The sequence below is a fragment of the Trichomycterus rosablanca genome, chromosome 10 (genome assembly GCF_030014385.1).
Source record: "Trichomycterus rosablanca isolate fTriRos1 chromosome 10, fTriRos1.hap1, whole genome shotgun sequence".
In the NCBI taxonomy this organism is placed as follows: domain Eukaryota; kingdom Metazoa; phylum Chordata; class Actinopteri; order Siluriformes; family Trichomycteridae; genus Trichomycterus; species Trichomycterus rosablanca.
The window spans coordinates 20,562,779-20,634,867 of NC_085997.1; positions in this window are offsets into that span (position 1 = coordinate 20,562,779).

A 72,089-nucleotide genomic window follows, 5' to 3' on the forward strand; every position below is an offset into this window, starting at 1 on the left:
TTAACGTATAAAACGACATTTGAAAGTGGACAACTTTAAATATCTCAGATTCCAGTTCGCTTATAACACTGAAATAGCAATTAAGATGAAGTATTTTTGCCACGTAAGACATACCTGGAATCCATTGTTTTAATTATTGCTCTGAAAGCTTTTTTCTCAACTGTCTATAGATGAATTGTGTCCTTGCATATGTGGATTGTTACTGCATTCATAATGTTGTTGTTTACAACAGCCGTGGCTTGACAAACCGTACAGTATATAGTGTTTTAGTTCGTTCTAAACTGCCGACACGCCTAATTTCTTAAGCAGGTTCTTCCGGTGCATATCTGGTCTTCCTCTCTTCATCCTCCATCTGTTTTTGTTAATTTTTTTTCACCATTTGAGGAAACCTCTCTCATCTGTTAAAACTGTCATGCTAATGCTAACTGGCTAACTACTTAATCTGCACGGCGCTTCATAGCACTTTTAGCGATGAACAATATTATATGATCTGCCCTTTGAAGTCTACAGCTGTTAAAATGAACTGTTATGGTATGGCAGTATATGAAAAATCCATACAGTAGGAGGTATCAAAGATGGTATACCGAATGTACCATCATACCGCCCAGGCCTAAGTCATAATAACTTACACTAATCAGGCATAACATTATGACCACCTTCCTAAAATTGTGTTGGTCCCCCTTTTGCTGCCAAAACAGTCCTGACCCGTTGAGGCATGGACTCCACTAGACATGGTTCTATCAGAACCAGCATTAACTTCTTCAGCAATTTGAGCTACAGTAGCTCGTCTGTTGGATCGGACCACACGGGCCAGCCTTCACTCCCCACGTGCATCAGTGAGCCTTGGCCGCCCATGACCCTGTCGTCAGTTTACCACTGTTCTTTCCTTAGACCACTTTTGATAGATACTGACCACTGCAGACCGGGAACACCCCACAAGAGCTACAGTTTTGGAGATGCTCTGACCCAGCCGTCTGGCCATCACAATTTGGCCCCTGTGAAACTCGCTCAAATCCTTACGCTTACCCATTTGTCCTGCTTCTAACACATCAACTTTGAGAATAAAATGTTCACTTGCTGCCTAATATATCCCACCCACTAACAGGTGACGTGATGAAGAGATAATCAGTGTTATTCACTTCACCTGTCAGTGGTCATAATGTTATGCCAGGTTGGTGTATATGATTTTTTTTTTTTTTTTAACTTATATTTATTTTTAAATTATAATTTATTTATTGCTCTCTGTCTGTAAATACTGTAGGATCTGTATATATACAGTATATATATGTTCATTTTCACTAACTGCTAAGATGGCATGCTACAATCCTGTTAGCACCAGAACTGATTTCTTCCCAGACTGCCTCACAATCACAGGAACTACTTTGTTCTGAGGAGCAGTGAATGTGTGTGTGTGTGTGTGTGTGTGTGTGTGTGTGTGTGTGTGTGTGTGTGTGTGTGTGTGTGTGTGTGTGTGTGAGTGTAGTAAAGAGAGATAGAGACACACCGAGAAAGATGGTTAGGGCTCATCTGTCTGTCAATACATCAGCAGTAGAATTGAGCTGCTCTCGGCTCAGTCACACTTTAATCTCGCCTCTTCTATTGAGAGCATTCTCCCCCTCCGTCCTATTGACAACGGAAAATAGCTTTGCCAGCTTGACTGACAACTTTGTCTACCTGACAAAAGGGGTAATGCAGTGGCAGAAAGAAACAGAAGCAACATTTATTATACCTTAATCAGGATCTGTAGATTACATTTTCCTATTATGAGTGACCTCATCAGACAGTGTGCCCGCATTTCTGAATGAGTGTGTTTATCAGTCCCCAAACAACCTTTTCTGATTCATTTCCCCCCCTAGTTTTTACATTATTTTATTTCAAACGCAACAATAATATGCTTTGTTTCCTTCTTTCAATGACATAAACCTACCTGCCCTTTCATTGAGTGATATGTGTCATTAGTAGGGCTTCACCTATTAGAATTCTCTGGAGTATCTATTTAAAATATGGAAGAGAAGCATTATGCATGAGTAAAGCCCTTGGTAAAAGAATACCATTAGCATTATATTCTGCCATCTCCCTTGGCCTTTTATGGGTACTCAGTGTAATTACTGCCCGCAACCATGACTTTTACTAACAGCCTCCATCAACTGTTCCAATATGACAGTCATTATAGTGCTGAATACCCCATGAGTTAAACATGGCCTTGGATAGTACATATCCTGTATCAGTAGTATTTGCTACTCCTATTTTCTATTCCCTGCTTTTCAAGGCTAGATGTACTAGCTCTTTTTGTGCCTGTATTTAAGCAGAATGTAATCACATTGGGTATAAAGCTTTGCATGATGTGTATGAAACTGGCATTCAAGTCATTCAAGCAACCTGCTTAAAAAGTCTGAACAAAAATACAGGTGAAGGTTTGGTCATTAAACATTTAGTTCAACTAAGTTGGAAGTTCAGGGATTAGCTGCAGTGTTGCTGAAAGTTGTTGCCAGGTTTCCTTTTTTTTATAACATTGAATTACTTTGCAGTCATGGCTAAGTGTTACCAGGGTTTGTTGGGCAGTTTACATACACCAGATTAATTATATAATTTTCTCATACAGTGCATATATCTCTAGAAGAGAGAATGCGTCTCTTTCTGAACAGTGTGATGGCTGCATGGTTCCTTGGTGTTTAAACTTGCATATTATTATTTAAACACATATATTGCTCCCAAGACTGTACCAGACTTGTGCTCCACGTTCCTTTTTCTAATGTCTTGGCTGATTTGTTGTGATTTTCCCATAATGTCAAGCAAAAAGGCAAGTAGGCCTTGAAGGTAGGCTTTAACACTAGCTTGACTGAAAATCTGAGATTCTGAGGACAAACCCCTCCTTTCTAGTGTTAAAAATACTGCTACAAGTACACCTTCAACTAACTTAAATGACCACAACACCCTAATGAAACAGCTTGAGCAAAACAAATGAATCTTTACCACAGATAAGAGTACAGCTCCCTGATTCGATTACAATGAATAATTCATCTATAAAGAGTCGTTTCTGACTTGTTTCAGAAGTGTTTCTGAAGTGATTCAGCTTTTTCACATGATGTGAAGAAATGAGGGAGGGGTAAATTTCATGTGTATGGACCGAGTCTGACAGAGCTTTAGAGCCAAAAAGGCACAAATGTATTGAATAATAACACTATAAAGTACAAATAATTCATCTTACATTTTTTTTTCTGCAATCTAATCTTTTTTTTGTGTTGGAAAGTTTTGGAGACCTTTGGAGACCAACATGGGCCCTTTCTACTCCAACTTACTACCAACTTTCTACTCCAATAACTCCAGATAAGAATTAGAAGCTTAAAATGATGGTATGGTGATTTGTAAACAACATTTGCCACAGGAATAAATTGGTAATGGAATTTCAGATCTGCATTCTTACTAACACTCACTGAAACTTTGGATAAAAAAATAAAAATAAATAAAAAGCGCCTACATTTTTGGGGTTTTTTATCATCATTTGAGCATGGCACAATATCATCATGGCATATAGCTGTTTTTTCTGATACTTTATGAGGTTTTATATGACACTAAACTATAATTTTTGTCTTAAGCCTTAAAAATTAGGTCCTTCAGGTGGAAAACGCACAAAAATAGGCCAGACAGCCAAGGAGTTAAATGATTGTGAGCCATCCAACATCAGTTTCTAATCTAATCATATGGTGTATGATGGACAGTTATACTAATGGTAATATACCTATATTTATGTATAATTAGAGGCGGCACAGTGGCTCAGTGGGTAGCATTGTTGCCTCACAGCAAGAAGGTCCTGCGTTCGATCCCCAGGTGGGGTGGACTGGGTCCTTTCTGTGTGGAGTATGCATGTACTCCTCGTGTCTGCGTGGGTTTCCTCCATAAGCTCTGGTTTCCTTCCACAGTCCAAAAGGCATGCAAGTGAGGTGAATTAGAGATACAAATATGTCCACGACTGCATTTGACAGTACACTTGTGAACTGATGAATTTTGAGTAATGAGTTACTACCTGTTCTGTCATGGATGTAACCACAGTGTGTAAAACATGATGTTAAAATCCTAATAAATTAGATATAATTAGTTATAATCCTATAATTATACTATAATATGATTCATGTATTTTCTAGATTTTTAAAACAACTTTATGTGGTCACAAACTCTTCTACCAGTAATACTTTTTATTGTTGTTGAAGCATTAAGTGCTTTCCATAAAGAATGGAAAAGATAATGGAATTGTGAAGAAACACTTTAGTGGTATGAAAAGCGCTGTCTTTCATCATTTCTACAATATTATTTTTCATTAGTGCTGCATGCTCAGACAAAGACACTCAGCTGCCTTTGTTGGATCAACACTTGGTGGTGTCAAAAGAAATGTAGTTCTGTAGAAATAAACAGGACATTGTTAATATTCTCTATGAAGTAAGATCAAAGACAGATTGAGAATGCATGTAAAACAAAGATGCCCACCTCAACAATGATGCAATGAAAATGCAACATAAGATGTTTGGGCTTTGTGGTTGGGTTAAGGAACTGATTATAGATAACTATATACAGTTGCTACTTATACTAACTACTTACAGTTTACAGTTCTGATCACAATTATCCAACCCCTATTGCAAATTTGGTTTATTAGCAAATTTTAAACTTTCAGCTGTTTGACATAAACCAGTCAAACAAGAATAATTTAAATAGCTCAACACAACTAATATACAGTAACAAGTGGTTTCTCCAAATTCATCACCAAATTCCAATTTTAATGACTACTACTCAAGTCTGTGCCCTCCAGGTTACACAATTAACACAAATAACCCATTGTAATAATAAGATTTGTTTAATGTATTAAGTGTCTATATCGAATACTTTGTAGAAGCTCTTTTACAGCAATCACACCTGCATGTCTTCTTGTACACCTGGATTTGAGGCAGACCGGGTCGGCACGGTGGCTCAGTGGGTAAATTGCAGTTTCTGTGTGTAAAACATGATGTTCAAATCCTAATAAATAAAAAAATAAACTAAATTCAGGGCAGATCATTTCATGCCATTCAGATTACACATATAGTGTATGTAAACTGCCATTGTTGGGTTTCCCAACAGATGTTTGAGGGGGTTTAATCTGGGCTTTGGCTGGGCCACTTAAGGACATTCAGAGACTTGCCCTGAAATCACTCTAGTGTTGTTTCAGTGCACAGTAGCCACAGAGATAGTTCTCTAACAGATTCTCTTATCTATGCACAGGACCTTTTGGAGCTTTTTAAAGTAACTATTTGGTTCTTTCTTACCTTTGGAACCAAGAACTTTTTGTCCAGATTCCAAATCTAGGATTATGTGAATTTTATTTATTTATTTTACAAATATTCAAACATTCAAAGACTTGTTTTATATCTTTGCCCTGGTCTATCTCTGGCACAAATTGCTTGTGAAAATCCACAGACAGTTCCTTTGACGTTATGGCTTGGAATTGGTCCCAAAAATGCAGAGTAAAGTATCGGCCATTAATTAAGCATTAAGCAAATTAATAAATAAAATTAAATAAAAAAATAAATAAAATAAAAAAATAAAAATTCATTCATTCATTAAATAAATAATTTAGGGTGCCCAGGTGGCGCAGCGGGATATTCCTCTAGCACACCAGAGCCAAGATTCTGAATACCACAGTCTGAGTCTCAGCTCTGCTACTGGTCGGCTGGGCACCATCTAGCGGGCACAATTGTCAGACAAAAAAAAAAAAAAAAGGCCACCGTGTCTGCTGGGTGGGAAAATGACCGTACTAAGTGGGTGGGGTCTTCATGCTCTGTGCATGGACCCTGGTTAGCAGACCGAGGTGCCTGTGCAGAAAGTGGATGAGCCTCATGTGAGATTCCACTGGAGCAATGGCATAAAAAAGTGGTGCGCACGTGTTGGAGGGAGCGTGAGCAACAGTATACCCTCCTCAAACATAATTAGGGATCCACAGGAGCGGAAGACGAATTGACTACACTAAATCGGGGGAAGAAAGAAAAAAATGCATAAATAAATAGAAAAATTTATAAATAATAATATTAATTTATATAATAATAATAAATTATATAATATTAATAATTTAATAATAATCCCTAAATGCACATTATTAGACATAAAACAAGTATAATATAACTACAATATAAGTTCAATATAATATTTTGTCCTTTTTTACCTCTTTCATGTTAGTTAGACAGATAAATCGGGAGGGATTTGAAGTGTTCTGGTATAGGTTTGAGCATCACAGTTTCTTTCCCAAGATTGACTGAGATGTAGTAAGACATGAAGGACAACAATAAATTGACTTAAGGTCACTTTATTGTGAATGTGATTTCCAAAATGTTCCTGATGTGAAGTACCACATATTTCCTGGTGTAAATACATCACTTAGTAATACATTCAAATTTGATGATTTCAATAAAGGGCAAATCTCAGACACATATAGGGCAGGTAGAGTGATGTATTAGCCTTCATTGCATTATGCAAATCAAGACGTGAGTACAATGCAAGATACCAGTGGCAAGATATGAAAATCACAGACTGCAATACAGAAGCCCTTTAACCCTTTATGTGTTAACTTTGCTCATATTCAGTCATCTAAGCAAGGTAAGATGTGATTTCTAGTCATTAATTTACTTAAATAAATAAATGGGTAACTAGGAGGCCTAAAAGTCAGACCTCTTACTTTTAAACAAACCTTTCACTTGAAGTGGATCCACAGCAGTAGATAGTTTTCTGCTCATGTGCTTGAGACCAAGGCAACTGCACAATTCTAAAAATGTTAATACAAATTTTACTTAATGACAATAAATGAATCTTATTAATAATTTTTGGTTCATAATCCTTTGATAACCACTTCATTATGATCAGGGTGACTATGGAAGCAGAGCCTACTTGCTACAATGACCCGTACACACTGGACTGTTCCCCATTCAGTCAGAAAGCATCTCAAACTTACAAAGTTTTTAATTTCTACCTAGGTGCAAATCAGCAATTTATTATGTCCAATTGTTATTTAAAAAAAGGAAACTCCTTACAGACCGTGACCAAAAGGGTTCATACTGTCAGAAGTCTTAAAAAATATATACATATAATTATATAAAGCCTAGACTTTTAGCTTTTAAATGTTATCTGCTATAATATATTTAAATCTAAATGTTTTAGTGTTAATATATCAGTGTAAACAAATGCTTATAAATAAAAATTGTATTGGCAGGAGTGTGGCTAAACATGTAGTGTGGGTGCCACACAGCTTACATTCACATTTTCAGCATTAGGCAGACGCCTTTATCCAATGTGACTTACATTACAGTTACAGTCTACAGTCTGAACAATTGAGGGTTAAGGGCCTTGCTCAAGGGCCCAACAGCAGCAACCTGGCAGTGGTGGGGCTTGAACCAGTGACCTTCTGATTCTTAGTCCAGTACCTTAACCATAGGCTACGGATTTCGTTGGGTACCTGGAATTGTTCTTCTCCAAATTTGCCTTCACATTCCAAAAATATGCAGAAGGTGGATTGGCTTTTCTAATTTTGAATAAGTAAATAGGTAAGTGTGTGATTCCCTGCTATTGATTAGCGCTTTATCTAGGTTGTAATCCTGCCTTGGATCTAATCTAATGTTTTTTGAAGGCTGATCCACAGCAGCACTGATCATAAGGAGGCAGTGAATGGTGTTACTTCACAATGCCACAAATTAAAAGATAAAATAATAATAATAATAATAAGGTAATATACACTGATCCTCTTTGTTTCTACAATCACTGTCTATTTCATCAGCTCCACTTACCATATAAAAGCACTTTGTAGTTCTACAATTACTGACTGTAGTCCATCTATTTCTCTGCATACTTTTTTAGCCTGCTTTAACCCTGTTCTTCAATGGTCAGGACCCCCACAGGACCACCACAGAGCAGGTGTTATTTAGGTGGTGGATCATTCTCAACACTGCAGTGACACTGACATGGTGGTGGTGTGTTAGTGTGTGTTGTGCTGGTATGAGTGGATCAGACATGGCAGCACTGCTGGAGTTTTTAAATACCATGTCCACTCTATTAGACACTCCTACCTAGTTGGTCCACCTTGTAGATGTAAAGTCAGAGACGATCGCTCATCTATTCCTGCTGTTTGAGTTGGTCATCTTCTAAACCTTCATCAGTGGTCACAGGACGCTGCGTACGGGGCGCTGTTGGTTGGTGGACTATTCTCAGTCCAGCAGGGACAGTGAGGTGTTTAAAAATTTCATCAGCACAACACACACTAACACATCACCACCATGTCATTGTCACTGCAGTGCTGAGAATGATCCACCACCCAAATAATACCTACTCTGTAGTGGTCCTGTGGGGGGCCTGACCATTGAAGAACAGCATGAAAGGGGGCTAACAAAGCATGCAGAGTAACAGATGGACTACAGTCAATAATTGTAGAACTACAAAGTGCTTCTATATGGTAAGTGGAGCTGATAAAATGGACAGTGAGTGTAGAAACAAGGAGGTGGTTTTAATGTTATGGCTGATCAGTGTATATACAATAATATATACACTATCCCACCACTGCTAAAATCCAGGTTTGAGTCTCAGCAGTCCAGGCATGTAAACAGACATTTTTGGCTATGATTTGGGTGGATGACTGAAGGTCTCTCCACAGAATTTCAGCCTTGGTTAATCTGCCTCCTGAGACAAAGTATTTCTCTTGGTTTCAGAAATAACAGCTTAAAGCTGTTTAATTAGTAAAACGTCTGTCACTGGAGCTTTGTAGTGTTAGCATAACCTGACCCCTTTTCACTTTCAATATTTTTGGGCTAACACAGCAGTAAACCAAGTGCTTTGCTCAGATTGTTTAAGTTATAATGTTTTTTTCTTTACAATCATAACAAGAGCAATCTGACAGGAATAGGTTAGCACTTTGTTATTTGCAAGTTCTGCATTTTAAATGTAATCAGTCAGCATTTACAGAAAAATGCAGCTTGTCTCCTGGATGCATACATTCTTTTTCCCGCCTCCGTTTTCCACAGAGAGTACAAGTACAGTGAATTTCAGCTTTTGTTTCATCAAACGATGCTGACATCCATCAGACGTTGGCTCTGATAGAATGCTAAATGCTCACATTCCATAGAGCCGTCTGCCATTTTTTAGTTGTATGTATCTGCATTTTTTCTGGCTTTTTATCATCTGAAGCCTTTAATTACAGGAGCAATTTCACTGCTCCGGGTTTTTGAAGCTTTTACATATTAAAGATTGCTTTTTGTTCAAAAGAAACCCTTGAATTGCACATTCAGAAATCTCAGAGAGAAAGAATGTAACAATCTGTATTATGCAAAGTGCTATGCAAGAAAATGCAATCCTATTTTTGAAACAGTGTGTGGCTTTCGGAAAACACAGACTCAAATTGAAATGTATTTTAGAACCTATTGGTCTGGCATGGGATTGACAGTGTTTGAACAAATGCCCACATGCTCAATTCCACATATTCTTAAGAGTCTGTCCAGGTAAATCCAGGTAAGTCCAGGTAATTTTTAGATTTTTGTAATTTCAATTGTAATTACTGAGTTTTATTTTATGTATTTATATTAACTTTATATTTACACTTTTATTTACTTATTAACCACCAATTTCATATTTAGCTACTTTTTCCCTTAGAATATGTGTCAAACTGCCGCTCAGGTGGCGCAGCGGTAAAAACACATGCTGCAACCAGAGCTGGGATCTCGAATACATCGTATCAAATCTCAGCTCTGCCTTGCCGGCTGAGGCTGAGCGGTCACATGAACAACGATTGGCCTGTTGTTCAGATGGGCGGGACTAAGCTGGATATGGGTCTCTCTCTGTCAGAATGGTGCAATTATGACCTCAGAGGCTGACCAGAGGCGCCTACACAGAGATGAGGAAAGAGTGCTCTTAGGGTGTGTCTCTCCGTACACAACGCTAGGTGGCACAACACTCGTCAATGTGTGGGTGATAAGATTGCTGGCTTGTTGCCCATGTGTCGGAGGGGCGTGGGTTAGCTTCGATCTCCTCGGTCAGAGCAGGAATCGGCAAAGGCGGAGGGGAAGCATAATGCAATTGGGCAATTGGACACACTAAAAGGGGGAGAAAAAGGGAAAAAAATTCATAAAAAAAAAGTTAAAAAAACTCAAGGCTGAATAGATCCGGCCCGCCACAAGCTTAAAAGGCAGATGATTGTATTAAAATACACTGTAAAATCGTATAAAAACTGCATCTCCCACAATGAATGCAGATTTTGTGACCCACATAGTGACCACATCCCGCCACTAGATGGTGACTCACTAGACTAGGTGTTTCCACATCAGCGTTTAACTGAGGCGGTTTTCCAACAAGTGATGTTGAGTAATATTTACAAATAATCCCAAAATGTACAAGAAGAGAAAATTGAAGCAGAAGGAAAGTAATTTAATAAAAGATGGGAAAGTGAATACAAGTTTGTTCTTCAAGAAGAAAAACCCGGTACGTCTCTTGTGTTATGAGGCTGTGTCTGTGGTAAAGGAGTACAATATAAATGTAGATATACATTATAAATATACAGTATAAATTTGCCATTTTGACACTAAACACAGAATTTAGCCTTCAAGAAAAACAACAAATTGACCATAATGCAGATGTGGCCCTCGGTGAAAATGAGTTTGACACCCCTGCCTTAGAATTTGGGACATGGCTCTGTTCAGAATAAACCATTCACATTCAAACTCATGTTAAATAGTACTCTGTGTCACCTGCCATCAACAGAAGTGACTCTGTTTAACCCCAAATAAAGTTCAGCTGTTTTAGTAGGATTTTCCTGACATTTACTTAATTGCATCTTACAGCAAAAGCCATAGTCCACAAAGAGATTACAAAGCTTCAAAGCGATCGCATTGTTAAGAGGTGTCAGTCAGGAGAAGGGTTCAAAAAAATAAGTCATGTACCATGGGACACATTGAAGACAGCCATCAACAAGTGGTAAAATATGGCACAAGATTTACATCACAAAGTACTGGACATCCCTCTAAAACAGATACAATGACAAGTGACAACAATCTCCCATATTCCTAATATGTCTGGGGGGTGGGTTAGGGCAACAAGACAGAAGTCTTTTCTTACAAAGACAAACATCTGGCAAAAGTCTGGCTACATTTTGCAAACATTTTACAAGAGTTAAAGCATGGTTAAGCATGTAGCCACTGATGCACCGCTGCTTTCACATCATCATCACATTAAAATCTTCTTCCCTTCAAAGCTTCTTTGAGAGGTCCAAAAAGGTTGAAATCAGATGGCGTTAAATCCGGACTATAAGCTCTCTCTCAGTCTTTAAGACACAGCCGATTACTGCTCCTCCCGCCCTCACAGTTTTCAATGAGAACATAACAGTGTGGAAACTTTTTGAAGATCCCTCATACATTATGTCTGCCAATGTTTTGGCGGTCTGATGAGACCACGGTTAAACGTTTTGGTCATAATTCCAAAACAGAATAGAACAAAATGCCTTTATTTGTCATATATACATATACAGACGTACAGTACAACGAAATTTTTTCTTCAAATATCCCAGCTTGTTTTGGAAGCTAGGGTCAGAGCGCAAGGTCAGCCATTGTACGCCGCCCCTGGAGCAGAGAGAGTTGAAAGCCTTGCTCAAGGGCCCAACAGTGGCTGCATGGCAGAGCTGGGATTAGAACTCTCAACCAGTTGATAGCCCAAAGCCCTACCCACTGGACTACCACTGTCCCAAAATGTAAGTTTGGCACTGTGCATTACCAAAGAAACAAACAAACAAAAAAACACCATACCCAAAGGAAAGCATGGTGGTGGCAGCATTATGCTTTGGGTCTGTTTTTTTCAGCTGGATCTGGAGCTTTAGTCAAGGTGGAGAGAATTATAAACAGTTTTAAATATCAGTCAATTTTGGCACAAAACCATCAGGCCTCTGTTAAAAAGTTGAAGATAAAGAGGAAAGTTACACAGACGTGTTAGGTAAAGTTAAAATAATTAGCAAATGCTTAAATAATTGTGTGAAGCTTGTTAAATCCATTGTTAAACATGGGCTTAAAACAAAATGCTGGCTTTTGTCATCTTAAAAGCAGTGATTTTGCCAGAGGCCTGGGGCAAACTGAGTTGGCATTTGCCAAAATTAATATTCTCAACATAATAGAAAAGAAGTGAGCAGTGACTAAGTAAACATACAAAGGCTCTAATGAAAACCCGGTTTAAACCAGTGTAGTGTGTTTGTTAAAATGGCATGTCTACTTAACAAATGAATACCTGAAACTTAAGGTTGCAAGACAAGTTTAAAGATTACCACAGACCCCATTTACACCTGGTTGTTTCATGTATACTATTTACATTGTACCATTATTACATTTAAATGTCTTTACAATCATAATAACATTTTACATTATGTCTGCCTAGCGCATGTGTGATAATGTTTTGACGGTCTGATGAGACCACGGTTAAACTTTTAGCCATTATACCCAACATGAAGTGTGGTGATGGCATCATTATGCTTTGGGTCTGCATGAATATCTGAAACTTAAGGTTGCAAAGCAAGTTTAAATAATTACCACAGACCCCATTTACACCTGGTTGTTTAATGTCTTGTTTTTACATTGTACCATTATTTACAATTAGGGTGCCCAGGTGGTGCAGTGGGATAATCCGCTAGCACACCAGTGCTGAGATTCTGAACTCCCGAGTTTGAGCCTCAGCTCTGCTACAGGTTGACTGGGTGCCCTCTAGCAGGCATAATTGGCAGTGCCTGCAGCAGACAAAATTGGTCATTTAAAGTCTGCCGGGAGGGTAAAAGACCAGATTAATGTGGGTGGGGTCTTCAACGCTGTGTAAGGACCTTGGTTAGTAACTCGAGACATCTGTACAGGAAGTGAAAGAGCATGGAGATCTGTGCGTGGCTCTCCAAGCGTGAATACTATCCTCATGCGCAAATTCAGCAAACGTGTGGGCAAATAAGAAGGGGTCGGTGTACTATGGCGCACGAAGAAGTCGAATATACCCTCCTTCGGACACCACTGGAGTCTCCAGCAGCGGAAGATGAATTGACTATGCTAAATTGGGAGGAAAAATTATAAAATGCATAAAAACAAAATAGCCAAAAAAAAAGTCTTTACAATCACAATAACTTTCTGATCTGCATAACCAGATTAACATGTGATTGCTGTATTGTGTGTAATTCATGGCTTAAACGATTCTCAGAGTTCAAGATGTGCTTTACATGATTAAATTAAAATCTGTTTAGATTCAGTTCATGGCTTTGCCATCACAAACATCACAGACAGGTTTTTCTTTTCTTGTCTATAGTCTTGCAACTGTCTGTGACTTATTTTGCATGCCCCTGCTGTATAAGTAAGTGTGAAATTAAAAAATTATCATTTTTAACAAAACCCCATGTGCTATATTGGCAACCCTAGAAATTCAAAACTATAACCAATGCATTTTCCCCAACAGGCCAAACGCATGTAGATGGGTGGATTACCAAAGCTGAATGACTCCTAGGTGAGAATCAGTACCTCTTTAAAGCCATAGCGATTCTTGGGGCTATGGACCAGCTGTGACCCTGACTATAACCAAGCAGTTACACATGAATTAATGACAAATTAATATAAAATGCACTGTGTGTAAGATTGGTTTTATATTTTTTTTTCTATTTGCTTAAATCAAAGAAACCATTTACCATTCTATTTTTTCTTCTCCAACAGGTAGGTCTTCTGCTCAAACATAATTTCAGATCTATAATCTCAGCTGGAGTATTAAATTAAAAACGTGCCTGGATCTCTTTTTACAACAATTGATTTTATTTATTTATTTTTTATTTATTTCAAGGTGTAATAAACTGTACTCACATTTTGGCTTCCTTTGGAATTTCTTTATAGAAATGAGATCTGGCCTATAAGGTGTAGTAACACAGTCTGTTTTAACAGTGCTACAAACTACGTTTTCTTCAGTTTACCTAATTTTAAATTAATTATCTTTGTCAGTTTATTGTTGGGTAGCGCTATCACCTCACAGCATGAAGGACCTGGGTATGATTTCAGGGTCCTTTCTGTGTGGGTTTCCTTCCACAAGTTTAAAAATATGAGAATAAAGCGGTGGTAAAACAGACAGTGAATAAATGAATGAATTAACTGTTTACCTTGGCACATTTTCAGGTTATGTACTGGAATTGAATTACTTACATATTAGTTTAAAAATATAAATAACTGGGCGGTTTGAACTAGGCTTATTGCTACTGTTTGCATCACCATGCTGCTTCTTAATGAAGTGACACATTAAGCATCATTCAAGTTTTAGAGACAGTTTTAGTAGTCAGTCATACCAGTAATTTCTACCTATTTTTAACCGGGGATTGAGTGCATTTTTTAGTTAACAAATGGCTTTTCAGACATTTTGCTGAATAAATCAACAAAAAAACATGATTACTGTCCTTCGGACATGGACATTCAGCTGAATCAGGTTACAGTAAAATATGAAATGCCTTCACAGTAGCTTTATACATTTATTTTATTTATTAGGATTTTAGCGTCATGTTTTACACACTTTGGTTACATTCATGAAAGAACAGGTAGTTACTCGTTACACAAGATTCATCAGTTCACAAGTTTAATGTCAAACAGTCATGGACAATTTTGTATCTCCAATTCACCTCACTTGCATGTCTTTGGATTGTGGGAGGAAACCCACACAGACACAGGGAGAACATGCAAACTCCACACAGAAAGGACCCGGACCGTTCCACCTGGGAATCAAACCCCCAGGAATCAGACCTTCTTGATGTGAGGTGAGAGTTCAGCTTACACATAATGAGAGCTTTAAAGTTGTTCATTGCAGGGCTAGATACAAATTGCTGCTGCTTACTGTGGTGTTTATACCTCTTACTTGATACATAGCAAAACCTCTTAGCAGCAAGCTTAAAAACAAAACACAATATTGATAATATTAACAATATTACCAGTACTGACAGTCTTTTCACATGCAGTTTTGTATAAAATGTATTTTACGGGCACCCAGGTGGCGTAGCGGTAAATTCCACTAGCAGACCAGAACCGAGATTCTGAACTCCTCGGTTCTTAGCGTTGCCACCGGTCGTCTGGGCGCCATCTAGCGGGCATAATTGGCAGACACTAATTGGCCACCGTGTCTGCTAGGGCAGGATGACCGGACTATGTGAGTGGGGTCTTCAAACACTGTGCAAGGACCCTGGTTAGCAGATGGAGGCGCCTGTGCAGAATGCATGAGTGAAAAGAAAGGGTCCGCTAAGGACTGTGCACGGGTCGGAGGAGGTGTGAGCCGAAAATATACTTTCAAATTTCTCAGCAGCGGAAGACGAATTGACTACACTAAATTGAGAAAAAATGGGAGAAAGTGCATAAATAAAATAGAAAAAATTAATTTTACTTTAAAACATAAAAGCTCTGCCATGGTCATCATTTGGAGACATGAGAAAAAATGGGTTAAAAAACTATTGTTTCATTTAAAGGGGCCATTTAATCTTTTAAAGGAGCCACAGAGCCACAGTAATGGCATGGTTCTAATTTAAAGTGGGAAAACAACAGGTCAGGGTTTGTGAAACAGTGAGAATCAGTTTCTCCTCACCCTCTCTGTGCTTCCCTTTTGACAACAACGTATAAACAATATGTTTTACCGCTTTAAAAAGGTCAGTGGCAAACTAGGTCAAAGTTCAGTCGGATTGAATTATAAGAGCAGCAGCAAGTTGTAAAAACCAAGCATCTTCACAGTTATCTCTTCACAGTGCACAACACTCCAGGTAGCGCAGCGGTAAGGTAAACAACATTGCCTCACTTTATAGGAAGCAATAGCAGAAGCCATCAAAGAAGCGGTTTTGCCACATATCATGTAAATGCAGTCTTTGGTTTTGATCTGGCACAGTGGTGTAAGTAAAAGAAGAAAAAATCTGAGATTTAATGCAGAATTACAGATGATAGCATTCACTGTATTAAAGTGCAACTCACTGACATTACTGAGACATGTTGTATGTACATTAGTTTAATGTTCATATTCATTATTACATATGCATAGGTCACAGTTTTATTAGCCACATCAATCCTCAATTCTGATTGTTCATGAATTGAAAATTCCCTTTATGACAGACTAATGTGAGCTGCAGAGTAAATTATAAATATTGGTGATTTAAAAAAAAAAATTAATCACAGGCAGAATATTTAACAGGTTATTAAAAGCCAGATGCTCCGTGTAAGTGAATGCAGCTCAACATAAAGTAGATATTAGGATGAATGTAAGTATTTTTGTAACTGGATAATTCCAATGATTTGTAATAATTATTATGCAATAATAATAATCATAATAATTGTTTTCATGAACAACCTCATCCAGCAGATCAATGAAATTTCCATTTAAATAAAAATGCCGCTCAGGTGGCGCAGCAGTAAAATATGCTAGCACACTAGAGCTGGGATTTCGAATACATAGTATCGAACCTCAGCTCTGCCATCCGGCTGGGCTGGGCGGCTACATGAACAACGTTTGGCTGTTGTTCATAAAGGGTTTGAAGCTGGATAGGGACCTCATAACTGGTGCAATATCAATCTCTGCTGGCTTATTGATGGTGTCTGCACCAGAGTGGAGGAATAATGCTAATCAGGGTGTGGCTCTCCGTGCACAAGGTTGATCCGCATAAGAACTCAACTCGTGCAGGTGAAAAGATGCAGTCGGCTACTGCTCGCGTGTCGGAGGGGGCGTGTGTCAGTTCACTCTCCACAATCAGGGCGGGGGTCAGCACCAGTAGAGAGGAAGCATAACGCAACTGGGTAAAAATTGGACGTGCTAAAAAATCGGGAGAAAATGCAAAAAAATTTTTTTAAATAAATCAATAAATAAAGTAATGGCATGTCAGATCAATTCTTTCACTTATACCAACTGCTTCATTCTGAATACAATGACCCTAGCGTCACCTAAGCACAAGGAAAGAACACACCCTTGACAGGGTTCAAATCTATTGCGATTCCCAGGTGGGGCGGTCTGGGTCCTTTCATGTTTCCTTGCATGTTCTTCCCAAATCTGCGTAGGTTTCCTCCGGGAGCTCCGGTTTCCTCCCACAGTTCAAAGACATGCAAATGAGGTGAATTGGAGATACAAAATTGTCTATGACTGTGTTTCACATGGGCGGCATGGTGGCTTGGTTGGTAGAACTGTCGCCTCACAGCAAGAAGGTCCTGGGTTCGATCCGCAGGCCAGGCGGTCCGGGTCCTTTCTGTGTGGACTTTGCATGTTCTCTCCGTGTCTGCGTGGGTTTCCTCCGGGAGCTCCAGTTTCCTCCCACAGTCCAAAAACAAGCAGTCAGGTTAATTTGAGACACTAATTTGCCCTATAAGTGAAATGTTGTGTGTATGCGAGTGTGTCTGTGTGTGTATGTGTGTCTTCCCTGCAATGGACTGGTGCCCCGTCCAGGGTGTTACTGTGTGCCTTGCACCCATCATTGACAAAGCTGTGACCCTAATTGGATAAGCAGTCAAGAAAGTGAGTGAGTGAGAGTGTGTTTCACATTCAAGACTTGAACTGGTGAATCTTGTGTAATGAGTATCTACCGTTCCTGTTATGAATGTAACCAAAGTGTAAAACATGACGTTAAAATCCTAATGAATAAACAAATCCATTGCAGGGTGAAACACTTGCACAATCACTAATTTAATGTAGAGAATTTACTTTCTGCATGTTTATGTTTGTGAGAGGTAAAAAAGAAAACTAGAAGGAGTACTAGAAGGAAATGCACAAGGAAACAGAAAGAACACACAAGCCTTCTTCGACCATAAATGTCCTATAAATCATTTTATTCTTTATTTCTTAATTTTCATTATTTTAACACCTCAATAGTATTGCTGTATTTATGTACCAACACCGTTTTTATTTGACCAGAGCACTACTAATGCTTCAATGTTTCTTTTTCTGGTGTATTCACCCTCCGAGTGTCTTTGAGATTAATTTCTTAGTGCCTTTGTCAAACACATTTTCTCCTGACTTTGAAACTTGGATAAATGTCCTTTCCCTTTTATCCTTTCCTTAAAACTCATCACCCTCCTTTATATTTGTTTTGTTATAAAATTATCTGCTTGTCCTAGTTGGTTTCTCACCCTTGACCATGATTTTTTTTGCACCCCCCTCACAGCTGGACCTATTGAGGTCTGAGTCTCACTTTTCTAGGTCAGTTGTAACTAGAGCTACATAAAATGGCAGAACTGATCCACCAATGGAACCATAAACCTGGTTTTGCTCTTGGGAATTTCAGCTTTAAGCATTTCAATTGAGAATTGAGTCTCACATTAGACCACCTTAAAATAGAAATGCGCTCAGTTTTAGACTGAACTGTCTCTATGTGCCTATAGGGACCTCTCAGTACAGACAGTATTTAGTTTCTCCTACAAAAAGTCCTTTAGTACCATTTCTAACTCCATCATGGTTAAGTAAATTGTTCTCAGCATGGCTCTGGTGACCATGGGGGCAGTTCAAGAGACTTAAAATGAAATAAGTAAAACACTATTGCTTTGCGATATTAGCAATTATTTTAGGATGCTCGGGTGGTGCAGCATTAAATTTAACTAGCCCACTACCGCTGGGATCCAGGATTCGAATAACATGGGGTGCTATCGGCTGGTTTGGCGTCCACATACAGACTTGACTGGATATTAATTTACAATTATTGACATCAAACTCACTATTATGTAATTTATTTTGAAATTAACTACAGTACTTTATTGTTACCTCTTATGTCTTGTGCCCTGGCTGCCAAAACTATATCTGCTGGTATTGCTTATAAACTAGCTAATTCATGTCTTGTAGAAGGTAAAAATACATCTTTTTGACACAGAAACACCTATTGTTTACAACCTAAAGAATTCTTCTCTAATGCCACAATCTTCTTTTTTTAAAAAGGCCACAATTCTACACTGTCACTGACCCCATAACCTGGATTGGTTGTGGGGGCGCTGTACTGATGAACGTACTACCAAATCTCTCCATTGTTGCCAGTCGTGCCCTAACGCATGTGTTTGTGCGAAGCGCTTTCCTGTCCATTCGCTTATATTGTCTGCCCATGTCTTTCTTTGTCTGCCTTGTCTCCGTTTCTTGAAGAATAGTCTTTGAGATCCCTGCAGATCTTGTCACATGGCCATACCATCTCAGTTTCCACTTCTTCACTGTGGTGAGGAGCTCTTCGTATTGCCTAACGTGCCGTTTGTTTATTTGGATTTTAACGTCATGTTTTTCCATTCTTTGGTTACATTCATGAGAGAAACGGTAGTTACTCGTTACACAAGATTCATCAGTTTACAAGTTTATATCAAACACAGTCATGGACAATTTAGTGTCTCCAATTCACCTCATTTGCATGTCTTTGGACTGTGGAAGAAAATCGGAGCACCCGGAGGAAACCCATGCAACAAACGTGCAAACTCCACACAGAAAGGACCCGGACCGCATCACCTGGGGATTGAACCCAGAACCTTCTTGCTGTGAGGCGACAGTGCTACCATCTTAGCCACCATGCCGCCCCCTGCTAGTACTGCTTATAAACTAGCTAATTTATGTCTTGTAGAGGGTAAAAATACATCTTTTTGACACAGAAACCCCTACTGTTTACAACCTACAGAATTCATCTAATGACTAGTCTCTTTACTCACCAACAATATTTCTTTCTTTCATCTGGGTTCATGTCTCTAATGCCACAATCTTCTTTTTTTAAAAAGGCCACAATTCTACACTGTCACTGGTCCTGTGACCTGGCTGGTCGTGGGGGCGCTGTACTGATGAACGTACTACCAAATCTCTCCATTGTTGCCAGTCGTGCGCTAACACGCTGCGAAGCTCTTTCCTGTCCATTCGCTTATATTGTCTGCCCATGTCTTGAAGAATAGTCTTTGAGATCCCAATTTCCAATTCACCTTACTTGTGGGAGGAAACCAGAGCGCTAGGAGGAAACCCACGCAGACACGGAGAGAACATGCTGTTAGGCGACAGTGCTACCCACTTAGCCATCGTGCCGCCCCCAATGTGCTGTTTAATGTCTCTCTGATCACATTTGGTATTATCTCTGGTTATAAAATCTCAGCCGTTGCCGGTCCCAAGCCCAGATGAGAAAGGAGGGCGTTGGGCATCAGGCTTGCAACCGTCACCCGTAAAAAAAAAAAGGCGGCCTGGAGAGGGATGGGCTCTGCCAGGCTATTGACACATCTGCACTTAACAAATCCTAAAACTAAAACTCCTACTAATAAAGAAAGAAATAATGGCTGAACATCAGGACAAAATAAGCTCAATTAAGTAACACAGTAACTAATCAGATAATAAATAAATAAATAAAATTTGCAATGACCAAGCTAGCAATTAAGGCTTAAACCTGTTACCTTTTACATTCATTAATTTAATAAATGTTCTTTTTTTTTCCTAAATCAAATTACAACTGAACATTGGAGGCCCTCTATATGGGTTATTTTTAGGAAACTAAAAAAACTTTCCAAAAGATGTGTACCTATAAGGTCAGGCACTACTGTGATATGAAACAGCTTAGCTTGCAACCAACATTCTACACTCCTGATTAAAAACAATACCAAAATGTCAAATGAGTCAATCAGTGCTGTTCTAGTTGTCCGAGCAAAATAATTTACTGCATTTCATACATTCAGAAAAAGACCTCTTGATAGCAGTTATTTTTCCCCCAATGAGGCCACATCTGCCAGAAACTGCTGTGTCCAAAAACGACCATTCTGAATAAAATTTACTATTCAGCCTCCTAGGTAGGAACAACACACACTGAGGGAGCTGAGTGGTAAATGTCTTGACCTTAAAGAAAATAATGCATTCAAATGGCAACGTCCAGGGAAAATAACAAAGTTGATGAATATAACATTATCCTCGCTCAACACCACTGACTTCACCCAGAAAGTTGGTGTGGCAGACCTGCACTTAAACTTTATACTTTTCTTCTACTATTTTAAACTCTGAGCATTCCAACCACTATCCTATTTACATTCAAATAAAGAGCAGCAGCGTCCCCACATTAATCACTTACTTAGAGCCAGTGGACATGTTTTATCAATACTTACACTTGTAATCTGTATGCTAAAGTTTCACTAGCAGTTAGTTTATTAATTGATCGCTTCTGGCACTACTGTGAAGCCAGAGCTGGACACTGGAAATAAGCCAGAACACCAAATGCCAGCTGATGCTACTCCAAAGCACATCAGTTTATATTAGACACAACATTTATTCAATGAAACTCAATGATATTCAATTATGCTAAAATACTGCATAATAACATCAAATGTGGGATTTAACCATCGTTTTAATGCATACATCTACTTCACATTTACATACAATGTATTCTGACATTTAGGCTAAATGTAAATGCATAAGCATTAAAAATAGGTTTTATCGTTTAATACAATCATGGTAACAGTACAGTTTCCAAGGTGAAATGATTAAACAACCTTAAATGCACACTTGGGTGGCACATAGTCTGTTATACCACCACTGCTGAAATCTAGGTTCAAATCTCAGCAGTTCTATCAGCCGGCCAGGTGTCTACGCAGACATGATTGCCTGTATCTGGACGGAATGGTCAAAGGCCTACGATGGATTAGTGCTCTGTTACCCAGTGGAACTATCATTATTACTATCATTGTAATAGTGATGTTTTCAGGAGAAAATAATTAAACAACTTAAACAAACACTCAGTTGGTTTACAGTCCGTTACACCACTACTGCTGAGATCCAGGTTCAAATCTCAGCATTGCTATCAGCCGGTCAGGTGTCTACACAGACATGATATCATGTACATAATATCTGTACGATGGATTCTTGCTGTTACCCAGTGGAACTGAAAATCGTAATCGCTCCCTCAGTATAATCACAGTGCAATCATTACCACTTCTGCTTTAAATCTTAAATATGAAAATGTTTAATTAAATATTTATGACATCGTTTTGTAGTCAAGAAGGAACACTGAATGTCTTGTGTGAATACGTTGAAGCTTAAAAGGTTCATACCAACTTTTTTGTTTTATACTTTTAGTGCATACTGTATATCTACTTCACATTTACATACAATGTATTCTGACATCTGTACCAAAATATAAGCTACATGTGGATGCATAAGCATTAAAATAGGTTTCAGTTTTCAGGAAGAAATGATTAAACAACCTTAAATGCACACTTGGGTTGCTTATAGTCCGTTACACCACCACTGCTAAAATCTAGGTTCAAATTTCAGCAGTTCTATCAGCCAGTCATGTGTCTATGCATACTTAAATCCCTATATCTGGGGAAAGGGGATAATCATCGCTTCCCCAATATAATCACACTGCAATTATTACCACTTCTGCTGTAAATCATAAATATGAAAATGTTTAATTAAATATTTATTTACTCTGGTTGAGCATAGTCCATTACACTACCACTGCTGAAATCTAGGTTCAAATCTCAGCAGTTCTATCAGCCAGTCATGCAGTCATGTGTCTACGCAGACATGATTGGCTGTATCTGGAAGGAGGGGATAACCAAAGCCTTACAATTGATTGGTTCTTTGTTCAGGGTTTTCTTTCCTTGCCCAGTGTTTCACATAATCACAGTGCAATTATTACCACTTCTGCTTTAAAATCATAAATATGAAGACTTAACATTCTGTAGTCAGGAAGGAACACTGAATGTCTTGTGTGAATATGTTGACCGCGTGTAATGCATGAACAACTGCGGTCAAAACACAGGGTAAAAGTAGCAGTAGCAGGAGATTCATACAGTACTGGTCAAGCTCCACATTGGTCTACCTTAAAATGTGGCTAAAGTGGCTGTGAATGAGCAAGAATTATACTAATTGTTTAATTTTTGAGCAGCAGTTCTATCAGCTGGTCACGTGTCCACGTAGAAATGATATAATGAACATGATATCTGAGAGGAGGGCACTACAATGGATTGGTGCTCTGTTCAGGGTATTCTTGCCTTGCCCAGTGTTTTCCAGTGGAACCAGAAAATTGTAATCGCTCCCCTAATATAATCACAGTGCAATTATTACCACTTCTGCTTTAAATCATAAATATAAAAATGTTTAGTTAAATATTTATGACAACGTTCTGTAGTCAGGAAGGAACACTGAATGTCTTGTGTGAATACGTTGACTGCGTGTAATGCATGAACAACTGCCGTCAAAAGACATTAAAATTAAAAATGGTAAAAGTAGCAGTAGCAGGAGATTCATACAGGACTGGTCAAGCTCCACATTGGTCTACCTTAAATGTGGCTAAAGTGGCTGTGAATGAGCAAGAATTATACTAATTGTTTAATTTTTGAGAAGTCTAAGAAGCTAAATGTAGTGGTGTCCAGGAATGTATGGTTTGTAATGTTTCTTCTAAAAAATTAGAGGATAGTAAATAGATGAAGTAAAAATGCTCAAAACTGACTGAGGCTTAAATGGTGAATAAAGTGTGAGTTTTAACCACTTTTTTTTTGTCTTATACATTTAAGTGCATATATCTACATATTTAAACACAAAGTATTCTTACATTGCAGAAATACAATGTGGATATATAAGCATTAAAAATAGGTTTAAGGTTATATATTATTGTAATAGAAAAGACGTAGTAAAGTTTTTAGAAAGAAATTATAAAACAACTCAAACAAACACTCAGTTGGTGCACAGTCCATTACTCTACTACTGCAGCAGTTCTATCAGCCGGTCACGTGTCCACGTAGAAATGATATAATGAACATGATATCTGAGAGGAGGGCCTTACAATGAATTGGTGCTCTGTTCAGGGTATTCTTGCCTTGCCCAGTGTTTTCCTGTGGAACCAGAAAATTGTAATCGCTCCCCTAATGTAATCACAGTGCAATTATTACCACTTCTGCTTTAAATCATAAATATAAAAATGTTTAGTTAAATATTTATGACTTAACGTTCTGTAGTTATTAGGAGACCTACGGTAGCTGGTGAATGCACCCCGAGTTCCCAGCGAAGTAGGTCTTACAGAGCAAGACAAACAAAGGCCTTAAGTGGCAGGAGGACCAATTAGGGCTGATCACCCACAGCTGCGGAGTTGGCTATTTAAGCCAGCTCTGCGCAGCAGTGGGTGTCGCACCTTTTGTTTGTTTTCCCGGTTTGTAAGTGGCAGTTCGTCCGCGCTTTCTAGGGTTTAGAGGGTATCCCCTGGTGGCATCGCCATTAGGGTGTGTAGACTGGAAGGTCGAGGTACTTCTTTGTTTTCACCTTAGAATTTAGCGTGGTGCGACGCCGTGCAGCCATTGCGCTGCCTTTTGTTTATCGGTCAGCGTTAGCAATGCTGCTACGCTACCAGCCTTCTGGCTGGAAGCGGTTTGCCCGCAACCCCTATTAACCAGGCAGTAATCGGATTCAGTTACCACTGGGTGGCGACGCTGTTAAGCGTGCGGCTGGAGCGTGGCATTCCCCGGTTCGAATCCTCACTTGTGTCTGGGTAAACTAAACGTGTTCTCTTCTCTCTTTTTCAGATCGACGTCATTCCCCAGCGGTGTTCCCCCTGCGAGGTCACGTCGACCGCGAACGTTTGTAGACTCCCGTGGTTCGGGAGTTAGTGTCAGTTCGACAGCCTTCGGATTCAGTAACCACTGGGTGGCGACGCCGTTAAGCGTTCGGCGGGTGCGCTGCATTCCCTGGTTCGAATCCCCGCTGGGTCTCTTGAAATTAATATTTTTTCTGTTCTCTTTTCAGATCGGCGATTCCCCCCCGTGGGGTTCTCTGGAGAGCTTTCGCCGATCGCGGACATTACTAGTTTCCCACCGATCTGGGAGCTAGTAGCACTCGGGGAAACTCTTCTTCCGCATCCTTCTTTTACAGCGCCGTAACGCGCCCTAGCAGTCTCAACTACCCGCGGCGTTATAGCGCGGAGTTAACGCGACCGTCCCTCGTTGAGGAGACCTGGGTTCGCGTCCTCTTTTGTCATTTGGTTATTGGTGTTTTCTTTGCCTGCAGTTTCGGCGGCACCAGCGGACTTCCCGACTGGTTTTTATTTTCAAGCCTTTTTCCCTTTTTGTTTATTTTTCTATTATAAATAAATTATTATTTAATTTAAGTTTCCGCGTTTGAGTCCTCCTTTCTCCCTCGTAACAGTAGTCAGGGATGGTCAAACCACTTCTGCTTTAAATCATGAATATAAAAATGTTTAGTTAAATATTTATGACTTAACGTTCTGTAGTCAGGAAGGAACACTGAATGTGCCGTCAAAAGTAGCATTAGCAAGAGTTTCATACAGGATGGGCAAAGCTCCACATTACCTTAAAATGTGGCTGAAGCAAAAATGATGCTAATTATTTAATTTCTATAACAATTAGTGAACACAAGACATGGAATCTACAACTGTTGACAAATCTAAGTAGCTAAAAGTAGTGGTGACCAGGAATGTATAGTTTGTTATGTTTTAATTCGAGAAAGTAAAAATGCTCAAAACTGACTGGAGCTTAAAGGGTTCAGATGAAAATATAGTAATTACCAGTTGAATCTACTTTAGCCCTTACTGAAACCATTTCATTGTACCACAATACATCGAGCTCTCATTCTGCTTCTGCATGTCTGTGATCATATAATGTTTAACCTAAGATAAGACATCTTTGAGGCAGAACAGTCCTCATTAGGCAGTTTGTCAGTCACTTCAATGACCTTAATGCACCCAGCTCTGTTCTCTCTTTTATCACAGCAAGTGTATCTACCTGTTCTGTTCTCGGTGATATTTTAATATACCGTCTTTGTGTTTTATGTTGTAGGAAAAATATATAAAAGAATACAGCGTAAAAAAGAAATACAGAACAAATACATTCATTCCAAGAAATACATTGTAGCAGCATAAACAGCTGCTAGACCATCCCCCAGCCATTACCTCTCCATTACCTGATAACATAAGCTATTCATTTTAGAAATCACTATACTTAGCTATTAACAGTGCATGAAAAACTTGACACACATAGCCATTATGGAGTACTCAATAACCCATTACAGGAAAATTGGAATAGATGCCGCTAACCAGGCAGGTATATGCCGTGTTCATTTTGCTTTCTAGCTTACATTGCATGTTAGTGCTTAATATTAGATTGAATTCAGCTAACAAAATAGTGTTCTAAGCAATCACTAAAACCCATAACAGCCTTGGGCAGCTTTATATTCTACAGCTTCAAACTTACCTTAGCTTGGGTTTCCTGATGTGGTGCTGATGTTTCTGGCAATGTTCAACTAGTATGTAGTGCAAACACAATTTAAATTTAAATAAAAGGGTCTATTTATTTATTAGGATTTTGATGTCATGTTTTACACACTTTGGTCACATTCAAGACAGAAACGGTAGTTACTCATTACACAAGATTCATCAGTTCACAAGTTTAATGTCAAACACAGTCATGGACAATCACCAATTCACCTCACTTGCATGTCTTTGGACTGTGGGAGGAAACCGAAGCTCCCAGAGGAAACTCACGTAGACACAGGAGGAACATGCAAACTCCACACAGAAAGGACCCGGACCGCCCCACCTGGGGATCAAACCCAGGACCTTCTTGCTGTAAGATGACAGTGCTACTGACTGAGCCATGGTGCTGCCCAAATAAAAGGGGTCCAACATATTAAAACAAAACAAAGTGTTTACCTTCAAACCCTAATCAACAGTGATGGACAGTGGCAGTAAATTACCCCCCCACCACCAATACCCTGTAACTTTTGTAAGATGTATGATTTTTATATGGTAAAAACAGATATATCTGTGTTTAAAAGGCCAATTAAATGCACAAAGCTACTTTTTAAATGAAATTTAAACCAGCAAACATATTTTAATTTTCTTGTAATGGATATTATTCATATGTTAAAATAATAAACAGATAATATTAGTCACAAAACAAACATTTTAGAAATAATGTCTAATAAATAATCTTTGTTTTGTGACAAGAGTTATTAGGGGATAAATAATAAAAGCTTATTTTTCAGACATTATTTCTAAAATATGTTTGTTTTGAGCTGCTCAGGTGCTGTAGCGCTAAAACACGCTAGCACACCAGAGCTGACATTTCAAACTCGTCGGTTCAAAACTCAGCTCTGCCATTCGGCTGGGCTGGGCGGCTACATGAACAAAGATTGGCTTGTTGTTCATACAGGGCGGGAAGCAGGATAGGGACCTCATAACTGATGCAATTACGACCTCTGCTGACTGATTTATGGCACCTGCCTGAGTCGAGGAATAATGCGTTGATCAGGGTGTGGCTCTTCGTACACAAAGCTGATCTGCATATGAACTTGCCTCGTACAGGTAAAAAGATGCAGTCGGCTACTGCACGTGTCGGAGGAGGCATAACATTATGACCACCTAGTCTACTGTCCATTTTTATCAGCGCCACTTACCATATAGAAGCACTTTGTAGTTCTACAATAACTGACTGTAGTCCATTTGTTTCTCTACATACTTTTTAGCCTGCTTTCACCCTGTTGTAATGTCTAATAAATATTTTTGATAAATGTATTCCCTAATAAGTTCCATTTTTGTCACAGACACAATAATAGCATTCACCTTGCTCTGATAACTTAATGTTCATGGTACCAGTGTGGTAGATAATATAACAAAATTGTGCCTACAAGGATGTTTTGTTTTCAGAATCAGTTACAAAAGAAAGGAAAACTGTACATGTTAGGGATCATAGAAAATGACTCATGAACAAATCAATACTTTTGGCAGATAAATCAAATCCTTACTCTTCTGTGAGATCTTGAGGCATTATTGAACGGTCCCCTTTCTGATGACCCATTACCATTCATTTTTTTCCCCCAAATGTCTGCCTAACGTACTGCCAAAACAGATCTGACCCATCAAGACTTCACAGGACAATTGAAGATGAGGACATTACCACAAGGTCCTTCAACATTATGTTTTCCTGCAGTGCATTCTGATGTCATGTCTTCCACAGGGAAATGATGCACATGACCTTGAAGAAAACAATTTGTCAGACCAGTTGACGTTCTTCTATTGCTCTGATGTCCAGTTCTGATGCCTGCATGCCAATTACATGTGCTTTTGACTGTGGACAGGAGTAAGCATGGACACTTTGACTTGCATCTACTGTACATAGCTCCATACACAGAAGGGTTTGGTGCATTGTCTTGTCATACATTAACTTGCTGCAACTTTAGCCACATTAGACATGAAGGCCCCATAGCCTTAGTGGAGGATCTTAGTATTTTGGCTGTGTAAAAGTTACATCCATCTCTACATTCCAGGCCTGTCTATATATTAACAAAAATGAGATATATTAACAAATGAAATGAAGCTAACCAGAGAAAACATAAAAGTGGAGGTTTATACTGTCTGCAATGAACTAAAAGTTGAAGTAAGAAAACAAAGTAAAGTAAGAAAGATAAGAAACGCTGTTTTAAATTTTTTTTTTTTTTTTTTTGCACTTCCACACTGTCCCAACTTTTTTGCATTAGGGTTGTGAATTTATTTATTAAATAAAGTGTATTTTATAATATAATTTATCATGGCATGCCTTTCACAAATGAAATAGGTCAGTCTAGGTACATTATTAATATGCATCAAAAGCAGGAGCTGAGTCAACAGCCACACTGATTTATTTCCCAACTGCTTTGGGTGTGATTAAAGTTCTGCCAAGATATTGGGTTAAAACTGAGTCAGATGACTTATCTGTTGCTGCCTTACATCCACACATTAGTATCTCAGTAGTGCCAGACAGGAAAATCTAGTGCAGATTCAGTCATTAATTTTGTTACTACAGGTCCAAACATACAGACCTGATGCCATCCTACTTAGCCGACACACACACATTTGTGTATTATCAGCACTGCAATAAAAACAAATGACTACACTAATGTCGTTTGTCAATGTCAAAACTGTACAGCATGTCATGTTTAGCTTGCGGCTACTTGAATATTATTATTATTATTATTATTATTATTACTTAATTTTATTGTATTTATTAATTAATTATATATTTTTAATTTAAAACACATCTTTAATTTAATCAGCTATGCTGTTACTTTTTTTGTATTTAGATTGTATGCACACTAAAAGTGGTTTGTTAAAAAAATATCTAGTGATAGGGGATTAAGTTAATCGGTAAGGATTAAAAAAAAAATGTTCAGCAATAAAAAAAAACAAAGGCTCCTTTAGTAATATATTCAACAACTAAATATTGTATTTTATGCAAATGTTTTAAGCAAAGTTAAAATATTATGGTCATAAATTACCAAAAGGTCACCCCTTGGATGGAATAATAGAATTCACCTCATTCTGATAAATAAATAAATAAATAAATAACTAAATAAATAAATAAATAAATAACTAAATAAATAAATAAATAAATAAATAAATGTTTCTGGTAACAGTGTGGTAGCTACTATAATAAAAATGTTCAAACCAGAAAAGTTGGGACATTTAGCAAAATGCAATAAAAAGAGGAATCTGTGATTTGTTCATTATTTAAATTTTTTTATTTAAAATTTCAATTTTTTTTTCTGATCAACTTCATTGTAGTTAGTAAATATAAACACAGTTAGATTTTGATGCCTGCAACACACATATTTAGCATCACTTCTCAACAGAATTGAGTTTCAGGTTGCATTTCTTGATGCAGTGGTAGACTGTGTTGTGTGACAGCAGTTTTCCGAAGCACTCCGGAGTCCATGTAGCTACAATGGTTTCTTATGTAGCTCCATGTTAGTGCTTAAAGGGGAGGCATGGTGGCTCAGTGGGTAGCACTGTCTCCTGTTTATTGTAAATGTGACCCACAACCTGTTCTTGCTTGCAAAGACTGAACCTCTGATAGATTCTCCTTTGATATGCAATCATGATTCCATTTACATTTTCAGCATTTAGCAGACGCCTTTATCCAAAGCAACTTACAGTACTGTAGAGTTACAGTGTACAATCAGAGCAATTAAGGGTTAAGGGGCTTGCTCAAGGGCCCAACAGCAGCAACCTGGCAGTGGTGAGGCTTAAACCAGCGACCTTTTGATTACTAGTCCAGTACCCTAACCACTAGGCTACAGATTCCCTCACCTGTTACCAATTCACCTGCTTATTGTGGAATGTTTCGAAAATGCTGTAACTTAAATATTCCAGAAACTTTTTACTCTTATTTTACACTGTCCCATTTTTTGGTGTGTGTGTTACAGGCATTAACAGTGGGACCATATAAATTTAAAGAAAAACAAATCAATACTCTGGGCAGATAAATCAAATCCTTACTCATCTGCGGGATCTTGTGGGATCACTGAACGGTCCCTTCTCTGACGACCCATTATGATTCAATTTTCCCCAAATGCCTTTCAAAGCTCACTCATCCCAGCACAAAGCTTTAGTATCCTGAATTGACTTGCTGCCAAAGTGGTGACTCAGAAACGTTTTAAAGCCAGCAGCACTTTTATTCAATGTTGCTAGCATACAACCTGCACGAAAAAGCACCTAGCACTGAAAAACGTTCTGTTGTGTAGGTGCTGCTTCTTGTGTTGGTGCTTTTATTCTTATCTGTACCACTATTTGTGTTCTTCTGCTACCTGTCAGTTCTACATTATGTCAGTGGTGCTTTTTATTTATTTTTTGTGTTGATGCTGCTAAATGTGTCACCAGCTTTTATTTGTGCTGGTGCTTTTTATTGTTTGTACAGCTTCTTGTGTCACTGCTGCTACTTGTGTAAGTGCTGCTTCTTGCATCTAGCTACTTTTTGTGTCAATAGGGCAGTGGTAGCTCAGTGTTTAAGGTACTGACCTAGTAATTTTACAATTATGACTGAACAAGATTTGAGCAATTGAGGGTTAAGGACCTTGTTTAGGGGCCCAACAGGGTGGGACTTCAACTGGCAGCCTTCTGATTACTAGTCCAGTGCCTTAACCAGTGAGCTACCACTGCTCTAAAAGTGTCTGCTGAATGCCATAAATGTAGTACTGCTTTTTATTTGTTTATTTGTCAGTGCTGCTTCTTGTATCTATGATACTTTTTGTGTCAATAGGGCAGTAGTAGCTCAGTGGTTAAGGTACTGAACTACTAATCTGAAGGTTGCCAGTTCAGGCTCTACCACTGCCAAGTTGCCATTGTTTAGATAGATAGATAGACAGACTTACAGATAGCTACAGACCGACAGACAGCTTTATTAATCCCAGAGGGAAAGTAAAGTATTACAACAGCTCAAGGTACATCAGAACAGATGAGTAAAGGTGCAAGGTACATTAGAGAAAAAAAAAAAGTAAGTAAAACACTCAGTTAAAAATTATTAATTAAGTAATGCTCAAGGTGCAAGGTCTTAAGTAAGTATTACAGTACAAGTATTAAGTAAGTATTACAGTACAATGTTGGTAGGTAATAAATATATATGCATATATGCCCCTACACAAGGCCCTTTACCCTCAACTGCTTGCATTGCATTCAGTAACAACTGTAAGTCGCTTTGGATAAAAACATTTACATTCATGCCATCCAACAGATGCTTTTATCCAAAGTCAAACTTGAGCAATTGAGGGTTAAAGACCTTGCTTAGGGGGCCAACAGTGTCAACTTGGCAGTGATGGGGCTTAAACGACAACCTTCTGATTACTGGTCCAGTACCTTTACCACTGAGCTACCACTGCCCTAAAAGTGTCTGCTAAATGCCATAAATGTAGTACTGCCAGGTTTTTCATTTTTCAATCTGCGACCCAGGCAACACAAATGATGCATCAAAATAACACAAATTAAAATATACTTAATTAATAAAAATGGTGGCAATCTGGTCTCACTGTGGTTTACAAGACGTAACGTAAAGCCTTTACATGGGGATGTACGTGGACAAGTTCATTCCGTTTTTATGTGCCGGTTAACATTTGTTTTTTTAATTATTATCATTATTTATTTGTGACCCATATTTTTTGAAAAGCCCTGTATTGCATGTACTTGTGTTGGTGCTGATACTCATGTCATTGCTCTTCCCTGTTTGATACTGCTAATTGTGCCAGTGCTGCTTTTTTTGTGTTGGGCTGTTTTTAGTGTTGGTGATGTTTTGTGTTAATGATGCCAGGCTTTCTGTTAATCACACCATCACATTTTTGTGTTTGATCCCACAGGTGATTGTAAGACTAATATTCAGAATGACATCTAAAAGTAGAAATAAAAGGTTTCAAAGCTCTTATACATCCTACATATAAACAAATGGTGCACCACATATTTTTGGTGCCACACAGTTTCAGTGTCCTGGGGACATGGGTTTGATCCTCACCTCCAGTTACAGCTAAATTTGTCTAGTTTGTATGTTTTCTACCACCGTTGTTGTTGTAAGTAAAATGATTCAGGGTTTCTTAGGTAAGTTACTGAACATAAATAAATGAATAATCAGGTTTGTAATACTGGTTTCTCAACAGATGTGCACAAATGTATAAACAGTATTGTTTTGTTTTTTTGTTAACTCAAGTCAACACACACCCAACCACGTGGGGCAGCTCCACTGGTCTGAGGGCTGTGGATGAGTGCCGATTCAGGGACACCTGGTGAAGACTGATCTTCAACCCATACCTCGCGTTCAGAGAGAAGGAATCAAGCGCACATCCACAGTGTCAGCCAGTGCTTCAGAAAAGCAAGGTCAGAAATGTTTTGTTTTTAACATTTAATGTAATTGGTAATTTAATGTAATTGGAGATTGTGTGTCAATATCTGAGTTGTGTGGCTGTGAGGCTCAAGAGTAGACTAGGCAAATCTGGGATTTGGCGCTGGTTTACTATAGAACAATAAGAAGCATTGTTCTGGTTTCTGAATTCAGGGTGAATTCAGGGTGAATTCAGGGTATGGTGACCCTAAGTGTTTTTAATTGAGGTTTTTTGGGACAAAACCTGGTATAGGCAGTCGTGCTTCTATAAGAGAATTGAATGCATTCACCTCCTTTATGAAAAAGGGAGGGCTTTTGGTACAAGGTTACGGCAACACAACTCACGCAAAAAAAAGCCTAGCGTTTAAGGTACTGGACTAGTAATCAAAAGGACACTGATTCAAGCCTTACCACTGCCAGTACTGTAAGTTGCTTTGGATAAAGGCGTCTGCTAAATGCCGAAAATGTAAATGTAAATATCTATATTAACCATTCATCTTGATCAAGCCCCTTGCTTGATTTTCCCTTTTCCACATAATAAGGATAGTAATCAAAACCTATTGCAATGTTCCTAATGACTGCAATTAACAGCAATTTGTGCAAAGACATCAATTTTAAACCAATAATGATCATTTGTGGGATGCCATTACTTTATATAGGGTTGTCAAGATCTATGTATTGATCTTTGTATATATTGTATGCATATATTATTACAGGACGCACCACACTCAGTCATTCACACTTAGGGGCAATTAAGAGTAGCCAATATCATGTTAGCCATGTAACCAGTAGCATGTTAATGGAAACCAGAGTGTGCTTTGAAAATTAATATTGACAAGTGAGTACTCTACACAGTAACCATTGTGAGATGGATGGATGGATGGACGGACGGACAGACAGATATATAGATATAGATAGATACGCTAATTGTATGAAGGTGAAGAGATACAGTGCAAATCTCTGCAACCTACTATAGCTATTTTCTCTCACAGTAACACCATAATTTGCTAAATTAGGATACTTGAGGCTATCTAGAAATCTGGCAGTGACCCCCGTCCCTCTTCTTTTTCTGATCTAGCCTTTTTTAGGCCCCTATTGCAATTCCTTTGTCCCTTGAAACATCCACGTGCTGGTGGCCGGGGGAAGCTGCATCTTTTTTCCGGCAATCAGTGGTGGGTTCTTATACAGAGCTGTATCACATACGAGAGTCATGCCATGTCCTATGTGAATCACCCATCACTTGTGCTGGCATCTTATTTAGTCATGGAGATTGCATTCAACCCTTCCTTCCTCAGACACAGTTGGATACCTGGCCAGGACTGTAGCACTGCTGAGATCCAAACTCAACAGCTTGAACTCTACATAGTGGTAAGTTAAACTGTTAAAGAGTTGTTCCATCTGAGCGCTGTTTCTTGTTTAAACTTCATTGTAGAAGATCTGCTCTTAGCAATTTCAATGACGTTCGTGATTCGGCATGTTTGCAACATGTGTCTCAGGAAAATGTTTGCATAGTTGTGCAGCAAATCACTGATTTAAAACAGTGGCCTTTAACTCATACATACATTCATCTTCAAACAGTGAAATACAAAGCTGTTGTCGACATACACCGATCAGCTATAACATTAAAATCTCACTGTCCATTTAATCAGCTCCATTTACCATATAGAAGCACTTTGAAGTTCTACAATTACTGACTGTAGTCCATCTGTTTCTCTGCATGCTTTGTTAACCCCATTTCATGCTGTTCTTCAGTAGTCAGGACCCCCACCGGACCACCACAAAGCAGGTATTATTTAGGTGGTGGATCATTCTCAGCACTGCAGTGACACTGACATGGTGGTGGTGTGTTAGTGTGTGTTGTGCTGGTATGAGTGGATAAGACACAAAAATGCTGATGGAGTTTTTTAACACCTCACTGTCACTGCTGGACTGAGAATAGTCCACCAACCTAAAATATCCAGCCAACAGCGCCCTGTGGGCAGCATCTTGTGACCACTGATGGTCTAGAAGATGACCAACTGAAGCAGCAGCAATAGATGAGCGATCGTCTCTGACTTTTACGTCTACAAGGTGGACAAACTAGGTAGGAGTGTCTAATAGAGTGGACAGTGAGTGGACAAGGTATTTAAAAACTTCAGCAGCGCTGCTGTGTCTGATCCACTCACACCAGCACAACACACACTAACACACCACCACCATGTCAGTGTCACTGCAGTGCTGAGAATCATCCACCACCTAAATAATACCTGTTCTGTGGTGGTCCTGACCATTAAAGAACAGGGTAAAAGCAGGCTGAAAAGGTATGTAGAGAAACAGATGGACTACAGTCAGTAATTGTAGAACGTGCTTCTATATGGTAAGTGGAGCTGATAAAATGGACAGTGAGTGTAGAAACAAGGAGGTGGTTTTAATGTTATGGCCGATCAGTGTATACACAGATTTATATTTGGACAATAACAGTTGACACTAGTATTTCAAAAACCTTTTAAAATGTTATGATTAGTGTGCTGAAAAAGTGTACACTTTAAAATGCTTTAATGTACCCCTTTGAGGGTACCCACAGCAACCCCTGGGAAACATTATTCTACTCTATTTGGTGGCTCTCTGAAACAAGCAAAATCTGCCATATTTGCATTAAGATGTTAAATACAGAAATCCTGTGTTTAAAGAGGACTGTATTGAACTGAGGGTGACACGGTAGTGCACTTAGTAGCGTTATTGCCTCACAGCAAGAAGAGCCTGGGTTTTAATTTCTGGTCAGGTGACCAAGGTCCTTTCACTGTCAAGTTTGCATGTTCTCACTGTGTCTGTGTGGTTTTCCTCTGGATGCTCCTGTTTCCTCCAAAGACATGAAGACAGGAATTGGCGCTACTAAAATGGTGTGTGTGTGTGTCTGCCCTGTGGTGGACTGGTGACTGCGACCCTGGCCAGGATGGAGCAGTGGTAAAACAAAGAAATGAATAAATGAATTAATAAATATTAATTAAACTGCATTCAAGGTCAGTGGTACTTCCTCTCTCAATGAAGATTGTCTACATGTTTTAACTTAGAGGTTGCATCCTTTGTGGAAGTTTTATTGCTGTCAGTCCATCACAGGGCAGACACACACAAACACATCATGATTGGGTATGAATATAAAAAGAATCCAAGAATTCCAGAAAATTCCAGAAAAATCACAGTCCATTTAAGGTAAGGCGTGAAACCAATGTTAAACATGAGTAACCTTCAAGCCCTATAGAAAAAACTGCATTTGAAGATGTAATTGTACTGTGCTGGATATTGCCACATGGGCTCAAGGGTACTCAGGAAAAAACTTGTTGTCACTTGACACAGTCCACTTCCGCATCAGGAAATGAAATTGTAAACTCTATCACACGAAAAGAAAAGACATACAACAGTTCTATACAGAAACAAGTTTTCTGGGTCAGAGCTCATCTCAGATGGACCAAAAGACAGTGGAAACATGTGCTGTGTTCAGAGTCTATGTATAATAATAATAATAGTAATAATAATAATAACAAAAATGAAAATAGGAAAGGAAATGCAACTAAGTGATTTGGATTTTAATAATAATTATAATAACAATAATAACAATAACAATAACAATAACAATAATAATAATAATAATAATAATAACAATAATTATAATATAATAATAATAATAATAATAATTATTATTATTATTATTATTATTATTAGAAATAAATTAAAAGTGGATGCAAATAAGTGCCTCTGTATTTTAATAATAACAATAACAAAAAGGATAATTAATAGAAAAGGGGATGCAACTTAGTGCTTTTGCATTTTAATAATAATAATAATAATAATATTAATAATAATAATAATAATAATAATAGAAAAAGGGATGCAACTTAGTGCTTTTGCATTTTAATAATAATAATAATAATAATAATAATAATAATAATAATAATAGAAAAGGGGATGCAACTTAGTGCTTTTGCATTTTAATAATAATAATAATAATAATAACAATAACAATAACAATAATAATAATAATAATAATAATAATAATAATAATAGAAAAAGGGATGCAACTTAGTGCTTTTGCATTTTAATAATAATAATAATAATAATAATAATAATAATAATAATAATAATAATAATAATAATAATAATAGAAAAGGGGATGCAACTTAGTGCTTTTGCATTTTAATAATAATAATAATAATAATAATAATAATAATAATAATAATAATAGAAAAGGGGATGCAACTTAGTGCTTTTGTATTTTAATAATAATAATAATAATAACAATAATAATAATAATAATAATAATAATAATAATAATAATAATAATAATAATAAAGGGGATGCAACTTAGTGGCTTGATCTAAAGTTTTTTTTTTATTCTGAATTTTATATTTTGTACTTTTTAAGAGCATAATACAAAAAATATCAGATTCTTTACAAAATAATTCTGTATATAGCCGTCCATCCATCATCACTCTTAGACTATCCATCTATCCATCCATCATTGTTAACTTACATTGCTAACAACTGGCTTGGCAATCTGGCAATATTAAATTGTTCAGTCACTGCTGAATTACTAACTGAGGCTCAATGACAGACTTAGGAAGACAGACTCATTTTTTATTTTTTTTTCCCCAGTCTCAGTCTGACGTCAACCAGTTTCCAAAGTAACAGGATTGTAGTCACAACCACTGCTGAAGTTTGTCTGTTCCACTCACGGACATTCAGAGACTTAAAACCACTGCACTTGTGTTGCTTTGTCTGTATGCTTTGTATTACTGTTGTGTTAAAAGGTGACCCCAGGGTGTCACTGCATTGCTGTCCTTCTATGCTGACCAGTTTTCCTGTCCCTGCTACTAAGAAGCACCCCCACAGCATCATGCTGCCACCACCATGTTTCATTGTAGAAATGGTATTATTCGGGTGATGTTCAGTGCCTGTTTTTAACAGAGATATTGCTTGTTCTGAGTTATATGTTCATATCATTAGACCAGTGAATTTTTCTTTTCCCTCCTGAGTTCTTTAGATGTCATTTAGCAAACTCCAAGCTGTCATATGTCTTTTACTCAACAGTGACTTCTGTCTTGCTACTCTGCCATAATGGTCTGATTTATGGAGTGCTGCAGAGATGGTTGTCTGACCAACTTTTGAAGTTCCTTACAGTGACCGTTGGGTTCTTTCTTTTTTTTTCCTGACCAAAGCCGTTTTCGTTCACCATGTACCCAATTTGGCAGACAGCCATCACTGTTAAGATTTAAGCTTGTTCCATTCCAATTTAACTCAGAAACACTCTAAGCCTTAAATAATGAGGGTATATATACAGTATATACCGATCAGCCATAACATTAAAACCACTTCCTTGTTTCTACACTCACTTTCCATTTTATCAGCTCCACTTACCATATATAAGCACTTTGTAGTTCTACAATTACTGACTGTAGTCCATCTGTTTCTCTGCATGCACCCTGTTCTTCAATTGTTGTCTGTTCTCCACAGAGCAGGTATTATTTGGGTGGTGGATCATTCTCAGCACTGCAGTGACACTGACATGGTGGTGGTGTGTTAGTGTGTGTTGTGCTGGTATGAGTGGATCAGACACAGCAGCGCTGCTGGAGTTTTTAAACACCTCACTGTCACTGCTGGACTGAGAATCATCCACCAACCAAAAACATCCAGCCAACAGCGTTGGACTACAGTCAGTGATTGTAGAACTACAAAGTGCTTCTATATGGTAAGTGGAGCTGATAAAATGGACAGCGAGTGTAGAAACAAGAAGGTGGTTTTAATGTTATGGCTGATTGGTGTATATATATATATTTGTAGTCAGAACAATTAATTCTGACCTTACAATCACATTGGTTGAGAAACATTCTAACAGTGTTGATATCTGTGATAACAGCAAAGCTTTCACACCAAAACTGCATCAAGCTGCTGATGCGTAGCCAAGTAACGGGTGGTGGGTTGCCAAGTTGTTTCGCATTTGTGCTTATACAAAACAAGAAACTGATAGCATGGATGACTTTAAGGTAACACTTGGCATGCAGCCCATCTGGACAGACTTTAAAGAAGATTGTGACTGCAGATGCACATCAAATTCTAAATCCTTCATTACCATGAAAACTTTTTGGTAGACTGCATTAACGGTAGAAAAACCAACATGCTGAAACTGGCTAGAACAGAATAAAAACCCTAATACCCTAATTACCTTCTTCACGTTTTATTACATTACAAACTCATTCTATAATAGAGTTAGTTTATTTTTATCACAAAATTATACACAAAATAGCCCACAATGACAAAATGAAAGCAGATTTTTAGACATTTGTGTCAAAATGTAAAATATCATATGTACACAAGTGTGCACACCCTTTGATATGACACCCAAAAGTAAGCTGTGGTGCATTTTGTTTTCACTGATACTGCATGAGATGTTTCTACAATTTAATTGGAGTCCACCTGTGCTATTCAAATTCAACTGATTGGACATGAGTGGGGATTGCCAACACCTGCCTATATAAGGTCCCACAGTTGACAGTTCATATCAGAGCAAACTCCAAGCCATGGGGTCAAAGGAATTATCTGGAGAGCTCAGAAACAGGATTGTGTCAAGGCATAGATCTGGACAAGGGTACAGACAAATTGCTGCAGCTCTACAGGTCCCAAAGAGCACAGTTACCACCATCATTCGTAAATGGAAGAAGTTTGGAACCACCCACAATTTTCTCAGACCTGGCCGTCCAGTCAAACTCAACGATTGGGGAAGATGTGCCTTGGCCAGGGAGGTGAGCAGGAACCTGAGGGTCACTCTGACAGAACTACGGCGTATCCTTGTGGAGATCAGAAGATCAACCATCCAGGCAGCACTCTACAAATCACACCTTTATGGTAGAGTGGCCAGACGAAAGCCACACCTTAGTAAAGGGCACATGACAGCCTGCTTGGAGGTTGGAATACTTTGTAGGACAAGAATTTTAGTTTTTTTATTTCTGATTATTTACAAAAAAACTAGTTTTTGCTTTGGCATGAAATGTAAATAAGTAATAATAATAATAATAATAAGTAATTAATTTCATTTAAAATATTATGTTATGGATTCATGGAATCTGATTGAACGAACACTGACTCAAACATAAATTGTAAAATTTTGGGGCATTGGCTGGACCTGCTGAGAATAAGGAAAATTGTTGTTCTCTAATGATTTTTGTCCTAAACTCTAGGGAATAAGGGGATTGTTGTTCTGCCCTGAATTGTATGTATTCCTGATTCAATTTATCTCTGTTGTTTTAGAGAATTTTGAGTCAGTTTGTGAATTTTATGTATTCCTGATTCAATTTATCTCTGTTTTATGTTTGTCTAATTTGTTTTGAGCAGGAAGCAAGCCCATAATCTTATTTTATTGTTAGGTATTATTTTTACTTTTGGCTATTTGGAATATCTCCTCTTGGTTTCTTGCATTTTGGTGTTGGTTTATTTTAGATATTTTGTCTGTTTCATATTGTCATTAATCAGTATGGGTGCCAAAAATTCGAAAACCGAATACACATGTCCTAAACCTAAACCCTGTTTTCACTTGTTGTTTGAGGCAAAAAAAAGAACTCAGTCTGTTATAGAATGTGTACAGACTTTCCGGCTTGACTGTATAATATATATTATATTTATATAAATATAAACAGACTTTTCTAGCCTACTGTAAAGGCAGGCTAGATGGTTGTTACTGTTCCATAGCAACAAATCTACTACTTTTTGAAACTACTTTTTGGCAAAAGGTATTGTCAGTATTAAAGCATATTCAGTATGTAAGTAATGGCTTCTTTAAATGTATTTATTTAATTATTTTGTAAAAACTGTTGTATAAAAACAAACTGAACACTCAAGGTTGTGTGTTATCCTGAATAACATCATGCAGGTACATGCCGAAGGCAGTATAACACTACCTCTCGTGTTGTGTTGCTTTCATATCCTTACCCTATCTACCCGATGTATGCTTTGCCACTATTTGATGGCTGGGATCCAAAGGCAGTTCTTTGGACTTAATAGCTTGATTTTGCAGTGACAATGTAGTGTAAATTGTGCACTCCTTTAGACTGGCATGTGTGCCTTTCCAAATTATGTCCAATCAATTTAAATTCAGAACGTGGACTCTTTCAGTTTAATTTAGTTCTGGACACATTTCAAGCAAAATTAAAGTAAACTGGATGCACCTGAATGCAATTTGGCGTGCCTCAATTTGGAGGTTGGAATACTTTGTAGGACAAGAATTTTAGTTTTTTTATTTCTGATTATTTACTAAAAAACTAGTTTTTGCTTTGGCATGAAATGTAAATAAGTAATAATAATAATAATAATAAGTAATTAATTTCATTTAAAATATTATGTTATGGATTCATGGAATCTGATTGAACGAACACTGACTCAAACATAGGACTAGATTTAGAAGAACAATATTCCACTCTTATCATGTAACTACTACTAGTCCCCAGTGGTGCATCCTGATTTACAAAACAACGCCTTGAGGAGCCGCTCAGGTGGCACAGCAGTAAAACATGCTAGCACACCAGAGCTGGAATTTCGAATACATCATATCGAATCTCAGGTCTGCCATCCGGCTGGGCTGGGCGGCTGCATGAACAATGATTGGCTGTTGTTCATAGGGCAGGATGAGCCTGGCCGGGTTCCTCATAACTGAGCAAATTACGACCTCTGCTGACTGATTGATGGCGTCTGCACGGAGTTGTGGTATAACGCTGATCAGGGTGTGGCTGTCCGTGCACAGAGCCCATCGGCATATGAACTCGCCTCGTGCGGGTGAAAAAATGCAGTAGGCTACTGCACACGTGTCGGAGGGGGGGTGTGACAGACTCGCTCTCCTCAATCGGGGCGGCGGTCAGCACCAGTAGAGAGGAAGCATAATGTAACTGGGTAAAAATTGGACATGCTAAAAATTGGGAGAAAAAGGGGGAAATAATTAATAATTTTACATAATTATAATTAATCAGATCCATGTATTACTACAACACAGTTTTAACATACACAGATTGGAAACAGATTGGACAAGGGCAAACAAGAGCCTGAGTTGGATTTATCTTTCAGAGCATATAGCAACAGCAAACAAAGTCAAATATGCACAAGTCCGTAGGTATTTCCAGAAAGCCTTAGGCATTTTGAATAATTGCATTTCATGACAATTTATTTGTGTATTGTGAATATGTACCTTAAAAAACCTTGCTAGAAGTACTCATGTATTCCTGACAGTTCTAAAGTAAAGTAATTTATTAAATGTACACCAAATGAAATAGAAAATAAATATCATCCAGAATTAATTATTCCACCTGTCATGTTCTTTTGAGAAATAGCATTTGACTGTTTTACGCCACAAGAAGTTTGTAAACTTTATTATGCTAAATCTGTTTTAAACACGCCACAAGGAGTTTTCTTACCCTCTAGGGTCTGTGGTATGCCATGGTCTGATATTTTTTGTGGCGTGTGCCATGGTCTGACATTTATAAAAACCCTGAAGGGCAAGGTGAGAATTCGTGTACTCATGAATCAAATGTCTGTTTTATTTATTATTTTTTTCCTACCTTATAATAATAATGAAAAAATAATAATAAGCAACAATATATTAAAAATAAAATTAAAAAAAACAACAAATTAACCAATCATTAAATAAGCAAAAAATATTTGTATTTATTTATTTTATTATTATTATTATTTTTTTTTTTTTTAAACATTAATCCTTTCAAAGTTAAGTTGTGGGGCTGCTCAGGTTTCGCAGCAGTAAAAAGTACGCTAGCACACCAGAGTTGGGGTTTCGAATACATCAAATAGAATCTTAGCTCTGCTTTCCGACTGGGCTGGGCCGCATGAACAATGATTGGCTGTTGTTCATAGGGGTAAAAAGTCGGATCATAGATCCTCATAACCGATGCAACTGCAGCCCCTGCTGGCTGACTGATTGCGCCTGCACAGGGCTCAGGAATAATGCTGATGGGGGTGTGGCCCTCCGTACACAGTGCCCGTCAGTGTATGAACTTGACTCGTGCAGATGAAAAATGCAGTCTGTACTGACTGTACGTGCCGGAGGGGGCGTATGTCAGTTGAGAGGCGTCCTCAGTCAGCGGTGAAGGGTCAAATCAGTACAGAGGACGCAATCAGGGTAATTAGACACCACTAGATTGGGGGGGGGGGGGGGGGGGGGGGGTTAAGTTGTGGGAAAAGGACAAACACATACACACACAAACGATAGTGGCCTAATAGTCGATGATACACAAGCAATGTAACTGCTGAGATTTTATTTGATCCTCAGCTCTGGTCAATGTGTGTGAGGAGTTTCCCACAGTTCTCAGCATCTGTGTGGGTTTCCTTTAGACATTTTAGTTTACTCTAGCCTTACGAAAACATGCAGAAGGTAAATCAGGTTCTCTAATTTGACTATCGGTGTGAGCGTGTGGATAAACTAATGTCCAGGATGTAGAACATTTTTGGGGTGGAACCAACCCAGTATAACCCTGACCAGAATGAAATGATTTGTGCAAAACAATTAACAAAAAATTATTATCTTCTTTTCTGCCAAGCAGCAAACATTCATGTCTGTCCTTTTTGGATACCACACTATGCCCAAAGGTATGTGGATACACCTTGTTAGTTCAAAGGTTTCTGCCAATGTAATGTTTTTCACAGATTTAAAAAAAAAAAAAAAAAAGGAGGGGAGGGGGGTAACATTGCACTTATCTTCTCTGTTATGAATATGTTAAGACGGATATTGGAGAACACAGGAGAGACACCAAAATAGTAATTTAACAACTAAGTGTACAATCCAGTGTATACAAAGCCTATAGTCCTCGTCAAAAACATCTTACTGCTTCTAAACTCCTTTAAGTATTTGCTTGATGAAATTAAAAGTTAAATCATTCAGCTTGTTTTCATTAAAATGCCCTATTACAATAACATACACTTAGTGAAACCAGTTTGCAGTAGTGGTGATATGACACAGTGTTCTCATGCTTTCATAGGCATTGAATGAAATATTGATCTTTTGTGTAGCTCCGTCTCTCTGTATGTATCCTTTAATAATCTTAAGCTCAGGTATAGATAATGACAAAGCGAATGCTACTAAATTAGAACAATAATACTTTAACTGAATTTACACTTTCTTAAATACTAAAAGCCACCAAAAAAAAAAAAAATCAATATTTAGAACAAGTTTTAAATAAATTAAAATCACTTGCTGGCTGCCACTCAGGTGGCACATCTGTAAAAACACATGCTAGCACACCAGAACTGGGATCGTATCGAGTCTCAGCCCTGCCTGCCGCCTGGGTTTAGCAGCCACATGACCAAAGATTGGCCTGTTGTTCATATACAGTGTATCACAAAAGTGAGTACACCCCTTACATTTCTGCAGATATTTAAGTATATCTTTTCATGGGACAACACTGACAAAATGACACTTTGACACAATGAAAAGTAGTCAGTGTGCAGCTTATATAACAGTGTAAATTTATTCTTCCCTCAAAATAACTCAATATACAGCCAATAATGTCTAAACCACCGGCAACAAAAGTGAGTACACCCCTAAGAGACTACACCCCTAAATGTCCAAATTGAGCACTGCTTGTCATTTTCCCTCCAAAATGTCATGTGACTCAATAGTGTTACTAGGTCTCAGGTGTGCATAGGGAGCAGGTGTGTTCAATTTAGTAGTACAGCTCTCACACTCTCTCATACTGGTCACTGAAAGTTCCAACATGGCACCTCATGGCAAAGAACTCTCTAAGGATCTTAAAAGACAAATTGTTGCGCTACATGAAGATGGCCAAGGCTACAAGAAGATTGCCAACACCCTGAAACTGAGCTGCAGCACAGTGGCCAAGATCATCCAGCGTTTTAAAAGAGCAGGGTCCACTCAGAACAGACCTCGCATTGGTCGTCCAAAGAAGCTGAGTGCACGTGCTCAGCGTCACATCCAACTGCTGTCTTTGAAAGATAGGCGCAGGAGTGCTGTCAGCATTGCTGCAGAGATTAAAAAGGTGGGGGGTCAGCCTGTCAGTGCTCAGACCATACGCCGCACACTACATCAAATTGGTCTGCATGGAAGGAAGCCTGCAAGGAAGCCTCTTCTGAAGTCTCTACACAAGAAAGCCCGCAAACAGTTTGCTGAAGACATGTCAACAAAGGACATGGATTACTGGAACCATGTCCTATGGTCTGATGAGACCAAGATTAATTTGTTTGGTTCAGATGGTCTCAAGCATGTGTGGCGGCAATCAGGTGAGGAGTACGAAGATAAGTGTGTCATGCCTACAGTCAAGCATGGTGGTGGGAATGCCTTGGTCTGGGGCTGCATGAGTGCAGCAGGTGTTGGGGAGTTACATTTCATTGAGGGACACATGAACTCCAATATGTACTGTGAAATACTGAAGCAGAGCATGATCCCCTCCCTCCGGAAACTGGGTCGCAGGGCAGTGTTCCAGCATGATAATGACCCCAAACACACCTCTAAGACGACCACTGCTTTATTGAAGAGGCTGAGGGTAAAGGTGATGGACTGGCCAAGCATGTCTCCAGACCTAAACCCAATAGAACATCTTTGGGGCATCCTCAAGCGGAAGGTGGAGGAGCGCAAAGTCTCGAATATCCGCCAGCTCCGTGATGTCGTCATGGAGGAGTGGAAAAGCATTTCAGTGGCAACCTGTGAAGCTCTGGTAAACTCCATGCCCAGGAGAGTTAAGGCAGTTCTGGGAAATAATGGTGGCCAAACAAAATATTGACACTTCAGGAACTTTCACTAAGGGGTGTACTCACTTTTGTTGCCGGTGGTTTAGACATTAATGGCTGTATATTGAGTTATTTTGAGGGAAGAATAAATTTACACTGTTATATAAGCTGCACACAGACTACTTTTCATTGTGTCAAAGTGTCATTTTGTCAGTGTTGTCCCATGAAAAGATATACTTAAATATCTGCAGAAATGTGAGGGGTGTACTCACTTTTGTGATACACTGTAGGGGTGGGGTATTAAGCCTGATAGGGACTCTCTCATGACTGATGCAACTACGACCTCTGCTGGCTGATTAATGGTGCCTGCACAGGGACGGGGAGAGAGTGCGAATCATGGTGTGTCTCTCCATACACAGTGCTGATCCACAGCTGATCCTGTCTGGTGTAGTTGACAAAAGTGGGTTAGCTTCATTCTCCTCAATCGGAGCCGGGGCCGGCATTAGTGGAGAGAAAGCATGACACAATCAGGCAATTGGACACTCTAAAAACATTGGGAGAAAAAGGGGAGAAAATGCATTAACAAAATAAAAAAAATAAATAAAAAAAACTCTGTCTGGCTGGAAGGAGAATGTGATCAACCATGAAGTGAAGACAAAGTGTTTGTTTTTTTAAGATTAATAAACTGCAGATTATTGCCTATTGCCCACTATGTGCTTAGGTGTGTTACAGTAGTAAAAAACAAAGGCTTATAACTATCCATAATCTTTAATAACAGAACTCTTCTTTTTAATAACTTCTTATTTATTTTTTAGCACCCTTACTGTTCTTGCAGTGTATTTTTTTTATTTCTATATATACACATAAATAATCTAATATTACTTTCTTTTATTCCTTTCTTTTTTTACTTTTTATTTATTTTATTTTCGTATATTTTCTAAGAAAATGTTTTGGCTAAATCCGAGAAGAGGTATAAGTAAATAAATAAATAAATAAGTAAAGAAAAAAAGAAAGAAAGAAATAATAGATGTGATATACAGTATATATATATATATATAAAATGGTTACTAAGTGTAGAAACAAGAGGTATACACATATACATATACGTATATATCTTGTAGAAACAAGAGGTGGTTTTAATATTATGGCTGATCGGTATATATATATATATATATATATGTATATATATATATATATATATATATATATTTATATATATGTGTGTATATACAGTGTATCACAAAAGTGAGTACACCCCTCACATTTCTGCAGATATTTAAGTATATCTTTTCATGGGACAACACTGACAAAATGACACTTTGACACAATGAAAAGTAGTCTGTGTGCAGCTTATATAACAGTGTAAATTTATTCTTCCCTCAAAATAACTCAATATACAGCCATTAATGTCTAAACCACCGGCAACAAAAGTGAGTACACCCCTAAGAGACTACACCCCTAAATGTCCAAATTGAGCACTGCTTGTCATTTTCCCTCCAAAATGTCATGTGATTTGTTAGTGTTACTAGGTCTCAGGTGTGCATAGGGAGCAGGTGTGTTCAATTTAGTAGTACAGCTCTCACACTCTCTTATACTGGTCACTGAAAGTTCCAACATGGCACCTCATGGCAAAGAACTCTCTGAGGATCTTAAAAGACGAATTGTTGCGCTACATGAAGATGGCCAAGGCTACAAGAAGATTGCCAACACCCTGAAACTGAGCTGCAGCACAGTGGCCAAGATCATCCAGCGTTTTAAAACAGCAGGGTCCACTCAGAAAAGACCTCGCGTTGGTCGTCCAAAGAAGCTGAGTGCACGTGCTCAGCGTCACATCCAACTGCTGTCTTTGAAAGATAGGCGCAGGAGTGCTGTCAGCATTGCTGCAGAGATTGAAAAGGTGGGGGGTCAGCCTGTCAGTGCTCAGACCATACGCCGCACACTACATCAAATTGGTCTGCATGGCTGTCACCCCAGAAGGAAGCCTCTTCTGAAGTCTCTACACAAGAAAGCCCGCAAACAGTTTGCTGAAGACATGTCAACAAAGGACATGGATTACTGGAACCATGTCCTATGGTCTGATGAGACCAAGATTAATTTGTTTGGTTCAGATGGTCTCAAGCATGTGTGGCGGCAATCAGGTGAGAAGTACAAAGATAAGTGTGTCATGCCTGCAGTCAAGCATGGTGGTGGGAATGCCATGGTCTGGGGCTGCATGAGTGCAGCAGGTGTTGGGGAGTTACATTTCATTGAGGGACACATGAACTCCAATATGCACTGTGAAATACTGAAGCAGAGCATGATCCCCTCCCTCCGGAAACTGGGTCGCAGGGCAGTGTTCCAGCATGATAATGACCCCAAACACACCTCTAAGACCTCTGTCTGCTTTATTGAAGAGGCTGAGGGTAAAGGTGATGTACTGGCCAAGCATGTCTCCAGACCTAAACCCAATAGAACATCTTTGGGGCATCCTCAAGCGGAAGGTGGAGGAGCGCAAAGTCTCGATTATCCGCCAGCTCCGTGATGTCGTCATGGAGGAGTGGAAAAGCATTCCAGTGGCAACCTGTGAAGCTCTGGTAAACTCCATGCCCAAGAGAGTTAAGGCAGTTCTGGGAAATAATGGTGGCCACACAAAATATTGACACTTCAGGAACTTTCACTAAGGGGTGTACTCACTTTTGTTGCCGGTGGTTTAGACATTAATAACTGTATATTGAGTTATTTTGAGGAAAGAATAAATTTACACTGTTATATAAGCTGCACACAGACTACTTTTCATTGTGTCAAAGTGTCATTTTGTCAGTGTTGTCCCATGAAAAGATATACTTAAATATCTGCAGAAATGTGAGGGGTGTACTCACTTTTGTGATACACTGTATATATATATGTACTGTATATATATATATATATATATATATATATATATATATATATATATATATATATATATATATATATATATATATATATATACAGTATATATATATATATATATATATATATATATATATATATACAGTGCCTTGCAAAAGTATTCAGCCCCCTTGAACTTTTCAACCTTTTGCCACATTTCAGACTTCAAACATAACGATATGAAATTGTAATTTTTTGTGAAGAATCAACAACAAGTGGGACACAATCGTGAAGTGGAACGAAATTTATTGGATATTTTAAACTTTATTTAGAAATAAAAAACTAAAAAGTGGGGCGTGCAATATTATTCAGCCCCTTTACTTTCAGTGCAGCAAACTCACTCCAGAAGTTCAGTGAGGATCTCTGAATGATCCAATGTTGACCTAAATGACTGATGGTGATAAATAGAATCCACCTGTGTGTAATCAAGTCTCCGTATAAATGCACCTGCTCTGTGATAGTCTCAGAGTTCTGTTTAAAGCGCAGAGAGCATCATGAAGACCAAGGAACACACCAGGCAGGTCCGAGATACTGTTGTGGAGAAGTTTAAAGCCGGATTTGGATACAGAAAGATTTCCCAAGCTTTAAACATCTCAAGGAGCACTGTGCAAGCGATCATATTGAAATGGAAGGAGTATCAGACCACTGCAAATCTACCAAGACCCGGCCGTCCCTCTAAACTTTCAGCTCAAACAAGGAGAAGACTGATCAGAGATGCAGCCAAGAGGCCCATGATCACTCTGAATGAACTGCAGAGATCTACAGCTGAGGTGGGAGACTCTGTCCATAGGACACAATCAGTCGTACACTGCACAAATCTGGCCTTTATGGAAGAGTGGCAAGAAGAAAGCCATTTCTCAAAGATATCTATAAAAAGTCACCTGGGAGACACACCAAACATGTGGAAGAAGGTGCTCTGGTCAGATGAAACCAAAATCGAACTTTTTGGCCACAACGCAAAACGTTATGTTTGGCGTAAAAGCAACACAGCTCATCACCCTGAACACACCATCCCCACTGTCAAACATGGTGGTGGCAGCATCATGGTTTGGGCCTGCTTTTCTTCAGCAGGGACAGGGAAGATGGTTAAAATTGATGGGAAGATGGATGGAGCCAAATACAGGACCATTCTGGAAGAAAACCTGTTGCAGTCTGCAAAAGACCTGAGACTGGGACGGAGATTTATCTTCCAACAAGACAATGATCCAAAACATAAAGCAAAATCTACAATGGAATGGTTCACAAATAAACATATCCAGGTGTTAGAATGGCCAAGTCAAAGTCCAGACCTGAATCCCATCGAGAATCTGTGGAAAGAGCTGAAAACTGCTGTTCACAAACGCTCTCCATCCAACCTCACTGAGCTCGAGCTGTTTTGCAAGGAAGAATGGGCAAAAATTTCTGTCTCTCGATGTGCAAAACTGATAGAGACATACCCCAAGCGACTTGCAGCTGTAATCGCAGCAAAAGGTGGCGCTACAAAGTATTAACGCAAGGGGGCTGAATAATATTGCACGCCCCACTTTTCAGTTTTTTATTTCTAAAAAAAGTTTAAAATATCCAATAAATTTCGTTCCACTTCACGATTGTGTCCCACTTGTTGTTGATTCTTCACAAAAAATTACAATTTCATATCGTTATGTTTGAAGCCTGAAATGTGGCAAAAGGTTGAAAAGTTCAAGGGGGCTGAATACTTTTGCAAGGCACTGTATCTATATCTATATATACACCGATCAGCCATAATATTAAAACCACCTCTTGTTTCTACACTCAGTGTCCATTTTATCAGCTCCTCTTACCATATAGGAGCACTTTGTAGTTCTACAATTACTGACTGTACTCCACCTGTTTCTCTGCATGCTTTGTTATGCGTTTCACTCTGTTCTTCAATGGTCAGGACTCTCCCAGGACCACTACAGAATAGGTATTATTTAGGTGGTGGATGATTTTAAGCACTGCAGTGACACTGACATGGTGGTGGTGTGTTGGTGTGTGTTGTGCTGGTATGAGTGGATAAGACACAGCAGCACTGATGGAGTTTTTAAACATTTCACCATCACTGCTGGACTGAGAATAGTCCACCAACCAAAAATATATCCAGCCAGCAGCGCCCTGTGTTTATCCCGATTTCAGCTGATACATTTTGTTCAAAAGCAAAAGACATCAAGTGACAAAAATTCATAAGTAGCAAAAAAGGAGAGGAAAAAAAATCGCTCTTTAGTGCCATACAGCCTTTTTATTTGTATTATGATTATGATCATTATTAATATTAATATTATTGCAGCTGTTGTTATTGGCAGTATTTTTTTTTTCTATTACACAAATAAGTGGTTGCATTTTCAAATCTAAACTGAGGTAAACTGCTTGTAGTTTAGATTTTAATTGCCTGTTGATAGGAATGTATAAGAGTGTACATCGCTGTGGCCCTGCAGTGGCCTGCAGTCCCATACTAAGTGCATTTCTCGCTTGTGCCAACTGTGCCCATCTGGAGCCATTAAAACCCTAATCAGGATAAAGCAGTTATCAAAACTAAATGAATGAACTATTTATAACATTCATTCATTTATTTGTTTATTTATCTTTAATTGTCATGTGTTAATTAGGTTTGCAGTAGGTCCAGAGCCTTAACTTAAAGGGGCGCCGTACAATGGCTGACGCTGCACTGTGACCTAAGCTTCCAGACAAGCTGGGATATGCAAAAAAAAAAGAATTTTGTTGTACTGTACTCATGTATATGATAGATAAAAGGTGTTTTATTCATTCTAGTCTATTGATTTTGATCAGGGAAGCTCCCAATAGAACAATGACACCTTTGAATGACTCATCAAACAAACCTGGTCTGTATAGAAAAATGCCGAGAGGTATGTTTGGAGAAATGTTTTTTTTTTTTACCAGGAAGTGGGTTATTCATCAGGATTGAAGTAACAAATGACCTAACCTAAATCCAATAGAAAATCTCTGGATGGACTTCAAGAGAGCAGTGCATTGCCAGTCACCATAATAGATGACTGAACTCGAACAATTCTGCAAAGAGGAATGGACAAATATACCTCAATCTAGGTGCTAGGGACTTATCCAAACAGTCAGATGACTGCTCTTAAAAGTACTAAATCAAAACGGTTTGATCCAGACTGTTACTTTCCTTAAATGTTATAAAGTATTTTAAAATAAGTGAGTTTTGTTCTCAGGCTGTAAGACAGAAAAGTGAGTATTTTATTTCTTTATTTATTCGCCCATACTTCGGTGGATTTACATGTGAGGCCAGTCCTGTGCCTGGAGAGTCATGCACTGATCTCTGCGTTCCTAAACTTCTGTACAGGTGCCTCAGGCTACTCACCACTGTCCTAACACAACTTTTACGAAGACCTCACCCCCTTTTTTTTAGTCCCGTCTTTTTTTCGATTCAGCAGACTAGTGGCCAATTTTGTCTGCTGGAGGCATCGCTAATTGTGCCTGATAGGGGCGCTCAGCCAGTCGGTAGCAGAACTGAGGTTCGAACTCTGAGAGTTCAGAATTCCAGCACTGGTTTGCTAGTGGAATATCCCGCTGCGCCACCTGGCGTCGACTATTTTAAAGGAGCATGAAGAATTTCTGTAGGAACTGTAAATAAAAATGTGATTTTTCATTCACTAGTGCACAAAAACGTGATCCATAAATACAAGGTTTGATGACCTTGACGTGGTAAGGACCAGAATTTTACCGCCTGACCTTACAAATGCTCTGTTGATTAATAAGGCACAAGCTGTTTCAAGCTGTTCTTCAATGGTCAGGACTCTTCCAGGACCACTACAGAGTAGGTATTATTTGGGTGGTGGATAATTCTCAGCACTGCAGTGACACTGACATGGTGCTGGTAAGTTAGTGTGTGTTGTGCTGGTATGAGTGGATAAGACACAGCAATGCTGATGGAGTTTTAAACATCTCACTGTCACTGCTGGTCCACCAACCAAAAATATCTAGCCAACAGCGCCCCATAGGCAGCATCTAGTGACCACTGAAGAAGGTCTACAAGATGACTGATTCAAACACGAAGACCTCACCCCCTCTTTTAGTACTGTCTTTTTTCAATCCAGCAGACTAGTGGCCAATTTTGTCTGCTGGAGGCATTGCCAATTGTGCCTGCTAGGGGCGCTCAGCCAGTCAGTAGCAGAACTGAGATTCGAACTCTGAGAGTTCAGAATTCCAGCACTGGTTTGCTTGTGGATTAACATGCTGTGCCACCTGGCATCGACTATTTTAAATGAGCATGAAGAATGTCTGTAGGAACTGTAAATAAAAATGTGATTTTTCCTTCACTAGTGCACAAAAACATGATCCATAAAGACAAGGTTTGATGACTTTGACGTGGTAAGGACCTGAATTTTACTGCCTGACCTTACAAATGCTCTGTTGATTAATTAGGCACAAATTTCTTAATATTTACTCCTAATATTTTATAGTCACAGGAGCTTTGAATTATTTTTGGCTTTTACGAACAAAAACATAAAAGTGTGGTAACATATTACGAAGACTAGCACTAAGGGAAAAAAAAACAGCAAAAATAAACTAGCAAAACATTGTTTGTACTAAGACTGTCCCTCAGGAGTCGGTTACAGAAGCACTTTGGAGTGATGTAGATTTCTTAAAAAAATCTCATAGATTGATATAGATATAAAAACAAAAGTTTCAGTCCTCTAACCAGTTCAAAACAAATGCTTTAGAAGTCATTGATATACACAGACCAGGCATAATATTATGACCACTGACAGGTGAAGTGAATAACACTGATTATCGCTTCATCACGCACCTGTTAGTGGGTGGGATATATTAGCAGCAAGTGAACATTTTATCCTCAAAGTTGATGTGTTAGAAGCAGGAAAAATGGGCAAGCATAAGGATTTGGGCGAGTTTTACAAGGGCTAAATTGTGATGGCTAGACGATCGGGTCAGAGCATCTCCAAAACTGCAGCTTATGTGGGGGGTTCCCGGTCTGAAGTGGTCAGTATCTATCAAAGCCGACAGAGGCAGTGTGATGCTTTGGGCAATGTTCAGTTAGGAAACCTTGGGTCCTGCCATTCATGTGAATGTTACTTTGACGCGTACCATCCACCTAAGCATTATTGCAGATTTTCTTTCATGGGACAGTGTTTCCTGATGGCTGTGGCCTCTTTCAGCAGGATAATGCACCCTGTCACAAAGTAAAAATGGTTCAGGAATGGTTTGAGGAGCACAACAATGAGTTTGAGGTGTTGACTTGGCCTCCACAACCTCAATCTCAATCCAATTGAGCGTCTGTGGGATGTGCTGGACAAACAAGTCTGATCCATGGAGGCCCCACCTCGTAACTTACAGGAGTTAAAGGATCTACTGCTGACATCTTGGTGCCAGATACCACAGCACACCTTCAGTGGTCTGGTGAAGTCCATGCCTCGACGAGTCAGGGATGTTTTGGCAGCAAAAGGGGGACCGACACAATGTTAGGAAGGTGGTCATAATGTTATGCGGTGTATACATGTAAGCATTTAGTGTGTGTGTGTGTTTGATCCAGAGCTGTATTATACAAAAAAAGATTGCAATCCTAAATAATGTAGACCTAGTTGCCAATTAAATACATTATTAATAATACATACAGTGTATCACAAAAGTGAGTACACCCCTCACATTTCTGCAAATATTTCATTATATCTTTTCATGGGACAACACTATAGAAATAAAACTTGGATATAAGTTAGAGTAGTCAGTGTACAACTTGTATAGCAGTGTAGATTTACTGTCTTCTGAAAATAACTCAACACACAGCCATTAATGTCTAAATAGCTGGCAACATAAGTGAGTACACCCCACAGTGAACATGTCCAAATTGTGCCCAAAGTGTCAATATTTTGTGTGACCACCATTATTATCCAGCACTGCCTTAACCCTCCTGGGCATGGAATTCACCAGAGCTGCACAGGTTGCTACTGGAATCCTCTTCCACTCCTCCATGATGACATCACGGAGCTGGTGGATCTTAGACACCTTGAACTCCTCCACCTTCCACTTGAGGATGTGCCACAGGTGCACAGGTCCATCACCTTTACCTTCAGCTTCCTCAGCAAGGCAGTTGTCATCTTGGAGGTTGTGTTTGGGGTCGTTATCCTGTTGGAAAACTGCCATGAGGCCCAGTTTTCGAAGGGAGGGGATCATGCTCTGTTTCAGAATGTCACAGTACATGTTGGAATTCATGTTTCCCTCAATGAACTGCAGCTCCCCAGTGCCAGCAACACTCATGCAGCCCAAGACCATGATGCTACCACCACCATGCTTGACTGTAGGCAAGATACAGTTGTCTTGGTACTTCTCACCAGGGCGCCGCCACACATGCTGGACACCATCTGAGCCAAACAAGTTTATCTTGGTCTCGTCAGACCACAGGGCATTCCAGTAATCCATGTTCTTGGACTACTTGTCTTCAGCAAACTGTTTGCGGGCTTTCTTGTGTGTCAGCTTCCTTCTGGGATGACGACCATGCAGACCGAGTTGATGCAGTGTGCGGCGTATGGTCTGAGCACTGACAGGCTGACCTCCCACGTCTTCAACCTCTGCAGCAATGCTGGCAGCACACATGTGTCTATTTTTTAAAGCCAACCTCTGGATATGACGCCGAACACGTGGACTCAACTTCTTTGGTCGACCCTGGCGAAGCCTGTTCCGAGTGGAACCTGTCCTGGAAAACCGCTGTATGACCTTGGCCACCATGCTGTAGCTCAGTTTCAGGGTGTTAGCAATCTTCTTATAGCCCAGGCCATCTTTGTGGAGAGCAACAATTCTATTTCTCACATCCTCAGAGAGTTCTTTGCCATGAGGTGCCATGTTGAATATCCAGTGGCCAGTATGAGAGAATTGTACCCAAAACACCAAATTTAACAGCCCTGCTCCCCATTTACACCTGGGACCTTGACACATGACACCAGGGAGGGACAACGACACATTTGGGCACAATTTGGACATGTTCACTGTGGGGTGTACTCACTTATGTTGCCAGCTATTTAGACATTAATGGCTGTGTGTTGAGTTATTTTCAGAAGACAGTAAATCTACACTGCTATACAAGTTGTACACTGACTACTCTAAGTTATATCCAAGTTTCATGTCTATAGTGTTGTCCCATGAAAAGATATAATGAAATATTTGCAGAAATGTGAGGGGTGTACTCACTTTTGTGATACACTGTATATGAAGGTGTCTGTGTGTGCGCATGTGTGTACTTCATGTACAGAAATAATGTTACCTAGCAAAGACTGTAAATATACAAAAGTACAAAAAATAAAAAGACACTTTATAAAGTGACTAGTATTAAAAGCCACTTTTCAGACAGCATTAAAGACACGACATTGTGTGTTTGTGGTTGTGTATATTTTAAATTATAAAGGCAGAATGCTTGAATCTGTAGACATCCCAGGTCTGACTGCCTTAGGCTTAGTAGTTTTTAGCTCCAGCTGAGCCTGTCAGCAGCAATGCCAATCACATGCTTTTCTGTCCATCAAAATACAATAATGAAATAACAGACAAATGGAAGAGTGAGAAGAGAGGAAGATGACAGACAGGACACAGCTGCAGATAACAGACCAAAGATCAGAAAAGAGACCAAAAGCAGCGTTGGGCTCTTTATGAGGCCACATAATTAAAAATGAATAAATAAAGCTTATGAAACTCATTTAAAAAGGACTCACGACTACCTTTATGCTTTTTATGGATATACACCTGTGCTGCTGGGGTGACTTTTTAGGGTTACCTTTATTCATAACTAGAAAATAGAATTCAGAAGACTGGGTAATTCTGAGCTGTCAACTATTATTTATGAGCACAGCAATAAAAGAAAAATAAAAGCAAAACCTGATTTTTTTCTATTTCTTTTTAAAAATATCATAAGCACAGTAAAGGATTTAACAGTTTGAGGGATACACTAGACATGAAAATAATTGTCACCCATGCTGAATACATATAGGCTCAAGGGGACTTGTTGTCATTTCAGCTATATACATGTAAATATTAAAACAAAACAGTGTTCCTTAGGGACCATGGTGCCATACAGACACCAGCACAAACAATACAGTATACACAGTGCAGACAATAACAGCCTGATGAATACAAAGATTTACAATAAATATGAGGGACTAGACCAAAGAACAACAGTGGTATTGGCCAGTAGACACTACTGAGTATGTGTAAAGTGAGGTTGTGTTAAAACAAAAGAATACTATGACATGCTATGAAAATCAGCTATGACATACACTAATCCTTAGTACACAACATACTTTGATACATAAACAACAATGCTGGGTTTATATGTATTTATTTATTTATTTTAAACCCAAAATAAGAAAAAGTATGGAAAGTGCAAATAAAATAAAAACAGTGTTCCTTAAATTTACTTTGACCTTTATTTGATTGCAGACAGTTTAAACCCAAGATATTTCATGTTTTGTCTGCTCAACTTTCATTTCATTTATTAATAAACATCCATTTCTGCATTTCAGGCCTGCAACACATTTCAAAAAAAGTTGGGACGGGAACAATTTAGGGCTAGTAATGAGGTGAAAAAACAGGTGATGTCAACAGATTTGGTACTAAAGCAGCATCCAGGAAAGGCTTCCTGAGTCTTTGATGAGCAAAGATAACAAGAGGATTTCCAGTTTGTCAACAAATGTGTGATAAAATGATTAAAATGTTTAAAAACAATATACCTCAAAGAAAGATTGGAAGGGATTTGCAAATTTCTCCCTCTACAGTGCATAATATTATTAAATGATTCAGGAAATAGGAAGGAATTTCAGTGTGTGAGGGCCAAGAGCGCAAGCCTAAGCTGAACGTCCGTGATCTTCGATCCTAGACGGCACTGCATCAAGAACGGCCACTCAACAATAGCTGATATAACCACATGGGTGAGGGATTACTTCGGCAAACCTTTATCAAGCACAACAATACAGAGATACATGCACAAATGCCACTTAAAACTTCACTGTGCAAAAAAGAAGCCTTATGTTAACCATGTCCAGAAGCGGCGTCAACATCTCTGGGCTCGGAGGCATCCATGATGGACCATCACACAGTGCAAACATGTAATCCAGGTCTTTTTTGGAAAAAAATGGACGCCGGACCAAAGACAAAAAAGACCATCCAGACTGTTATCAGCAACAAGTCCAAATGCCAGGATCTGTCATGGTATGGGGTTGTGTCAGTGCCCGTGGTAAAGGTAATTTACACTTCTGTGATGGCAGCATTATTGCAGAAAAGTACATTGACATCTTAGAGCAACATGTGCTGCCTTCAAGATGTCATCTTTTCCAGAGACGTCAATGCATTTTTCAACAAGACAATGCAAAACCACATGCTGCACACATTACAAAGGCATGTCTGTGGAAGAAGAGGGTACGGGTACTGGACTGGCCTGCCTGCAGTCCTGACCTGTCCCCAATAGAGAATGTGTGGAGAATTTTAAAACAAAAAATGCAACAACGACGACCCCATACTGTTGCACATCTTAAGACGTGTTTGCAGGAAGAATGGGACAAAATAAAAGCTGAAACACTAAATCACTTGGTATCCTTGGTGCCAAAATGTCTTTTAAGTGTGGTGAAAAGGAATGGCAACATTACAAAGTGGTAAATGCTTTACTGTCCCAACTTTGTTTTGTAATGTAACTAGCAATAATAATAATAAAAAAAAATCTATAATCTAAGGCATATAGCAGTATTAGGAACAACAGTCTCACTGGGGTGTTAACACAGTGATCATAAACGTAGAATTGATGAAGGGGGAGATGTTGGTTAACAGATCAATTTGTGCACATCAATACCAGAGCTAAAGTCTGTAATTGTAAAAAAAGTTCCACTGGTAAAGAGGTTTTAAAGTAAAAAAGTGGCTGGTGAGTATATGTTGGCTGCAAAGAAAAAAAAATACAGGTAAACTAGACTTGAAATAGACGAAGATGATCACAATTCATATGAAAGGCATCATTTGTAATCCATTTTATCCAGAAAAAAACACTTTATATACACTACAACTGCTTTTTGGCTCTTATCTACTATTCTCAAAAACTGAAAGACACCAAACAGCATGTGACAGAATGGCACTGTGCCAGCACACGAACAGGAGTAAGCATGAATAACATTAATATCACATACCAGTTGGTGCATGTCAAAGTTCAGGGTTAGTTAAAATATTTTCATACTGATGTGACACTTTTATTTACCCATAAGCCCTTTAGTCTCCTAAAGGCTGATAAAGTCAATGTTAACCTGCCACTGGCAATGTAGTGGATAACTCTCATCACAAAGAGCAGCATAATAAACAGCAGAGCCACTTAACCACCTCCTAAGCACAGTCTCAGTATTTTAGAGAAAAGTAGGCCCTACAAAACAAAAATAAAAAATAACAAAAAAAGAAATTAATGTAATAATAATAATGATAATAATAATAATAATAATAATACTATTAAATAATAATAATAATAATAATAATAATAATAATGATAATAATAAAATTATTATTATTATTATTTTATTAGGATTGCAATGTCATGTTTTACACACTTTGGTTACATTCATTACAGGACAGGTAGTTACTGCTTACACAAGATTCATCAGTTCAAGTGACAAACACAGTCACAGACAATTTTGTATCTCCAATTCACCTCACTTGCATGTTTTTGGACTGTGGGAGGAAACCATGCAGACACGGAGAGAATATGCAAACTCCACACAAAGAGGACCAGGACTGTTCCACCTGTGGATCGAACCCAAGACCTTTTTACTATGAGGTGACAGTGCTACCCACTGAGCCACCGTGACGCTGCTAATAATAATAATGATGATGATGGTGATGATGATGATAAATGACAGCAGCCAAATTCTACATCCAAAACATCAATGACTGATTAATTAGACCGTGGTACTGCTTTATGTATCAGTCATTTCCCTTTTCTTTTCTATTAATGGCAATAGACCAAGAGAACACTGCTTTCCAAAAATTTTTGGTTACAGGAGTACTTTCAACACCAATTGCACTTTTAAATTATTGTTTAAAATGTAAAAGAAAAAAAGATGAGGAAACTAAAAAGACATTTTATAAAGAAGGTAACGTTTAATCTCAGCATTGTGACATGTACCACCCTCTTATATTCCTAGACATTTATCTTCAGATTGTCAGATTGATTACTTTCTCTAAATGACCCTTACAGGTCAGTCCATAACAGACTAGCCTCCTACACAGAAGAAAGGAACAATCTATTGCCTTTCTACCCTCTCTACCACCTCAGCCCACATCCTCATGGATGTTAGAATCCAATCTCGTAAGTGCCAGTACCTCCATAATACAGGAGCAAGGCAAGAAAACATTTCCTCTCCTGTAAGTGCACACAAATCATAGTAATTTTTTCAAATATGTAAATGACTTTGTTTATATTAATATTAAAAACAAATATTAAATTTAGAACAGGGAAAGCAGTATTTAGGAAACAGGGGTTGGAATTACACAATCCTGACCAGGATAAAATTCAGTATTTAATTATTTTATTTAGATACTGCTTTATTCATGATTGTGGCTGGTCCGGTTATAGTATTACCCTGGATAGAACGTCAAGCCATTGCAGGGCTTTAGCCATTTCTACCCTCCACAGACAAAGGCAATCATGTTAGTGTAGATGCACTGTTGAAATTTGAACCTGGATCTTAGAGGTAACGAGCTACTGTAAAAAAACATTTCCACCCAAGTACCTTTAATACATATAAATCAGTAAATAGGTTATTTATTCTCATTAGTACTACTCATTAGTAAAGATTATGTAAACTCACTGTGTAATGAGAGTAAAATAAGATATTCTCTAGAAAAAAGAACAGCATAAGTAAGTTCATGTGAAGCTTCTAAAGATCATCAGAGTTTGAAATGCTTGTAATACCTTTTAAATATGGATTTAAAGACTTCAAGATCAACCTTGCATGCAATCTTTAACACTGAGTGGTTTGTGTTTACATATTTTAATATTAATAGAACTCTTGGCCTCAGGGCACATCAAACATGCTGATTTTAACTAAAATATTAATGTTAACACATGCCTTGTTCATTAAGCTTTGAAGGCTAATATGTAGTTATGCTGCGTATATTCCAAACATTCAGTATATGAACGAAAGTATTGGAACAACCTTTAGAGTTACTGAATTCAAGTGTTTTAGCCATGACACCAAAGGTTCATTTCCTGACAAACTTCATGAAAGAATTGGTTAAAAATTTGATTAATAACTGATTGATTTATTTCTTAGAATTCTTACGTCATGTTTTACACACTTTGGTTACATTCATGACAGTTAATCACTGGTTACACATTTACATTTTCAGCATTTAGCAGACACTTTTATCCAAAGCAACTTACAGCACTGTGACAGTATATTGTCTAAGAAATTGAGGGTTAAGTTGCAACCTGGCAGTGGTGAGGCTTGAACCAGCGACCTTTTGATTACTAGTCCAGTACACAAGATTCATCAGTTCAAGTTTTTAATGTGAAACACAGTCATGGACAATTTTGTATCTCCAATTAACCTCACTTGCGTGTCTTTAGACTGTGAGAACTAAAGCTCCTGGAGGAAACCCACACAGACACGGGGAGAACATGCAAACTCCACACACAAATGACCTGAACCGCTCCACCTGGGAATTAAACTCAGGACCTTCTTGCAGTGAGGTGACAGTGCTACCCACTGAGCCACTGTGCCACCCTAAGAATAAGAATTTGGTCAAAAGAACATTTCTCAATGCAAGATGTCAAATCTGTCATTTGCCATCTACTATACACAATATTGTGTACAAGGTACCCTTAAAGTGGATGCATATATTAAGTTTTAGGAAACAAATGCTGCCATGAAAGCAATATATTATCCTAGGAAGCCTATGGTTATTGTACCAAGACAGTAGCAGGATTCATTCTGCACACACTTGAACCATGTACCTATAGAGAACCATGTACTTATGTAGTGTTTGAATGGCCTGCCTGCAGTCCAGATCGGTTTTCTATATAAAATGTATGGCACATTCTGAAGAGGTGAATGAGACAACATAGACCACAGACTGTTGATATTGTGTAAAGCATGGATGGGTAAAAACGTATGCAAAACTGCAATAATTAGTATCATCAGTGATCACAAGTGTTATTAATAGGAAATGTGATGCAGCATAGTGGTAAACATACCTGTCACAAACAATTTGTTCATCTTTAGACAAAGTTGCAGAAGTCATCAATAACCCAAAACTGCATTATATGCATGTCTGTTACAAATGTATGTAAACCTTTGACTTCAACTGTATGCTGCTATTTTCAGACTTTCTCCTTTCTTAAACATAATCAGATATTTGAGACCTCCTCCAAGATAAGAATTAATACATGAATTCTGGTCAGGCAAACTAAATATTACGGTTTAGATGCCATGGTGGTCTGTCAGGTTTAGCAGAAGCATGTCATGATGCCAAGTCCCTTCCCTGGTACTCAAGAGAAAAGGAAATCTCCAGTCAAGTAGCAGTCCATGTTGATTATTTCCCCACAAGACTTCAGCCAAGGTTTTACTGCACTGTTCCAATGTGTATGTATCTCCAGAACTGAGGTCTAGTTAAATCATGTCAAATTCTCATGCCAGGTTTAGCTTATCCTAAGCCTTTGTGTAATATGACTTAATGCTTGCTTAAACACACAGAGTACACACTAAATAGGCAGTTTATCATGAGCCTTTCCTTCTAAGTTATTTTAGAAGACCTTAGTTTACTCAATGAATTACTTTATTACATAAAGTCTTTCTTAATAAAAAAAAAAAAAAACGTCATTACACACTTGCAGCTGCCTTTAAGAACTGCCAGCAAGGGCCGCTCAGGTGGCGCAGTGGTAAAAACACACGCTGGAACCAGAGCTGGGATCTCGAATACATCGTATTCAATCTGACGTATTCAACGATTGGCCTGTTGTTCAGATTTTGGCGGGACTAAACCGGATGGGGTCTCTCTTCCATGACTGGTGCAATTACGACATCTGCTGGCTGATTGATGGCGCCTGCAAAGAGATGAGAAAAGAGTGCTCTCAGGGTGTGTCCTCTCCGTACACAACGCTGAGCTGCACTGCACTCGTCAAAGTGTGGGTGATAAAATGCATTTTTTCAGCAATTCTTATTCAAATTACAGACATTTCCACCAAAACTACACACATTTTGGAACCCCTCCTAATTAGTTCAGGTGTTTTAGGGAAAGGGCCTTTCTAGTTTCAGCGTGATCACCTGTGCACAAAGCGAGGTCCATAATTTATAGCTGGGCTAATTTGGTGTGCAGAAACTCCTGTGACCTGCACAGACCCCTGACCTCAACCCTATTGAGCCAATTTGGGATAAATCGGTTGATTCTTGGTTGCAAGTCATACCTCCTCACTCAACATGATCTCACAAATTTTATTACCACTAAAGGATCCAATAATCTACACCTACCAGTTCATCTTTTCCTATTATTATTAATTCTAGCTTATCAGACACACAGTGGTCCCATCACCTTGGAAAATCATCCCATTCCAGCATTTTTTTTCCTCTGGACTTCAGATTTAGCTTTTACTCCCCAATGATGATCCCCCACAGAGTGTTAAGCACCCTCAATTGCATTTCATCTGCTCATTCTGAGAGTTCTTAATTGGTCCCAAACTCCCATACATAATGTAATAATAGTTATTCAACACTGTTAAATAAAAAAATATTTGGCACCAACCAGTGTGGCGCTAACAGTCAGCAACCAACTAAATATGCATATAGAATTCATTAAAGACATTTTGTGACAATGTGTGCAGCATGTGGTTTTGCATTGTCTTGTTGAAAAATGCATGAACATCCCTGGAAAAGATGACCTTTTGAAGGCAGCATATGTTGCTCTCAATGTACTTTTCTGCATTAATGCTGCATCACAGAAGTGTAAATGACCTTTGCCAAGGGCACTGACACAGCCCCATACCATGGCAGACCCTGGCTTTTGGACTTGTAGCTGATAACAGTCTTGATGGTCCTTTTCATCTTTGGTCTGAGGCACACATCGTCCATTTTTTCCAAAAAAGACCTGGAATGCTGATTCATCTGACCACAATACACGTTTCCACTGTGTGATGGTCCATCCTAGATGCCTCTGAGCCCAGACAAGTCTACGCCGCTTCTGGACATGATTAACATAAAGCTTCTTTTTTACACAGTAAAGTTTTAAGTGGCATTTGTGCATGTAACTCTGTATTGTTGTGCTTGACAAAGGTTTGCCAAAGTAATCCCTCACCCATGTGGTTATATCAGCTATTGTTGAGTGGCGGTTCTTGATGCAGTGCCGTCTGAGGGACCCAAGATCACAGGTGTTTAGCTTAAGTTTGCGCCCTTGGCCTTTACACACTGAAATTCCTTAAATCATTTAATGATATTATGCACTGTAGAGGGAGAAATATACAAATCACTTCCAGTCTTTATTTGAAGTACATTGTTTTTAAACATTTCAATACTTTTCTCACACATTAGTTGACAAACTGAAGATCCTCTGTCCATCTTTGCTCATTAAAGACTCAGCCTTTCCTGGATGCTACTTTTGTACCAAACCATGATTACATGATTTTTCACCTCATTACTAGCCCTAAATAAAACATATAAATTAAAGCATTTAAATGAGTTAGAATTTAGTCGGCTTAATTTAATTTATGCTGGTTGTGATTGCTAGGTAAATTACTGATAATCATTGCCTGGAGGGCCCGAAGCAGACATTTCGGGTGCATCCTATTTCTGTAAAGTCATCTCCTTGTTTAGCTTCTTTTTTAGGACCAAATGTTTTTGGACATCTGACAATAAGCTTGTTGGACATTCTTATTTATTTATTTATTTATTAGGATTTTAACGTCATGTTTTACACACTTTGGTTACATTCATGACAGAACAGGTAGTTACTCATTACACAAGATTCATCAGTTCACAAGTTTAATGTCAAACACAGTCATGGACGGGCACTCCATCGCAGAGATTCGGTTTGAAACTTTGCGTTGCCACTGGTCGGCTGGGCGCCATCTAGCGGGCATAATTGGCAGTGCCCGCATCAGACACGTCTCAGCTAGGGCGGGATGACCGGACTATGTGAGTGGGGTCTTCAAACACTGTGTAAGGACCCTGATTGGCAGAAAGAGAGGCGCCTGTGCAGAGTGCATAGGTGGTAAAGGGTTCCGCTTGCATGTCGGAGGAGGCGTGAGCAGCAATATACCCACCTCGACTGAGATCAGGGATCCCCCAGCAGCGAAAGACAAATTGACTACGCTAAATTGATTTAGATAAGAAAAAAACAGAGGATGGACAATATTGTATCTCCAGTTTACCTCACTTGGATGTATTTGGACTGTGGGAGGAAACCGGAGTTCCCGGAGGAAACTTTCGCAGACACGAGGAGAATATGCAAACTCCACACAGAAAGGACCTGGACCGCTCCACCTGGGGATCAAACCCAGAACCCAGGACCTTGCTGTCAGGTGACAGTGCTACCCACTGAGCCACTGTGCCACCCATGTTAAACATTCCATTCCAAAATCATTGGCATTATTATGAAGTTGGCTATTCAGCTATTAAAGCATTATTATTATTTTTATTACTACATTTGCATTAAATAAAATGCATAACAGTTACATAAATGCATCTAATTTAGTCATTCTATCAATTACAGATTGCTTCACATGGAGGAAGAGGCTGAGAATTTATTACACTGTAAGCAATGTGACATATTTACTTTCGTGTAGGACACACAAATTAATCATTTCTCTGGAAGGCCCTTACATCATTGTTCCTTTGGATATTCAGAGAAACAGGACAATCCCTCAAGACGCCCGACTTAAAATATTTCCAGGTCACAAGCTAATGCATTTGAGAGCCAGCAATCAAGGAGGGGTCAGTTAATGTTTTGATATGCATCTTGTGTATGTAAATAAAAGTGTGTTAAAGGGCATGAGTTGGTGACATTTTGCCCATCTGTCAGACATAATGTGACTGAAACTGCTGTTACAGCCCAAGTACAATTACTAAGCAGCTCTGAGATTAATTACTCAGGCAGCTGTGATTATGGGGATTCTTTTATACTTAGTTGTTTGAACAGTCGCTAATCATTCATGAACCTTGTTTTACCAGTGAACACAGTGTTTAAATGAACAAGAAGCATGGTGGTACAGCCTAAAGCAGATAAAACATTGTACCTGGTGGTAAGTAATAACCCTGCGTCCATAATGCTATCTGTAAGGAGTTTGGCATTGTATTCATACGAACTTGTCAGCTGTTTTATGTACTCTGATTTACGCCACCAATTAAAAACATATTTAATGTCCTTATTTGTGAATTATTTATTTATTGTGAATTATTTATGTCATGTTTTGGTTACATTCATGACAGGACATGTAGTTACTTCTTACTAGATTCATCAGTTCAAGTCTTCAATGTCAAACTTAGTCATGGACAATTTTGTATCCCCAATTCACCTCACTTGCACATCTTTGGACTGTGGCAGGAAACCGGAACGCCCAGAGGAAACCTACTCAGACACTCAGGGAGAACATGCAAACTCCACACAGAAAGGACTCGGACCGCTCCACCTGGGAACCACACCCAGGAACTTCTTGCTGTGAGGCGACAGTGCTACCCATTCGAGATTAAGTTTGTTTTCCTACAACAGAAATTCCTTCTGTATTGTATACAGGGCAGTTGAAGCTTAGCGGTTAAGGTACTGGACTAGTAATCGAAAGGTCCCTACTTCAAGCCCCACCACTGCCAGGTTGCCAATTGCTCAGACTGTATTCTGTCACAGTACTGTAAGTAGCTTTGAATAAAAGTGTCTGCTAAATGCCGAAAATGTAAATGTATACTTTTTTTGCACCTGTTTAAGGACCATGACCAAGATAAAGTGTCTATTTAAGATGAACAAATGATTCACCCAATAAATTGATACACAAATGTCATTTGTGTATTTATTTATTGAGTTCGGCACTTAAGTGGCACAGCGGTTTATTACACTAAGCCACCACTGCTGGATCCAGGTTTGAATCTCAGAGGTGCTATTGGCTGGCTGGGCGTCTACACAGACATGATTGTCTATGGGTCTGTACCGAAACCTAGTGAGCTCTCTACATAGACATTATTTTATGTCATCCTACACATGCTCCCGAGAAGGTGTTTGAATTCTTAGATGCCTTAAAATGCTCCCTTATGAGGTGCCTTATTTTAAAGCTATAAACTGCCTGAATAACAATGGAGCATCCGATGCTTTCTTACTGGTGAATGCAATCCTAGCATTCAGCGCGGCACAACTTTTCTCACAAAAAAATGACAAATATGGTGGCCGAATGCAGAGTACTGAAAGTTTTTTTTCAAATGTAAATAATTCTCATTAATTTATATAAAGGTGTACAAGTGTACAGTCTCCGCTCGAATTCATCTCAATTCACAACTGGACTTGTTGCACAGGTGGCATCCTATCACGGTACCACACTGGAATTTACTGTGCTTCTGAGGGGGACCCATTCTTTCACAAATGTTTGTTGAAGCAGGCCTGATGCCTAGGTGTTTGGTTTTATACACCTGTGGCCATGGAAGTGATTGGAACACCTGAATTCAATGATTTGGATGGGTGAGTGAATACTTTTGGTAATATAGTGTATGAAGGCAGATTTTCATTCAGCTATGCATAGTGTATTCACCAAATAAATACCGTATTTATTGGCTTTACTTTCATGTTTGTAGGTTTTTTTGACTCTGCAACATTTTCTACATACTAACAGGTTTATTATAAAGCATGCACTTTATGGAATATGCCATTTTTGTATTTCTTCTGTTGCTGTTTAAAATCTTGTCTCTGCAAATACTTCCTACAATCCTTGGCTTTCATGTTTAAGTCACTCAGTGTTCACTATTGCACTATATAAGCTGATCTGTTCTTGCTGTCTATAAATCACTCGGCTTAAGTCTCTGTCACTAAGCTCTAGCTCTAAAGAATACAGATTCTAGTAGACAATGTTTTACTAAGCCTAGTATGAGAGCCATGCAGCCATGCAATAAACTGACATCCTGTCTTTTGCCTGCTTTGCTCCCAATGTTTCCAATGTTGATTAGCACAATTACAGTGTGGTAATAATTTTCCAAAAGCAAAGCTTTGCACAACATCACTATTTTTTTTACTATTTTATTTATGCATTTTCTCCCACTTTAGTGTAGTCAATTTGTCTTTCGCTGCTGGGGGATCCCTGATTGCAGTCGAGGTGGGTATATTGCTGCTCACACCTCCTCCGACCCATGCAGCTCTTAGCGGAACCCTTTTTCACCTATGCACTCTGCACAGGCGCCTCTCTATCTGCCAATCAGGGTCCTTACACAGAAGACCCCACCCACATAGTTTGGTTGTTCTGCCCTAGCAGAACTGCGTCTGCCGCAGGTGGCAATGCAGAGTTTCGAACCGAGGAGTACAGAATCTCGGCGCTGGTGTGCTAGCGGAATATGCCGCTGCGCCACCTGGGCGCCTGCACAACATCACTTTAACTAATCCTGTCTAAGCTCTCATGTTGATTTTCAAATGTGTTCACTTGCCTGTTTGTATCTAATAAATGTAAGAATTTGAGTGGTTCTTAATCTATATTTACTAAGCCAAAAGTCACATTATTATGACCCCTTCCTGCTTTTGACAGTGGCAGCGCGTAGCTCATGAATAAAGTCATGTTTCGTGAGCTGGCTTGGTGGGTATATAAGGTGTGCGATAGGCTGTCTGCATTTATCCCTCGTTGCTGTTATGGGTAAAAGTACCATGGGTAAAATTGTCTTCCCTGGGGTGGATGGGATCTTCCAGCAAGACAATGCAACATGTCACATGGCTAGAAATGTCCGACACTGGTTGGAAGAGCAGGACCAAAACTTCAAAATCATACCCTGGCCCCCTAATTCCCCAGACTCAATTGAGCATCTGTATGACCACTTCAATCGTCGTGTTCGCGCTATGGATCCTATATACTGCCATGATTTCTTGTTTTGTTGCATATGTGACTGTGTATTTTAATAAAATAAACAAATAAACACAAAGAACATAAGTGTCTTATTAAAACAATACTTTACATAAAAGTTAATTTTCAGCTTCAACAAATTGTCAGCCACAACAGCTTTTTAGTCATGTGCGCTGTAGTTTTCAACAAATATTCACATAAGTTAGCACACAAAGGGGAAGCAAAACAGGGTTTATATAAATAAGGCAGTTAGCTTCCACAGCTATAACCGCTGATTAACCCTCAAGTTCATCCCCCAATCTCATCCCTGCTGTTGCAGCCTTGAGCTAAACACACCCTTCCAAACAACATTTGCATTAGAAAGGGTTTCTACAAGCAGCATACTATTCTGAGATCAAAAGAAATATATTGAACTATTTTAGTCTGTAAATGATAAAAAAGGGTTTTAGGTTGTTGTGACTCCAGTGAACCACAGTGAGAGCTACTGCCTTCAAATTGGGAAGAAATAACATTTGTAAGTTTCAGAAATGTCTGTCCTACTTTACAATTATTCACTTAGACAGTCACAAAAGACCCAAACAAACATCCAAGAAACTTGCACACTTGCATACAATTTTTATTGGTTTGTGTGCTCAGGTGGTGCAAGTCTATTATGTTACACATACATGATTGACTGGTGCCCTGTCCAGGGTATTACTGCCTTGAGCCCAGTGTTTCCTGGTAGAACCAGACCCACTGTGTCCTGAATAATGCATTTGATGAAAACAAATTAAATATTTGTTTGTAAGTCATGTTCTACACTTTGGTTACAATTATGACAGAACAGGTAGCTACACATGAGTTCAAGTTTAATGTTAAACAGTCACAGGCAGTTGTGTACTTCCAAATCACCTGATGCCTAGTGCACACTACACATGATTTTCACCCGCCGACAGGTCGGCTCTAGATGTGCCAGCTCGGCGGGAACTTGGAGTTCGCTCTGGGCTCGAAACTCGGCTCTCGATTGCTACGTGTGAACTGTTCAACGACTCGATCCGAGTGGCTCGGCAAACGCTTGGCGACTCAAGAAAAATGTCTAGCATGTTAAATATCTGGACCTGTCGCTGACTCAAAATTGTGTAGTGTAAAAGGTGTTGTGAGCAGGTTGCGAGTGGCAGCAAGTGTTATGTCAAACTACAGCCAATGAGAATGCAGGATACGGGGTGAGGGGAAACCCGGGGAAGGAGTGTAAAAATGTAAAAATCCCTGCTGGTCGCATAGCCCAATCCACTCGGATTCATTTATTTTTCCTACTTGCTTTTACTAAGCAACTTTACAACTTTGATCGCTTATTGTTGACAAGCATTTTTGGACATGGTATCATTAAACCCCTTGTCACTTCTTGCATGTGTTTTTCGTTACAAACGTAGTTTGGGAGACCAGTTGGACTCGTCTGTTGTTGTGTAGTGTGAACTTGGCATAACTTACACATCTTTAAAGTGTACGAAGAAACCGATGCTTCCAAAAGAAACCCACAAAGACACAGGGAGATCATGCTCCACACAGAAAGGACCAGGAACACTCCAGCTGGGAAACGAACAAAGGACATTCATGTTGTAAACCGACACTGCTACCCACTGTGCTGCCCAAAATTAAATACAGTTATTTTATGTACAAGTAATATTGAACTGCTCTTTATGAGTTTTCCTCATGTTAGATAATATGTTAGATATTAGCTGCCCTTTTAATGACACAAGATTCATAAACAGCTGGTAAAACAATCATCACACTTAACAAATGATGCCCTGGATATTCATTTAAATCTTATAGCTTTTAGGCACTAGAGGATAATCATAATTATCCAAATGTAATTACATGGGTGTAGCATTTTTGTCACACAGTAAAACAGAGCCTGTGATGACTACAAAAATATTTGTGTACAATCTATGTATTTTTTCTATGGCTACCACTCTTAAGAACTATTTTACACTATTTTATTCTTGTTTATACACCTTGTATGAGTACAGATAGCTTATTAATAGCTTTAAAAGTGCGATGTCTATAAATAAAATTAGTGCGCAGTGGGATATTCTGATAGCACAACATTGCCGAGATTCTGAACTCCTCGGTTCAAAACTCGCTGTCGTCACTGGTCGGCTGGGCGCCATCTAGCGGGCATAATTGGCAGTGTCTGCACATTTGGACTATGTGGGTGGGGTCTTCAAATGCTGTGCAAGGACTCTGACTGGCAGATACAGAGGCGCCTGTGCAGAGTGCATAGGTGAAAAAGGGTTCCGCTAAGTGCTGCACGCGGGTCGAAGGAGGCTTGAGCAGCAATATACCCACCTCGACTGCAATCAAAGATCCCCCAGCAGCGGAAGACAGATTGACTACACTAAATTGGGAGAAAATTGAAGAAAATGCATAAATAAAATAGAAACCAATTTAGGAACAGAATGAAAGGGTGCTAACAAAGCATGTAGAGAAACAGATGGACTACAGTCAGTAATTGTAGAACTACAAAGTGCTTCTATATGGTAAGTGGAGCTGATAAAATGGACAGTGAGTGTAGAAACAAGGAGGTGGTTTTAATGTTATGGCTGATCAGTGTATATATATATATATATATATATATATATATATATATATATATATATATATATATATATATATATATACACTGTATATATACAGTGTATCACAAAAGTGAGTACACCCCTCACATTTCTGCAGATATTTAAGTATATCTTTTCATGGGACAACACTGACAAAATGACACTTTGACACAATGAAAAGTAGTCTGTGTGCAGCTTATATAACAGTGTAAATTTATTCTTCCCTCAAAATAACTCAATATACAGCCATTAATGTCTGAACCACCGGCAACAAAAGTGAGTACACCCCTAAGAGACTACACCCCTAAATGTCCAAATTGAGCACTGCTTGTCATTTTCCCTCCAAAATGTCATGTGACTCGTTAGTGTTACTAGGTCTCAGGTGTGCATAGGGAGCAGGTGTGTTCAATTTAGTAGTACAGCTCTCACACTCTCTCATACTGGTCACTGAAAGTTCCAACATGGCACCTCATGGCAAAGAACTCTCTGAGGATCTTAAAAGACGAATTGTTGCGCTACATGAAGATGGCCAAGGCTACAAGAAGATTGCCAACACCCTGAAACTGAGCTGCAGCACAGTGGCCAAGATCATCCAGCGTTTTAAAAGAGCAGGGTCCACTCAGAACAGACCTCGCGTTGGTCGTCCAAAGAAGCTGAGTGCACGTGCTCAGCGTCACATCCAACTGCTGTCTTTGAAAGATAGGCGCAGGAGTGCTGTCAGCATTGCTGCAGAGATTGAAAAGGTGGGGGGTCAGCCTGTCAGTGCTCAGACCATACGCCGCACACTACATCAAATTGGTCTGCATGGCTGTCACCCCAGAAGGAAGCCTCTTCTGAAGTCTCTACACAAGAAAGCCCGCAAACAGTTTGCTGAAGACATGTCAACAAAGGACATGGATTACTGGAACCATGTCCTATGGTCTGATGAGACCAAGATTAATTTGTTTGGTTCAGATGGTCTCAAGCATGTGTGGCGGCAATCAGGTGAGGAGTACAAAGATAAGTGTGTCATGCCTACAGTCAAGCATGGTGGTGGGAATGCCATGGTCTGTGGCTGCATGAGTGCAGCAGGTGTTGGGGAGTTACATTTCATTGAGGGACACATGAACTCCAATATGTACCGTGAAATACTGAAGCAGAGCATGATCCCCTCCCTCCGGAAACTGGGTCGCATGGCAGTGTTCCAGCATGATAATGACCCCAAACACACCTCTAAGACGACCACTGCTTTATTGAAGAGGCTGAGGGTAAAGGTGATGG